Source organism: Neomonachus schauinslandi, chromosome 6, assembly GCF_002201575.2.
Source record: "Neomonachus schauinslandi chromosome 6, ASM220157v2, whole genome shotgun sequence".
NCBI classification, from domain to species: domain Eukaryota; kingdom Metazoa; phylum Chordata; class Mammalia; order Carnivora; family Phocidae; genus Neomonachus; species Neomonachus schauinslandi.
Window position 1 is genome coordinate 63032220 of NC_058408.1, and position 72089 is coordinate 63104308.

The following is a 72089-nucleotide window of genomic DNA, read 5'->3' on the forward strand; positions in this document are numbered from 1 at the left end:
AGGAACCCACATACTGTTTTCCACAGTGGCTACATCAGTTTGCATTCCCAACGGTGCACAAGGGTTCCTTTTTCTTGCCAACACTTCTTATCTCTTGCCATTTTGATAATAGCAATTCTAACAGGTGTGAGCTGATAGCTCATTGTGGTTTCACTTTGCATTTCCCTGACAATTAGTGACTTGGAGCACTCTTCATGAACCTGTTTGCCCTCCGTATGTCTTCTTTGGAAAAAAAGGTCTATTCAGATTCTCTGCCCATTTTTTAATCAGATTGTTTTTTTGCTATTGAGTTGAAGGAGTTATTTATGTATTTTGGATATTAACTCCTTATCAGATAATATGATTGGCAAATATTTTCTCCCTGTCTGCAGGTTGTCTTATTTTGTTGGCTTCCTTTACTGTGCAATAAAAGCTTTTTAGTTTGAATGTAATACCATTTATTTTTGTTTTTGTTGCCTTTCCTTTTGGTGTCAAATCCAAAAATAATCCTTGCCAAGACTGATGTTAAGGAATTTACTCCCTGTGTTTTCTTCTAGGAGTTTTATGGTTTTAGGTTTTAGGTCTTACCTTCATGTCTTTAACCTATTTTAAGTTGATCTTTGTGTATGTTATAAGATAGTTTTATCTGTTGCATGTGGCTTTCCAGTTTCCCAATACTACTTATTGAAGAAAATATCCTTTCCCCATTGTATATTTTTGGTTCCTTTGTCATAAATTAATTGACCACATAGACGCGGGTTTATTTCTGTGTTCACTATACGGTTCTGTTGATCTATGTGTCTATTTTTATGCCAATAGTATACTGTTTTTGATTACTATAGTTTATAATATGAAATCAGGAAGCATGATTTCTCCCCTTTGTTCTTCTTTCTCAAGATTGCTTTAGCTGTTTGAGGGCTTTTGTGGGTCCATATAAATTTTAGGATTCTTTGTTCTAGTTCTATGAAAAATGTCTGAAATTTTGATAGGGATTGCATTGAAAATGTAGGTTGCTTTGATAGTATGACCATTTTAGCAATATTAATTCTTCCAATTCGTGAGCACAGAATATCTTCCCATTTATTTGTGTTTTCTCCCATTTCTTTTATCAATGTCTTAGAGTTTTCAAAGTATACGTCTTTCATCTCCTTGGTTAAATTTACTCCTAAGTATTTTATTGTTTTGATGTAATTGTAAATGAGTTTGTTGTCTTAATTTCTCTGATAGTTCCTTTTTAGTGCATAGAAATGCAATAAATTTTTGTATATTGATTTTGCAACTTTACTGAATTCCTTTATTAGTTCTAAGAGGTTTTTTGTGGAGTCTGTAGGGTTTTCCACATACAGATCATGTTATTTGCAAATAGAGACAGTTTTACTTCTTATTTTCCTATTTGGATACCTTTTATTTCTTTTCCTTGCCTAATTGCTGGACGGGACTTCCAATACTATGTTGAAGAAAAGTGGTGAGAGTGAGCATTCTTGTCTTATTCCTGATCTTAGAGGAAAAGCTTACAGCTTTCCACCTTTGAGTATGATGTTAGCTGTGAGCTTGTCATATATGGCCTTTTATTATGCTGAAATATGTTCCCTACCCACATTGTTAACAGTTTTTTATCATGAATAGATGTTGAATTTTGTCAAATGCTTTTTTGCATCTATTGAGATGATTGTATGATTTTTATACTTCAATTTGTTAATGTGGCTTATTTTGTTGATTGATTTGCTGATGTTGAACCTTCTTTGCAGCCCTGGAATAAATCCCACTTGATCATGGTGTATGATCCTTTTAATGTATTATTGAATTCAGTTTGATAATATTTTGTTGATTGAAACCTTGTTTTGTATAAGAGTTTTCTGAAGATAATTCACATCCCATACAACTCATTGGTTTAAAGTGTTCAATTCAACTCAAACCTTTTTTTAAACCTAATTCTGTATTGCAGACTTTTTCCCATCTCAAAATTCATAATTCTACAGCATCACTTTTAGTGGTGGTGGGGCATTCTTGTATATGACCATATCATTTTCTAAATAATCCCCCCCTTTTTTACGTGAAGATTGTATCCACTCTTTTATTATCATAAAATATTTTGGTGAGCATTCTAGGAGCTAGGTCTTTGTTGATATCCCTAATTTCTGGAGTTGCTGCAACAAGGTATATGCATTTTTTAAAGATATCAGTCCTCATCACCAAAGTATTCTCCAACAAGTTGTCCAGTGAATATGTACTCCCACAAGTGCATGAAGATATTCCCCCATTACATTTTGATTCTTCTTTATTTTTACCTTCAGAGGGTAGTTATCTCAGTGGAGGTACAGGAAAGTTATAACCGATTTCAGGTTCATCCAACACCAGTTGGCACCATAGGGGTGAGTCTGGTCAAAAGAAAGTATCAGTTCCTTGAGGGAACCAAATGTCCATAGAAAAATTACAATGGGAAAGGGCATTGGGAGATCTGGAGTACAGGAAGTCGCCACGCATGAGCAGACCCAGCAGAAGGTTTGATGCAGGTCACCTTCTGCAACCTGTGATTGGGGAGGAGGAGGGATGCTAAAGTGGGGGAGCAGGGGACTGGAATCCCTGAGCCACCTACTGAAAACTGTTGGGCTGACCCTTGAGCTATGGAGTCTTGCCAATAGTATCTTGGTTGCCTCCTGATCACTTCCAGAGAATAGATCTCAGCTGATGAGAACATGGAATGCTTTTCTTCTACTGGGTGTCAGCAAGCTCTTTCTATTTTCATTTAGACCTCTCATAGACTTGACAATCCCACCCAAGAGAAAAAGTCAGTATCAGCCTCAACTAGACCAAGAAACTCTCATTCGATATATTTGTTTCCGAAGACATTCAAAGCCCACTGAACCATGGTATAAAGAAACCACCTACCAAAGAGACTATTCTCTGCCATTTTACAAGATTGGTAAGTTGGGTCAACTGCTCTTACTCTCTCAGATCAACCTTGCCTAGGATGAGCCTCTCTCATGCCTGCCATCAGGGACCAGTCAAGTTGAGGGAGGGTGTTCATGTGTGTCTAGTGCAGGAAGAAGAATTTAGAGGCTGGCCCAAGGGCTGCTTCCTCCTCTCCTCTTTTTCCTAGTTCCCTATAGAATTCAAGGATAAAAATGCACAAATGTCCTTGGTAGGAAGCCGGCTCAAGTGTGACTACTTCTCATTGAGCCCCTTGTTACTCAACAGATTCCTTATTGTGCCTAAATGTATTGTTAAAGGAACTTTTTTCTTTCTTATTCTCCCATTTTAAATAGCTTTATGACAATTATTTGACATTTGGAGGCATGTTTCAAAAATTCTAATTTCCCTCTACGTTGCAACATGTGTGAGTATGAAGGGCCAAGCCCCCCCATGTGACCTTGGGGGTACACACGTGGACACTGATGTAGACAATACTTGTATTCCTGTTGTCATTGATGCTTTGAATTTTAGCAAGTGGGAGGAGTTGCTGCATTGACAGACTTTCTAAATGAGTAAACCCCACTATTTCTGGGGCTCTTACACTGAGGCAGATACATATTTTGTCCTCCTAAGAGCTCTTAGGTAAGTGTATTACTTTCCCATTTTACAATAAAGAAGATCAAGTTGCAGAGACAATTAATTAAGCAGCCCCAGATCACAGTGCAGTAGGTAGGAGAAGCAGAATTCAGACCAAAGCTATTTGAGACATAGGATTCTGTGCTTGACCCTTAAGCCTTACTGTCTTTGTCACAGCTGAGAGTCACTTGCATTACTATTTATTTAATATTTTTCTTTCTTTTTGCTTGAATAAGAATAAGAAAATGAGTAGAAGGATGGTGGGGGGAGTGGCTGGGGGTGAGAAGGATCGGCCCTTCCTTCTGTTCTCCCCTGAAAAGGGCAGAAGCCCAGATGGAGTACTAGGCCAGGTCCCAAGGGAACCAGGAACAACAGCAAGGAAGATGGGAAGCAGATGGAACCGGGCAATCTCCAGACAGTGGAGCCATGGGGAGGGGGCAGTAGATGAAGCCAGATGGGCCAGATATGGGGGGAGGCATCTGGCATAAGAGGTTACCTACCAGCAGTGCAAAGCTGGGGTCTGGGAGGGGAGAGAAGGTTGGAGCTGAGAAGGCAGCTGAGGGGAAAGGAGTTGGTAGCTAAGACGAGCTCATTTAGGGAAGGAGGTGCCAGGAGGGAGTGAGGCATGGTGGAGGTTGGGGTCTCCCAGGGGGCCCTGGGAGGTCTGTATTAAAAGGAGCTGGGGTGGGTGGGGGTGCAGGTTAGGGGCTGAAGGATGAGGCCTGGGGGAGACAGAAGCCAGCAGGGGCTGAGCAGCTGAAAAGAAGAGGTGGTCAGGAGGTGTCAGCAGGGCTCCTGTCCCCACAGAACTGGCTAAGCAGCTTGCCTTTTCAAAACTGACCAAGTATGAAGTCAGCTTCCCTCCCATGTGGGAATCTGGGTGGGCCTTGAGTTACCGAAGTGATAGTAAACAGGACCTTCTTTACAATTCCTCTGCTATGAGGGAATCCAGTTAGACACAAAAGGTTTTCTCCCTGGCTTGTTTTAGACAACAGTTCCTAAGTGTTTCCAAACCAAGAGAACCAGGTGAGTGTTTAGCAAAGCAGTTTGATATTTATCATCTCCTGTGCCCCTAGCACTGTGCTGGGTGCCATGGGAGGAGGTGAACGCAAGTCCAGGCTCTGACCTCAGCCACGGGGAGTTTCCAGTCTGATCAGGAAGATGAAGCACCATCAGCCTATCAGTGAATGATTAAGAAGCAACTAACAGAGCAGGAAGATGGGTTCGAGAACATGCAGCCATGGGACCCAAGCTGGGTCCGGCTGGATGAGGTCCGAGGCAGAGAAGTGGTGCACACAGCAGACAGGGACATTGCAGCCAGGAGCATGGTGGCAGGGGGTGGGGTTGAGCCTTGTGGAGTGTGGGGGAGCAGGGAGCACTCCAGACGTGGAGGACGCTGGCCTGCCTGGGCCAGGCAGGAGGAGGAGGAAGTGGGGGTCACATGTGGTTGGCAGAGTAGAACAGAATGGCTAGAACTGAAGAGGTGCTCAAGGAGGGAGTTTGGAAAGTTGGATTTGGACAATCAGAGCCATCTTAGGACCCAGTCAAGGGAGAACCCAGGCGGCTTCAGAGACTGTCGGTCAGTCGGCCTGCTCAGGACAGGTTCAAGAAGACACGACTAGACTACATTGGCAGTCAGGCAGGATGGATCTATGGAAGGGTGGGCAGGACTCAGGCCTTGGGGGGCCGCAGGCTTGCACATTCTAGCTCTGCAGTGTCAGGCAAGACACTCAGCTCCTCTGAACTTGTCTGTGCCTCAGCAAAGTGGAGACTCAAAGTCTATATTTTAGGATAGCTGTTAGGATTTAAAATATCTGTCCTGTGCCCAGAACTGTGCTAAGTGGTATGCACATGTGTGTACACACTCGTGGTTGCAATGAGTCTTAACAGCTCCCGTGAAGGAGGTATTATTATTTACTGCATGAACAGAAGAGAAAACTGAGCCTTAGGGACTTTAGGAAACTTCCTCAAGCTGTTAAGTCATCAATCCAGGTCATCCAGATTTGTCACGTTCCCAACCCTTGCTCTTAAATTGAACTGAGACTTCATGGGAAGTGGAAAGGAGACTCATGTGGCATATCATTTGGAGCGGGAAAGGACAGTATTAAGAGAGAATTCATGAGAATGAAATTAAAGCTCAGCCTTCCACTTCTACGGCAGGATTGTTGGTGCCTGTGATAGAGATAACAGTTTTCAGCAGAAGAGGTGTCAAGTTGGCATCTGTAGACAACTGAGAATAAGGTGCTGGAAAGTGCAGGCAGGAAACCTGAGACAGGAACAGGGCCAGATAGTCCCTTCCTCAGTGAGATTTGAAGTCTGACCAATTCAAGAGGTAATTTATGTTGAAATATTCACTGCTCCATTCATTGAACCACTGATTGAGTGCGTATTAGTTATCTCTTGTGGAGTAATGTATCATTCCAAAACCTAGTGACTTACAAGATAAATGATGATGATTTTTATCTTTTAGCTGGGCACTTCTGGCTCAAGGTACCAGCAGATGTCAGCAAGTGCTGCATCATCTGAAGCCTTGACCGAGGCTGGAGGACCCACCTCCAAGGTGGCTCATTCACATGGGTGTCACTCACATGCTGGCTGGTGACAGGGGCCTCCATGCCTCTCCAAGTGGGCTCCCCACAGGGGTGTCAAGTGTCCTGCAAGCATGGCAGTTAGCTTCCCTAGAATGGGCAATCTGAGGTGAAGGGGGGAATTTCCAATGCCTTTTATGACCTAGGCACAGAAGTCACACACTGTCACTTCTAAGGTGTCCTACTAGTCACACATAGCCAGCTCTGAGGCAGTGTGCAAGGGCATTACATAAGGCATGGATACCAGGGGGTGAGAATGACTGGGGTCCATCTTGGAAGCTGGCAACCATAAGATGATTCGCTCATTGACACCATTATGAACTAGCCACTGTGCTGTCTGGTGGGGGTAGACAAGATACCTGCTCTCACGGAGCTGACATCCTTTGGGGAGGGGGTGAGGTACAGAGCATAACCAAGTACATTTTTTAAAAATTATAGGCTGTAGTAGTGCTGTAAGGGAAATAAGCAGGGTGATAAGTGTAGCTAAAGGAGGTTACTTTTAATAGTGCAGTCAAGGAAAACCTCTATACAATTTTAGCTGAGCCCTGGAAAATAGTAATGAGTCACATAAAGAGCACTTAAAGGAGCAGTAAGTGCAAAAAGCTTGAAAGTGGAAAAGGCCTCAGCATGTTTGAGGAACAGAAAGGAGGCAGCATAGCTGGTGTGTAGTCAGTGAGGGCACGCGTGGTAAGATGCCTGGATTCCAGTCCAAGCACAAAGGGAAGATCTGGAAGGGTTCCAAAGAGAGGAGAAAGCTCTCATTTGTATTTTTAAAAGATCACTCTGGCTGCTGCTGAGACCCTGTTTGGAGGTGAACAGGAGGTAGGGCACGAAGACCAGTGAGGAAACTGTTTACTAGTTTAGAACAGAGACGATGGTGGCTTGGAGCAGCAGGGAAGATTAAAAAGAATGAATGGATTCCAGAGATATTTTGGAGATGACATCAGCTGGGCTTGGTGATAGATCTGCTGTCGAGAGCATTTTCATTCATTCATCTGTATTCTCTCAGTAAATAATTTGAGAGCCTACTTGTATGCCAGGCATTGTGCAAGGTTTTGGCAATACCACATCAAGCAAAATAGACACATTTCTACATTCAAGAAGCTCCAGTGGGGAACCAGGACAGAAATAAGCATAAAATTTCACCTGCCATAAATGCTATGAAGTACAGTTTATGTGATGCTATAGGAGCACTTAACAAGTCAGAAAGGGACAATAGGTCTCTGAGGAAATGAGCTAGATGTTCACTAGGCAAGGAGTGGGGAAGAGCTTCGCAGAGAGTACAGCATGTGCAAAAGCCCTGTGGTAGGGGCATGACATGTTTGAGGAACTAAAAAAAATAAGAAGAAGAATGTGCTAAAGCACAGAAATCAGGAAGGGTGGAGCAGGATGTGGCTCGAGAGATGTAACAAGGGGAGGGTTTACAGGTCATTTTCAGCTCTGGCACCTCTAGCCTGAGATTAATGGGAAACCATTGAAAAGTTTGAAGGAGGGTGGATGTGCCATGATTAAAAAGTGCATTTTGGAAAGATTGCTCTAACTGTGGAGAAGGAAAAAGAGGCAGGATGGGGAGTCGGGTGGGGCAGAGATTGAATATGGTGAGTCAGGAGCCATGGCAGCGGTTAGGCTAAATGTTCTTAACCTCGGTGACATCACTTTTAGCAATCCAGATGCCCAGGACAGACCCAGACCAATCAAACCAGGATCTCCTGGTGGGAGGGGGTAGTCCCAAGCATCAGTAACTTTAAAAACTCCCCAGGTTATTCCACCATGCAGCCAAGTTTAGGAAGCAGTGGTTTTGGCAAGTGATGATCGCTGGTAGCAGTAGAGAATTGGATGGTTTTGCGAGATACTTGGTTGGCAATTATTTTGTAAACAACAATCAGGCAGGCAAAGCCCGGTCTGCAAGAGACCCAGCAGAGAGAGGTCATAAATCTGAGCACTGAGAGAGAACACAGCAGGGGCTGACTCAAGTGTTTGTTTGAATCAAGAAACTGACTCCTTGAAGGAGTCTTTGGGGGAAGGGCTTCTCACAAAATAAGATGGATAGGAAGTTGTGTATCAAGGTGTGGGGTTTTTTCTCTTGACCATTTGACCAGCCTTTGTGATCAGATTTTAAGGGCAGGGCTTATGTCTCGATTAGCACTGATTTGCATTTCATGTTCAGTTCTTATTTCTTTTTGGGAATTGGTGAGAAACATTAAATATAGATCATGATAGATCACAGTTACCACTCAAGAAATTCTTCTTCAGTAAAAATTCCTTCTCAGCACATAGGGGTTCATTCATTTATTTAGGAAACATCTATTAAGCACAGACTATGTGCAAGACACAGTGTAAGATATGAAGACTCCCTCCTCAGAGAACTTACAGCTTAGGAGGATAGAATGGCCCCTCAGACAAAAGTTGCCCTTGTATTACTCACCCTGGAGCCAAATACTTAAAAGAACTCATTCTTCAAAAATAAAACATATGCTCTCAATAGCAGTGTGACCCTTAGACTCTCTGACCTTCAGTTCTCTCATCTGCAAAAAGGACTAAAAATAGTATCTACCTAACAAAACTGAGATATCCATATAAAGACTTCAGCATTCTGCTTGTATGTAACATTTATAAGCCTTCAAAGCTAAGTGATCAAATAATCAGCATGTGCCATAATAAATACTTGTAAAAAACAAACAAACAAAACAAACAAAAAACCTAATGCAATGGAATTGTATCTTATACAGGGATTCAGTTCTAAAATCAGTGCATAAGGTAGTAATTACATATAATCAAAGTTGTCCTTGCAAATCTCTTAAATTGTTCAAAGTGATAATATTAAATGATATTAAATTATTAAAGTAGCTGGAATAAATGGGATTCAGCAAGTTGGTTACATTTTGTCTGTAGTTCTCAATTAATTATTCATTTTATTTTTACTAAATGATGACTTTCAAAGAAGTCACCCCACAATTCCACATGAACAATAATTTCACTTTATCAAATGGTAAGGAAATCCCAAAAATCATTTCACATGTCCTTTCCATAGTATTCCCCACCCCCAAATATGCATAGCATATTTCAGGCTTGATAGCATCCACTGTCTGTGGGCATGGAGACTCAGAAGGAATCCCCCAAAAGTTTGTTGAATTTACCTCATTAAATGAGTGGGTCATTCCACTCCACGGCAACTCTGACAGCAAGGATCACTAAGGCTGGTGAGTGGGATTCCTCACATTCCTTAACTGCTTAGATTTATTTCCCTGGAACACAATGTAACCCTCCAGAAGGTCAGAGTTGCTATTTTAACCCCACCATAGCCTTGGAAAGTCAAATCGTTGCTTGTTTCAGACAGGTACACACTTTACTAAATTAGATTTAAAAAATCCTTCCAGGGATGGCATTTCTGGTCCTACTCCTGGGTTTGATGAAATGTTATCCATTCTTAATATCAAGAAATGTTTGTATCTTTCAATGCTATTGAAGTGCTATGGCAGGTGGAGGAGAGCAGGGAAAAGATCAGGGACTTTGGGGCCAGATACTCCTGGGTCAGGTCCCCTCATAATCCTATGAACTTGGGCTAGTTCATTAATCTCTCTGAGATGGTGACACCATCAGTGAGTGAGCCTGTGAGGATTACTGTGGATATTAATATAAGCAAAGCACCTAACACTGTGCATAACGCTACACATAATATAATTGTGTTACGATGCTATCACTGAAACGCTGCTCTTTGGTTCATCAAGATGATTGACATACTTAACCTCCAGCTGTCCTCGAAAGCTCACCTTTGGACAAGCAGAACTGTCCATTATTGTAGATAAGAGGTTATAAAGTACAAGGGAACTCCAGTGGGTATGAATTTAGGGATGGTAACAACTGAAGTTTGACACAAACATCATACAAAGTGGCCCGTAAATAATGTAGGGTTTAAATGGTTTGGGGGTCTAAAATTAGGATGTCAAAATGCAAATTTATATGATTGATTTAATTTCATTTACTTTTGGGCATAATAGAGCGATAGGCCCCTTGATCAGAGACTGAAACACAGAAATAACCTTTTGACAAGTCCTTTTCTCCCACATCTTTTACATATATTCTTTTGTCTTAAATCCGCCAAATTGTTTTGTTATTGCACACAATTGTTGTTGACAGTATGTTAAAATTTAGGAGTAAATGGTCTTAAAATAAATCATTAATTTGTTTTAAATTCCAGATTGGGACCAGAAATTAGCCACAGTTTCATCAAATCCTAGACCACTAAATTCACTACCAGAGTTCTACTGTTGTGAAGAGAGGCAGCTTCGGAAGAAAACCTTTTAAATTTAAAATAACCATGGCATTCGAACAAAACAACATTTGGAGTTCTTAGGTGACTCCTTTAGATTAAAATAATAACAGAACTACTTCTGATTTAAGTGTGTATCCAGATGGCTATAATCCTGAAATATTTACATGTTGCAAATTCTTTTCAGAATGAGGGTGATCAGCCTAGGGCAGGGAATCAAAGTCAAGTTTAAGAGAACTTGTCATCTGTTCTCACATCAGCCCCAACACCAGTATCATTGCTGGTGCTGACAAACCATCTTACATTTAATCCAATTGTTGTACAGGAGACCGGGTAAGAATATAATCTACTCAATAACTGCATCACTCACTGTTGGAAAAAAAAAAGAAAAAGAAAAAGAAGAACCTGGGGATGTAGCCAAGAAGGAAGACTGCCAGCACAACAGACCCTACAGATGCTCTGGATGTGGAAAACCAGATATGTCTTAGGGCTGTAGTGAGCTATGAGACTGGTAAAAATCAAAAAGGATTAATTGAAAGTCTGTACACAGAGAGTTAATACCCTTATCTGAACAACTGGACATCAATTCCCCAGGCAAAAAGCTAGAGGGTCTTTTCTAAAGAAACGAATGATCCCAAAGAAAATATTCCTACATTCTGACCCCTAGTAACCCCCCAACATACAAGTTGGTTCCCTACTCAACACCCCAAAGTGAAACCTACCAGTTGAAAAACTTTATATGGAAAACTTTATATGGATAGAAAGGCAAAGAAGATTATTGTTTTAAAAGAGACACAGGGGCACCTGGGTGGCTCATTCGGTTAAGTGTCTGACTCTTGGTTTCTGCTCGGGTCATGAGATCAAGCCCCGCATCAGGCTCCACACCCAGAGCGAAGTCTGCTTGAGATTCTTTCCCCCTTCTTTTCCCTTCCCCTCTGCTCCCCCTCTGCTCCTCCCCCTGCTTAAGTGCTCTCTCTCTCTCAAAGTCTTTTTAAAAATAAAAATAAAAAAATAAGAGACATAGAATAATAAATCAGGGGGTCCATCATCTGACTAATAAGCATCCTAGAGACAGAACAGAGGAAATCATCAAAGGACCAGAAACCTCTCAAATGCAACGGTCTATGCTGTGGCTCACACATGAAAACACAGAAAATAAAAATAACCAACTTTCAGTTTCACTGATTTTTTCTGTTGCTTTCTAGTCTCTATTTTGTTCCTCTTCACTCTCATCTTTATTATTTCCTTCCTTTTACTGGTTTTGGGTTTAGGTTGCTTTCTTTTTTTAGCTCCTTAAGGTGTAAAGGTAGGTTGTTGATGTGAGACCTTTTACTGCTTTCAATTTCCTGTGGAGTGCTGCCCATGTTTGCAGCATCCCATGGTTTTACTATGTTGTGCTTTTGTTGTCATTCATCTTTAAGTGTTTGCTGATTTCCCTTATGATTTCTTCCTTGACCCACTGATTAAAAGTGTGTTTTTAAATTTCCACTGTTTGTGAATTTTCCAGTTTTCCTTCTGTTATGGATTTCTAGCATCATGCCATTGTCATCAAAGAAGATACTTTGTAGGATTTCAATATTTTTAACTCTCAGGCTTGTTTTGTGACCTATCATATGGTCTTTCTTGGAGAATATCCCATGTGCACTTGAAAAGAATATGTATTCCATTATTTTGGGGTAAAGGGTTCCATGAATGTTAAGTCTGGCTGGTTTATAATGTTGTTCAAGTTCTCGATTTCCTTATTGATCTTGTATCTAAATGTTCTATAAATTACTGAAAGTGGGGTACTGAAGACTCCAACTATTATCATAGAAATATTTCTCCCCTCAAATCCAATCAATGTTTTCTTCATTTATTTGAGGGCTCTGTTGTTTGGTGATTATATATTTATAATTATTACATCTCTTTTTTTTTTTTAAGATTTTATTTATTTATTTAATTGACACAGAGAGAGAGAGACAGAGACAGCATGAGAGGGAACACAAGCAGGGGGAGTGGGAGAAGGAGAAGCAGGCTTCTGGCCAAGCAGGGAGCCCGATGCAGGGCTTGATCCCAGGACCCTGGGATCATGACCTGAGCCGAAGGCAGACGCTTAACGACTGAGCCACCCAGGTGCCCCTATAATTATTACATCTCTTGATGACTTGACTCTTTTATCAATACATAAAGTCCTTTGTTGTGATAGTTTTTGATTTAGTCTATTTTGTATGATATTAGCATATCTTTTCCCATTCTTCCACTTTCAACCTACTTGTATTTTTGGATCTAAAGTGAGTGACCTCTAGACAGCATACATGACCTTGGGTTAGGCAGAAGACTTTTTTTTTTAAATTTTTTTATTCTTATGTTAATCCCCACACATTACATCATTAGTTTTAGATGTAGTGTTCCATGATTCATTGTTTGTGCATAACACCCAGTGCTCCATGCAGAATGTGCCCTCCTCAATATCCATTACTAGGCTAACCCATCCTCCCACCCCCCTCCCCTCTAGAACCCTCAGTTTGTTTTTCAGAGTCCATCGTCTCTCATGGTTCATCTACCCCTCCGATTTCCCCCCCTTCATTCTTCCCCTCCTGCTACCTTCTTTTTTTTTTTTCTTAACATATATTGCATTATTTGTTTCAGAGGTACAGATCTGAGATTCAACAGTCTTGCACAATTCACAGTGCTTACCAGAGCACATACCCTCCCCAGTGTCTATCACCAGTCACCTCATCCCTCCCACCCCACCCCCACTCCAGCAACCCTCAGTTTGTTTCCTGCGATTAAGAATTCCTCATATCAGTGAGGTCATATGATACATGTCTTTCTGTTTGACTTATTTCGCTCAACATAATACCCTCCAGTTCCATCCACATCGTTGCAAATGGCAAGATCTCATTCCCTTTGATGGCTGCATAATATTCCATTGTATATATATACCACTCTTCTTTATCCATTCATCTGTCAATGGACATCTTGGCTCTTTCCACAGTTTGGCTATTGTGGACATTGCTGCTATAAACATTAGGGTGCACGTACCCTTTCAGATCCCTACTTTTGTATCCTTGGGGTAAATACCCAGTAGTGCAATTGCTGGATCATATGGTAGCTCTATTTTCAACTTTTTGAGGAACCTCCATACTGTGTTCCAGAGTGGCTGCACCAGCTTGCATTCCCACCAACAGTTTGGAGGGTTCCCCTTTCTCCCCATCCCCGCCAACATCTGTCGTTTCCTGACTTGTTAATTTTAGCCATTCTGACTGGTGTGAGGTGGTATGTCATTGAGATTTTGATTTGGATTTCCCTGATGCCGAGCGATATTGAGCACTTTTTCATGTGTCTGTTGGCCATTTGGATGTCTTCTTTGGAAAAATGTCTGTTCATGTCTTCCAGGCAGAAGACTTCTTAAACATGATAGTGAAAACGCAATCTATAAGTGAAAAAGTTGATAAATTGGATTTGATCAATATTTAGAACTTTCATATTTCAAAAGATTCCACTAAGAAAATGAAATGGCAAGCCAAAGATAGGGAGAAAATATTTGCAAAGTATGTATCCGATAAAGAACTTGTATCCAGAATATATAATGATATACAGTGATCTGCTATAATTAAAAAGAAAATTACCTACTTCAAACATGGGCAAAATATTTGAATAGACACTTCACCAAAGGCATACAAATGACCAAGAAAAGATGTTGCAACATTATTAGTCACATTAGGAAAATGCAAATTAAAACAACACAACCCTTCACACCAATAAGAATGGCTACAATCAAAAAGACACATTATTACAGGTATTGATGAGGATATGGAGAAACATTTATACATTGCTGGTAGGAGTGTAAACTGGTGCATTTTGGAAGTTTCTTTTAAAAATTAATTATAAATGTACAATATGGTCTAGAAACTCCACTCCTAGATGTCTAGCCAAGAGAAATGAAGATATGTCCACACAGACTTACAAATGCTGAACAGATGAATGAAGAAAAGGTATATCCATATAATGGGCTACTGTTCAGCAATAAAAAAGGATGAAGTTGTTGGTATATCCTCATAACATTACATTAAATGAAAACAGCCAGATGCAGAAGACTGCATGCATATTCCATGATTTCACTTACATGAAATGTCCAGAAAAGGCAATTTTATTGAGACAGAGAGTGGGTTTGTGAGATTGGGGGTGGGTATGGGGAGTGACTGCAAATGGGCACAAATAATTTTTTAAGATTTTATTTATTTGAGACAGAGAGGGGAGCAAGAGCATGAGCAGGGGGAGGGGCAGAGGAACAAGCAGACTCCCCACTGAGCGGGGAGCCCGATGTGGGGCTCGATCCCAGGACCCTGAGATCATGACCTGAGCTGAAGTCAGACACTTAACTGACTAAGCCACCCAGGCACCCCTGGCACAAAGAACTTTTATGGGGTGATGGAAATGTTCTAAAACTGGATTATGGTGATGGTTGTACAGTTCCATAAATTTACTAAATCACCAAGTTGTATTCTTAAAACAGGTGAATTTTATGGTATATAAATTATACCTCAATAAAGTTGTTTCCATAAAAACCATTACATATGTATGATTTTGACAAAAATAAAACAAAATCAGACCAAGAAGTCTCTAAGGAAGACAGATCGATGCTGTGCATAAAGATGATCCAAATCTTATTTTCCTTCTCAGTAGAGTCTATAGAGGTGGATGCAGTTCTAAATGAGAAGCTAGGCTAATGGTATATACATTGGTATTTCCAAACAAAACTTTTCTTTAGTTTTGGAGAAACAAACAAAAGCAGTGGGAAAAGAGTTACAGAGCTAATAGTCTTCTCTTCCCCCACCCACCCCGCCACATTCTAGAAGCTAATATACTATGTGACTGCTGAATCCAGTGAAAGCAGTTTTCCCTGCATTCACTACCTGTTTTTTTTTTTTTAAAGATTTTATTTATTTATCCATGAGAGACAGAGAGAGAGAGGCAGAGGGAGAAGCAGACTCTCCGCTGAGTGGGGAGCCCGACACGGGACTTGATCCCAGGACCCCGGGATCATGACTTGAGCTGAAGGCAGACGCTCAACCGACTGAGCCACCCAGGCGCCCCACTACCTCTGTATTTGTGTCACTGTGGACCTTCATTCATGAGGTTTCTAAAGATTGAGCCAACAAAGTGATGCCAAATACCAGTATCCCAACCATACTTCCCAAAGTGGTACTGACTGTGACAGACAATGGATTTCTGAAAGTATTAATCACTAAATATACTTGGTTCTCAGGTACACCTGAAATAGCAAATTATTCTCAGTAAACTGTTGCTCACTTCTTAAAAATATTTAAAATTATATGCTTTTAAAATACGAACATGAGGGGCGCCTGGGTGGCTCAGTCGTTAAGTGTCTGCCTTTGTCCCCCTGCTTATGTTCCCTCTCTCGCTGTGTCTCTGTCAAATAAATAAAATCTTCAAAGATAAATAAAAATAAAATACAAAGATGAATCAGGGAATCCTTCAAGTCCTCTCCAAGTGACCAAGGTTAGCTATTTGATATATCCCCCCTACATACTTTGTCCAAGCTTTAGATCAATAGTTTTCAATTTTCTCCTTCCCTTCCCCACTCTTTCCAAATGGAGTTGCACAGTAGAAAACATGCTGCACTCATGTCAATGTGTCATGGTCATCTTAAAATCAATACATATTGATCTAACTGGATGCTTTTAAAGGTTTCATAGAAGATCGTGGTATGCTATTAATGGACATTCATGTGTTTCTAATGATACAATTACATGCAAAATAGGGCTGCTTTTGGGGGGGGGGATGGAATTGCTGGTGAGTCAAAGCATTTGCAAATAAATTGTATCAGAAATTGCCAAATTGCTTCCCCCATATTGCAGTTAATCCCCCTCTGCTAGCAGTATGTGAAAGGGCCATAGCACTGACTTTGCATATTTACCACTCTGTGAGATTGGAAGTGGGATCTCATCGTGTTAACTCACATTTTCCTCTCTGCAGGGACAATGTCTGCCTTTTCATGTTTTGGGCCATTTACATTTATTTTTCTGTGGATTAACTGGTATGTATTACCCTGTCCATCTTTTCTGTTAGTTGTCATGTTCTTACTTGTGGCAGCTGTGTAGGGGATAGGTGTTGAATTATTTTTTCCTAGTTTGCCGTTTGTTTTCTCAGGGTTGTTTTTGTTTTTTAATGAGCTTTAAGTATTTAAAAAATTATTTGATTTGGTCAAATCTGTATGTATTTCTTTAGGGTTTCTAAGTTTCCGAATTTTTCTTTACAAGGCTCTCCTGAAGATATTTTCCTGTATTACTTTCATTAATTAAAGCTTTTATAATTTGAGTTTTATTCAATCTGAAGTTCATATTTTGAGATTGTTTTCCTATCATTTTTTAATGCACTTTCCCAATGACATGAAATGCCATTGTTGGACTCTATCAAGCTCCCATGTAAAGTTGCACCTACCTCAAACGCCCAGTCCATTCCCTTGTGTATTTGTTCATTCCCATGACAATATCACATAGTTTGACTACAGGAGCTTAACAGTGTTTTAACACTCTCCACAAATTCTTTTTTCAAAAATATCTTCGGAATTCTTGCACATTCATTTTTCCACCAAAGCTTAAATTACAATTTTGTCCAGTTAGACAACCCCCTGGCAACTCTGACTGGAATGGCATTCAACTCACATACTCAATTGTGAAGGACATTCAACTCTATCACTCCATTAATATATAAAAAGTAAATATACTAAATAGGCCGTCTCCCCATTGAAATACCTTGTTCCACCATCTAGTTCCCTTCTACTGTGCTTTAAAATTTGGAGAGCTTGTTTCTTTTCAGTTTTTCTGTGTCCCTGTTATGCCCTCGTAAGCATATCTATTCATTTTGGCCTTGGCCTTTTCTTTCAGGGGAAACATATTTTGGTTATTTGGCAGAGTGCTCCTCCAACTTCTTGCCAACTTCATCCGCCTCACCAGCCCCTCACTCATTTTTTTTCAGTTGCTCCAACTTTCCAAAGTGTTTCCAGCCTCTGGGTCTTTGTCCTGTCCCTCTGACTACTCATCTTCTTAATCTGTTTGAATGCTATTCCTGCAAAAGGCCATCTCTGACTCTTTCCAAACAGATTAAGCTCTCCTTCATAACACCCTGCACTTTACCATTGTAGCACAGATCGCTTACAAATAAGTTTGTCTGGCACGCTGCCCGCAATACACCACCACACCCCCAACACCTAGCAGATTCTAGCAAATACTCTTGTTCAATAAAGATTACTGTAATACAGTTACCTAGGATTTCAAACACTGAACTGTATCTGAAGAGCAGAACCTCTCTCTTAACCAACTTATTCAGCAAACAGCTCACTTCTAAAAACAGAATCACTGAACCTGGTCAAAAATGAGTAAATGTCCATCAACATCAATAGATTTGCACTTTTTTGGTTTAAAAAAAGGAAAAGCACTGACTTGGAGAATGCTTTTTTTTTTTTTTTGGGTAATCTCTATACCCAACGTGGGGCTCAAACTCACGACCTGAGATCAAGAGTCACATGCTCTTCCAACTGAGACAGCCAGGCCCCCTAAGACAGTTTTTATTTTTTTAAAGTTTATTTACTTTTTTAGTAATCTCTTTGGAGAATGAGTTCTTCACATCTGCCTCTGGACCATTACTAAAACTGTTTCAGTAACCCAACACTTTCAGCCAAGATGAGAATGTGGACTTAAAAAACCTCATTTCAACTTGATTTGAGTTCAAGTAGGAAGATAAAGGGTAAGGAGAAATAAAAGCCCATTTAATTTCCATTAGAATAAATAAAAATTATTTATTGTGATATTAAATATAAATTTTACATGAAGGTCATTATCGGTTGGCAATGGGCTTGTGAGATCATCTGTACTGTCCTTTTTGTTTATTGAATCCAACAAGGCTGGCTCTACTTTAGAATTTTCTGAACTAAGTATTAATAAAAATATGTCTAGTGAAGACAAAAGATATTTACATTCTTAACTAAAACTGTTTTGATGTCTCCCCACCCTACTCCCTACATACTACAGGGATAAAGCTCTTCTATATACTAGTATTACCAGTACTTCTTTTACTAGAACAAAAACACAATACACAAACCATACTAGAAATATTTGGTTCTTTTTAATCAGCTATTGATGGTATAATAAAATAAATTTAAGTGGCACCTAATTTAAACATTTAAAATAGTTCACTGAAGGATAATCTACAACACAGTATGTCAAGCCTATTTGTCAAAATGACACCTCTTTTTTTCCAAGAAAGAAAAAATAAAAGCATGATCAAAATTATGACTGACCATTTGGGTTCATTTGGACACTTATATAGATGATTCTGTAGGCATACTGGCAGGCACAATGTTGAAAATCAATCCACTAGATTTAGAAATAACGGTAAGATAAAAAAGGACAGCTACACATTTCAGAGTTAATGCCTGAAATTAAAGAAAAATATCCACCAATTATCACAGCGATCTTTTAATGACTAATTTTTTTTAACATTAAGATTGTTGTTTTAGGGAACACCTTTCTCTGGACATTTAATTAAATGTCCAATGTATTAAATAATTTACAGAGAGAAATAAGTTTTGTGTTCTGTACAAATTAAAGGATACATGAATATAATCCCCTCCCCCCTGCCAAAGCTCAAATTTGCAATGGTCTCAGCAGAAAATAAACAGTTCACGAGTTAAACAGAATTTAAAGCATTACAAAAGTTTACAGAACCCTTCTTTTCATCATTTTTTTTCTAACAGAAAAGATCACAATGACAAACTGAATGATCAGAATGTAAAAAATATTTGTGCAAAACTGCATTAATTGTTCTTCCCATTTAATAGAGGTGAAACCAAAGAACACACAATGACAATAATGAAGAAAAACTACACTGAAAGGAACTCTATTTCAGATTTCCAACAACATGGATCAAACTACGACTAAACACAGAGAGAGGACGTGGCACCGTGAGCAGCAGGAGCGTCACATGACTCGGCAATTCTGCCAGCGAAGGGGGCTGACACTGGCACACGCCGAAGCTTCTCTCCACACAGCCGGCCATCTGAAGTGACTGCAAACAACTGTAGGGCTTAAAACTCACTTCAGTGTCTTTCTTCTTGAAATTTGCAGATCATAAATGAAATATTTAAGAAAGTCCTCTCCCCCCTCCTCAGGGAGTGTTTCTTGTATCACTGGAAATCCTTAGAAGAGCTGAATCATAGACTCTCTGGATTTACCTACACCGATCCATTTAACTGGTAGGGGGGAAAGTACAAGAATAGTATTAATTCATTTATAATGTTCAATCCAGGGTCACTATTTAACTTTGCCAGATGCCTTCTGTTATCCTGTGCTGTCCTGCTAGAAGACTGGGCTGATTTCTAAACAGAACGTGCAGTCAACATCCAGCACAGCCTTACCAGTTCCAGTTTGAATCACGTGATATTTCCAAGTCCTCAATGCCTAATAATTAGGTTAGCAAAATACTGGCCTAAACCAGCAGAGACCTAAAGAACCCTTAATTAAGTCCCTAATAACTAGATAAGATAGGCATCTTTGATAAATGCAGTATGCTAAGAGGTGACAGTGTAACTTCTCTATCTCAAAAAAGTAGAAACATCTGGAAAAGAATACTATTTTAACTTGCACAGCCTGAACCAGTCTATAGGAATCTCTAAATATTGTAACACATGGGTTAACCTTTATGGAATTTTACACAGGCCATTGTTAATTCACTATTGCTTGTATTTCAAAAAATGCTGACTAAGAGCCATACCAAACATGCTGACTAAATTGGACATCACGCTGGCTGGGGTAGCTAGCAATTTGGAAAACAAGACTCGTATTTGAGACGAACCACAATACAAATCAGAGTATATAATGAATTCTACATAGAGGACACCTTCTACCCACTTTGTTTTTGTCTCTCCAATCTCTACTAGTACAAGTAGAAGGAAGACTTCCATTAACTAGTCACAGCCATAACCTGGTTATGCCTAACTCCCTGGCCAGCTTGTTTTTTAATAAAGTTTTATTCTCTCCTCTCCTCATATATTTTCAGACTGGATTTCCTATTTTCTGCACCTGTTATTTCCTAACTATTCAAGAAACTCCCGCAACTCCCAACGGTGGTTTAATCTCGAGTGGAAAAACCACAAACCATTTTTGGTTGAAGTGAAAATACAAAAGGATTTGTGACTAGGAGGGAGAAAGGAACAAGCATGAATGTCACACGAGAATTAAGACAGGGTCAAAACAGTGTGAGGTAACCTACTGCCTTCAGGCATACAAAGGATTTTAAAAAGATGACTATATTTACTCTAAGAAATAAGGCTATTTTGTATTTTCCTGGGCATTGATGCAAATCATGAACACTACAAAGTAATAATGATCTTTTATTTTATCTCAAAGGTAGAAATAGAGAAAAGAGAGTTGTTCATAAAGTATACTTACTTGGAATCTGAAGCTCATCTTCAATAAATCGAACGTAATTTTGTGCATTAACAGGTAGTTCTTTAAATGTCCTTGCATTTGATATATCTGTGTTCCAACCTGGGAGCATCTTATATTGAACTTCAACTTTATTTAAGACTTCTTGGTTTGCTGAAAGTTAAAGAGTAAGTCTGTTTTTTCATGGTAGAACGCTGCCTATTGCCAAACAGCTTTTTGCTGTGTCAAAGGTTCATGATCTCTTATGAAAATCCTCGGAGCCAGAGGTGTTTTGGAATGCAGTTTCCCAGAGTGCAGGAAGGTCAGACAGTACATTTACCACCTGAGGCAATATTTTCATAATCAAACACATTCCTGCAGCAACAGGACTCTTCACTCTAAGCAGAGAGATTATTAGCTCTAATATCAACTCAAGTCACGTTTTGCTATCAAAGGACTTCGATGCCAAACTTTAAACTTTCCATTTTGAGAGCTTTTTAGATTTCCACACTGTAGATTAGAGATTATGGACCTGCATAAAGGCAGCAACCTCACAGAAAGGAGACTTGCATACTTGCTCTCATCTGGGAAATCTACTGATTTTGTGATTGTACAAAGCTGAGCTGGAAATTTCCTTCATTATCTCACCTAATCATTTTCTCTGTATCCATATCCCCTAATAAAAATGGACGGTGTACGAAAGTAAGAACAGTTTCTTTGACTAGAGACAGTAGGGATTCTGTCCAGACCTCCCAAGTCAGCACTCAGATGCTCATTCTACTGCCCACTGAGGACTCCCGCTCAGAAATTACCATCCACTGAAGGGAGCTGCCTCCCCAGAACAGCCCACATCCCACGACTGGTCAATGTACACAACAGGCAGCACAAAACTGCAGGTTCTGAGAAAAAGAAAACTCACAAGCAAGTCCTGAAAGTACTCAACTCTCTGCCCAGGGACAATTTCCCAGCCTCTGGAAGTCAGGACGCTAGAGTCGGGGGACAAACAGTGGTCCCACTGAGCTGAGAAGGCAGATAATCAGGTTTCAGCGAAGCTGAAATGGCTCAGGCCAACACGGGCAAGTGTCAGAGAAGAGGGAGCTATGTGGGGAGCTCCCAGCCCTCAGAAGTCTGTGTGAAAGTCCCATTGCTAACGTTCAACTTCACATGGAAGGGACCCATGGGACCGCTGGAGGCTTATCAGATACTAGCTGTCACCCAGCTGAGTGGGACAGATTCTAGAGGTCAAGCAATGCTGGCAGAAGGAAAGGGGCAGGGTACACTGGAGCTCCAGCACTGCCGCATTGGGGCGATCTCTTTACACTCTCCTGGCATCCAGCTGAGATAGCAGAGAGCCTGCTCCTTAAAATTAAAAACCATGCTCAAGAGTATAACTGACTGCAGACCCTCCATAAGGAAGCCTAAAACCAAGCTACCAAGTTCCACAGAGGAGACCGAAATTCGGAGACTGACCCACACCAGGTTAGAGGTTTGGGAAACACCCTGGGCTCTTCACATAACTATACTAACACAGCAGAAAACCAAGCTTATACAAGTTCAAGATGATCAGCCAGTAATTCAACTGTCCCCTAACATAAGAACCAATACTCTTCAGAGGAAGATAACAGAATCTGAGTCACTACAATATAAGCACATTCAACCAGAAGTCATTAGTCCGCAATCAAGGAAAAGAACAGTCAAGAGAAACCAAACTGGAGATGGCCCCTCGGACTAACAGATAATGATTTTAAACGTGTTTCTAAGAACTTAAGGTGATCCTCGGTTCCCAAGGACTGGTCGTCATCAGCAAGTCACAAAACCTACAAGCCTACCAAGTTTCATTAAGCTAGTGAATATTCCTTTCTTTGGCATATTCCCAGGCTTACAGGATGACTAAACAAATGAATGGTTCCTATTTCTGGAAGCTGGAAACATTTATGGAACTTCCTGAGTAACTGAAGAAATCCTATAACTAAAGATATGCCTGAAGAAACACAGTACCTCATGTAGGAAGTCTCCCTACAACCACCCACTTTTGACATAGGAGATCAGAAAAAATCATTCATGTGGCTTGAAGAACAGGGTGGGTAAATGTATTAAGAGCCTGCTTACTTTTACGAGCAGCACTCTTCTCCTACCCCACGTTTCTCAAGGAAGAGAAGAACGCTACACAGAAGTTACTTTCAAAATAGGGAAGATAAGATTCAGGAGCAGCATAGCTGGCTGGGCTCAGAGGGACCGTGTTTCTTCTTTCCTATTTTGAGTCTGAACACACGCTTATTACTGCAAGCCAGGATCCAAATGCATAGCAGCTATGAAACAAATGCCAATAACATGTGAATATACTTTTGCTATTCACAAAGAACGTATCAACCCTGTGGCTATACATCATAGACTATACATAGGTACTTTATGAAACTGCTCTAACACGTTCACCTAATAATATTCTTTTTTTCACAGACTGAAAAAAGTACCTGGGAAATGAGGTATGATTTCACCATCTAACTTGTAAGCAACTCCAACTTTGATTTCCGTAAACATGTCCAAAATATCCAATTTGGTAAGTGCCAACCTAAGTGGAAGGAAAGGCAACGTTCAAACAGCAAACTATTAAAGGCCCTAACATCTAACTTGACGAAGAAGTAAAGGAAAATTCATACAAAGCTAAACATTCCAAAGCAATTCTGAAAACTGGTTAGGATTATATTCTAAAGTGTGCCACACATAAAGCGTGCATTTTCCTCATAATAAAAAAATGACTTAACTGATCTACTTGTGAGTTACTTTTCTAATAATTATATTTTCCCTGATTGATCCATACCACCTTTATTATTTATTTATTTTGAGAGAGAGAGTGTGCACACGAGTGGGAGGGGGAGGAGCCATGGAAGGGAGAGAGAATCTCAAGCGGGCTTCACGCTCAGTGCAGAGCCCAGAGCATGGCTTGATCTCACGACCCTGAGATCATGACCTGAGCCAAAATCAAGAGTTGGACGTTTAACCAACTGAGCCACCCAGGAGCCCCGCTTAGCTTTCTTATGATGGATCAACACAAACCTCAGGGACAGCAGCCTGGAGTAAAGGATGCACTCTGTGGGACACAGCAGAAGTCGCTGTTCCACATGGAAGACTACAAGATACATGTACATTTACATGTAGGCCACTGATCCTCATTTCTTTACTCTGGTTATTATCACCTCCATCCTTCTGCTCAGAAATTGTCAAAGCAAAGTGAGGACACCACATCAAGGACCTCTTCAAGATACATCAAATCTCCCAATAAACTGACTGGGAAACAATTTTAAGGGAAAATCTATATAATTAGCTAAAACAGTTAAGTTTGGGATTCTTACCCACAAATTTTTTGTCCTTTATCCTGTTATTTGCTGGAAGTTAAGCCTAATTAATACAAACAGGAGTACATTTATTTACATATTTATGTACATGTGTGAATAGCAACTTTTTACCAAGTGATTTCAGTGAGCCAGGCAGCACACTATATGCTCTCTCACTATATTTCTCACCTAATTTTCAAAACACTCACATGTAGTAGGTAATAGTATTGTCTAGATTTTAAAGATGATGAAAAAGGCACAGAAAGAGTAACTTGACCAAAGTCCTGGCACAACGCATGAATCTGAGATTTGAAAACAGAAGTTAGGAGGGCGCCTGGGTGGCTCAGTTGGTTAAGCGACTGCCTTCGGCTCAGGTCATGATCCTGGAGTCCCTGGATCGAGTCCCGCATCGGGCTCCCTGCTCGGCAGGGAGTCTGCTTCGTCCTCTGACCCTATCCCCTCTCATGTGCTCTCTGTCTCTCTCATTCTCTCTGTCTCAAATAAATAAATAAAATCTTTAAAAAAAAAAAGAAGTTAGGAGCACCTGGGTGGCTCAGTCGTTAAGCATCTGCCTTCAGCTCAGGTCATGATCCCAGGGTCCTGGGATAGAGCCCCGCATCAAGCTCCCTGCTCGGCTGGGAGCCTGCTTCTCCCTCTCCTACTCCCCCTGCTTGTGTTCCCTCTCTCTCTGTGTCTCTCTCTGTCAAATAAATAAATAAAATCTTTAAAAAAAAAAAAAGTTAGACATTAATCAAGCCCATGCACTAAATCGGTTATATTGCCTCCCCTCCATATAAAGCAAAATGCACCATCTACCTACCTACCTACATACCTCACTTTCCTCTATACTTACATGCATATGGGAGTAACATGATTCCTTTTTCCCAACCGTGGATATGTACGAAGACAACCTGGGGTCCTTTCCCTTGGGTACCCTTCCCCTAGATCTTGGTCCACTTGAACCTTGAACTACAATTTCATCTGGAGGCTAAACAGTGAACTTTTTCTACCAGGGCACTACTTTTCAAGTTTGCACTCCAAAAAATTTAACCTGTGGTCATAAACTGTACCTTAGTTTCCTGAAATAAATGTTTCTAAGAATACTCACGCAGTAAATCCATTAATCATATGAGCATATTTGAGCAAAACCAGGTCCAGCCAGCCACACCTTCTTTTCCTGCCAGTGGTTACCCCAAACTCTCGACCTCTTGTTTGTAATAATTCTCCAATTTCCTAGAAAACAGAAAACAGGACTTTAGGATTATAATACCAATGCTGTCAATCTAGTAGAATTACATGTAAGATCATATACCAAGTCAAAGTCTTATATAGAGATGAACATCTTCCAAAAAATAACTAAGTGGAAGACAGAATTCCATACCGATGATGGATCGTATGTGAGGTAGGCATTATTTGGAAGAGATCCACTTTGGGCTTCATTTTTTACCATTTCTTTAAAACCGGTATTTTTTACAATGTTAGATAACTTCTTAAAATTTAGAGTAACATAGAAAATGCTTCATATTAAAAACAAGGTTAATTATTTTTTAAAATAGACAAGTTAAGCCAATTGTTCCAAGAACTGTAGTTCGATGAGCCTCCCGAAAACCAGAAGACAAACTCTCAGCTAGTCAGTCGGTGTGGACAGCACAATGCCCTTTCGACATTGCTCAAAGATCTAAGCCACAGCCATTCCCTACAACCCAATTTTTCACTTATCATCTATCTACTCCCTAATTTACACCTTTCTGATTAAAGTCATCATTTCACTACCTCTTGTATTGACATCAATACAACTATGTGTTTTTTAAAATGTTGCTCTGTCAGGTTTGAATCCCAGCCCCGTCCCTCTGAGTGACTTTGCACAAGTGATTTCAGCTCTCCATGCCTGTTTCCTCATGTGTAGAAGGGGGACAGTGACACCACCCAGCTCCCCGAGGGTCATGAGGTCCAAAGAGCTTCCGAGTATACAACACTCACAGACAGTGCCCCACCCAACATCACCGCCGCGGAGCTGTTGGCTGGGAACAGATCAAGTCTGGAAGTCACTCTGCTGAGCCTCGGCTCCAGAAAAGCTCTCGGGGAAAGGCAATTCTTATTTTTACCCACTTCTTTCTCCTCCACTATCTCAACCTCCCTCATAAACCCACCTTCCTGTAGCCTGGCACTTAAAATTACCTTTAAGTTCTCTCTAACCCTTTGTCTTTTGTTGCCAATCTGCTGTCACTTAAGTGAAAAGCACAGGAAGAATTCAAGGGGAAAAAAGCAGAAGTTTTTATTTTATTTTTTATTTTAAAGATTTATTTATTTGACAGAGAGAGAGCACGCACAAGCAGGGGGAGCAGCAGGCAGCAGGAGAGGGAGAAGCAGACTCCCTGATGAGCAGAGCCCAACCTGGGGCTCGATCCCAAGACCCTGGGACCAGGGCCCGAGCTGAAGGCAAACGCTTAACGACTGAGCCACCCAGGCACCTCCCCCTTCTTTTTAAAGATTTTATTTATTTGACAGAGAGAGAGAAAGATTTTATTTTAAGATTTTATTTATTTGAGAGAGAGAGAAGGCATGAGAAGGAGAAGGAATCTGAAGCAGACTCCCCGCTGAGCGTGGAGCCTGACACAGAGCTTGATCCCACAACCGTAAGGTCACGACCTGAGCTGAAACCAAGAGTTGGACTTAACCAACTGAGCCACCAAGGCACCCCAGAAGTTTTTATTTTAAAACTTTCAGAATTGGATCTACTGAAAAACAGGCTTACATTGTCTTGCTCTGTTGGGAAGGCACCAATGCCAACTCGAGTTGTGTAAGCTTTCACGACCCCATACACTTCTCCAACATTTTGAGGGGGCATTCCCAACCCTGTACAGACACCTCCAACTGTACAGTTCGAAGAGGTCACAAAAGGATAAGTTCCTAAAAAAGAAACAAATATTATACACACATAGATATATACATTACTCTGAAACAATTACTGTGAAAAATCTGCATTTGAGTACATTCTAGGTACTGGACAGACTTGACTATAACTGCCCTCTCAAACCTCAACCTTTAGTCCTTGATCCTTTCTGTCTGTAATGAGATCAAAACACAGGTAGTTAGAGCTATCCCTGCCGTGCTCATTCTGGGGAGGTTTCTTGAGTGTGCACAGTTACTCAGCTCTGTATGGTAGGTACTCACCTAATGGATTGCTGAATAATTTCATGCCAAAACCCTGGCGTTAGGCTAACTATTCCACTATGTAGACTTATAATCTTTGTGTTTTTAACATGTTCCTATTAGTTTAAAAATGAATTTATTTTATTCCCTTGATATAGATTTTTAATCTACAGTAATAGAAATACACTTTTTCTTTAATTGGTATACTTGGAGTCAAAAGCCAATGAAATGTCAGTAAGACCTGAGAACAGACTTATCTTTGGAGATCATGTTCAGAGGGAAAGGCCAACAACCTAATGGGGCAGTAGATGGAAGACGTTAAAGCTTTAACTTTTTTAAGATGGAGGATGCCCTAATCCATTCAGAATGTCACGCCCAAGGAGTTAAATGGATTTCCACAGATCTTAGAATAGGCATGTTTAATGACAGTGTTGATTAGTTTTTGATATTTAAAGTTCCAAGCAAATAGAGCATGAACCAAACAACAGAAATCAGTTTACAGAATCCCAAACCCACTGACCCAAATAGTGATTTCATTTTTCTCCTGAACTACAAATCGTAACACATGCATTGTGTATTCCACAATATTGCTTTAAAAAAAAAGATTAGTAGATGACAAACGTCCATCATTCCTGAATATACAAGCTAAAAGCCTTGTTTTAAAACTCCGTAAGGCAAACATTAATTATTTATACCCTAAGTACTTTAGGGCTCAGTTAAGCTCCCACAAATCATATCTCACTTACCAAAATCAATATCTAGTAGTGCTGCATTTGCACCTTCTACCAAGATTTTCTTTGGTGGTCCATGCAGGGCCTCGTAGAGGAAGTAAACTCCATCTCTCACCATTGGTTTAATCCTTTCCATATAACCCTGTAGACAAAGACAAAAAACAATTTCAATGTGTGCTAATAAATTTACAACATGACCAGTACAAGTAAAATTCACCTGACTGTGTGACAAGGCAAACTTAACTCTTGCAAAGCAGAAGGGGGTTGGTGACCATGCTCACCCTACTGCATATTTGGATTAGCTTTGGTCTCTTGTCCTGATTTTCCAGAACCAGAAATGAGACCCTAGCTCAAGAACAGTAGAGAAACAGTGAAATTCAGAGGTTCTACATTAACCTCACTGCAAGTAATGATGACCACCTTCCATTCTTCATAAACCAGCTCTCAGGAAAATAAAAAGAGCTAAGTATATTACACTGTGCTTTTATATTTTGTGAGGTATTTAAAAAGCCACATTTATAATCCATGTAACCACAAGTTTTGAAACTTGCATCTGGGTGACTGTCAAAATGTTGGTGCAGGTCACAAGTGACGTTGCCAAGCATGCAAATAGTGACAATTGTTAATATTCTTTTGCCACTGTATTTCATTACAGCAATATCTCAGCAGTATTACTAGTAGATAATATCAAATACTATTTTACACTGAGCATTGTAAAACTCTCACAAAACATTAAAAGTATTAATAACACTGCTTAATTTTAGAATTCAATTAAAAATGTAATATAAACAAGAATTCCCCCAAGGCCTAAAGTATAACTACAATAAAACCTAGTTTTAACTATGTTTCCATATTTGGCCAGTCTAGTATGGAAATTCCACCATCCACTCATGAACTAACCGAGTATGTTACACCTACTGATGAAAGTCTGGTGTCCCCCCACCCCATTGGCTCTAGTCTCCTGCTTATTTCTGGTTTAGACCTTTTGTCAGGCTGGAAATGACCATGCCATTCATCATGTCCCTTATTCCTTAAAGTGCTGGTTCGACATATACCACCTATTAATTCAATCTTCTTCCCCAATTCTGTTCGTGATTATTCATCTGCTTTACATTCAAATGAAACATGGATAAAACAGAACCAAAGAGCCATATCCACATTTTAGTGCATAAATATTTCCAAGTTGCCAGGAATAAATTGAAAATATTTGTTTCATGACAGAATGAAAAGAAGATGGCAGTCTATTCTAAGCAACAACCAATACACTGAAATCTAAATTCCCAACATTTAGAATCTTCCTGGGAGGTCTTTTTTTTAAAAGAAATTTAGTGAGTAGATAGGCCTAAGGTATACAACCATTCTAGAATGGCATATGAGGTTCATAAATTCCTGGGCGCCTGGGTGGCTCAGTTGGTTAAGCGACTGCCTTCGGCTCAGGTCATGATCCTGGAGTCCCTGGATCGAGTCCCGCATCGGGCTCCCTGCTCGGCAGGGAGCCTGCTTCTGCCTCTGACCCTCCCCCTTCTCATGTGCTCTCTCTCATTCTCTCCGTCTCAAATAAATAAATAAAATCTTTAAAAAAATAAAATAAATAAAATAAATTCCTATTCAGCTCTGGAATTCACGTTCATACCTATTTATAGAAGAGAAGTAATAATCATATACATAGGACCCATCTTGAAACGCACCAAACATCAGGGACGAATATAAGGGTAAAAGGGTAGGAGATTTGCCTACTGACGAACTCAGGCACCACTGACAACTGAAAGCAGCCACACGTGGACCCAACCCTTGGCCAATCACCTTCTTGGTCTTTTAAAACAAAGTGCTACAGACACTGGCCCTGTGGGGCGTCCTTCCAGAACAGGCCGGCTAGCTTTACAAGTTATCTCCTACTGTCCCTTCTGTTGATCTATGCTCCACATTGCTAAAAGGGATTTTTATATAATACAAATCTAGTCTTTTTTTCTGCTCAAAATTACTCCATAGCTTTTTCTTAACCCCAGGATAAAAGTCAAACTCTCTATCATTGTGTATAAGACCACTACAAGACCCGTGAACTCCTCCTCTCTGCTCCCCACTCAATCTTTTGTTTCAGCCACATCATGTGAAGTGACTCAAACACGTTATGTCCTTTTAGGTAGGCCTATATGTTTTTAGACATAAAAAGGACAAGTAATTCACTTTACCAGTTCTCATTTCCAATGCTTTATGCATATCTGTATGGCATTTATTATACTATAAATTATTTAACATATAACTTCTCAGTCACAGTGTAATTTCCATAAGGGAAATTAAACACTCCACATTCTTCATTCTTAGGTTTGCAGTTCCTAATGCAAAACGGGAATGGATGAAAGATCTTAGATGCCAATCTGGCAAACAAGTTTTAAAAAGAACATTAAAAAGGCCAGAAAGCACTACCTTGAGTTTTTGTAATTCGCCTTCAATGTCGATTTCCAGAGTGGGGTATATAGATTTGTACTGGTTAGCCAGAACTCTGAACCTGAGAAGTAGAGATAAATCAAGACAGTAGCTCAATTAAAAACAGTCTGAATAACATCATTCGATTCAAATGGTTTCTGTAGATAAGTGTTGAAACCACTTATAACAAATGAATCCCAAACTGAAGCTCCATTCTAAGAAATAAAATCTAAACAGATCAGTCATATGAATAAGTGACACACTCAAAAACAGTATTTTTTATTCAAATTTAGGAATACCAACAACATAATCGGGGTGATGTGCGTGGAGGGAAGAACTAAAATCTGTAACAACACTTCAGTAGGAATTTTACTACACTGTGTGAAAAATAAAAGGGGGCGGTCTGCATGATGCTTTTAAGAGAGACAGAGGTAGGGCCTTTGATGCCACCTGTTACTAAATACAACCAACTAACTCTCCATCACAGAGTCACCATATAGCTTTGATGATGATGATTAGGTTTCTCATGGAGATTTTTCTAGAGAGTAAGTGTCAGTGAGGCAATTTCTATTGTTTAAGGGGAGTCTGGGACACAAGAGTTCACCAGTACCTAAGAGCCTAATTATGTCTAGGTGGTGGGGCAGGGGGTCTCCAGAACTGAAAATCTGAGGATCAAGACTCTGGGATGTGGTAACCCCACCAAAGCACCCCCCGGAATCTCTGTTTCTCAGCAAACCATCCCAAACTCCAATCCTTAAATATAATTTTGGCTTTGCCTTCTTAGGGTACTGCTAGGATATCATCATGAGGTTACTTTTCATGAAGTTTAATTTGAAATTAAGTAATAAAAATAACTTTAAAGTCCAAATAAAACCAAAAAAGCCAAACACCACTCTTCAACTAGAATACTGATTTTACCAATTTGCATCTTGGATTTGAAAAATTCCAAAAATCCCATTTGCTCTTGCCACTCTGAAACACGAGTTAGTTACCTCTCAGAGAAGCCATCAAAGTCAGAAACCAGATCACACATCCGCAGTCCACTCCGAGCAGCTTTGGAAGAATAAACTGGGCCAATGCCCTTTTTTGTGGTACCCAAACTTAAAAATAAATCAGAACAAGCTTTGAGTTAGACAAGAAAAATGGAGTTCTTGTGGTCACATCATCACAAAGAATGAAGGTACTTTGACTACTTTCTGTTTTGCTATTTTCTGTAAGTTTATTTTCACAATCCTATGATTTCTCTGGAGTCTTAACAGGATATTCTAATAATTTTTCTTAAACCTCCGGCCTAGACTTTAAACATTAGGGTCCGGATATGCTTAAACTGCACCAAAAACAAAAACAAAAAAACCCTACTTTTTTCCTGCTTGTTCTTGTCTCTGTTGCTCCTGGATACCATCAGCTGCTTGATGAAAATCGAATACTGAGGGGAAAAAAAACCAAATCACGGTTGTTGTTGAAACAAAGGTAATACAGAAGGAGCAAAACATACTGAATTTTAAATTACTTAAGCTATAAATCCCTTCAGCTTAATTTCATCATGACTAATCAAACAGATATATTTTATTTTTTTAAAAGATATATTTATTTATGAGAGAGGGAGGGGGAAAGAGGGAGAGAGGGAAAGAGAGAAAGAGAGGGAGGGCACGAGCAGGAGGGGCAAAGGGAGAGGGAGAGAGGATCCTAAGCAGAGTCCGCGCTAGGCATGGAGCCCGATGCGGGGCTTGATCTCATGACCTGAGCCGAAACCAAGAATTGGAGGCTCAGCTGACTGCGCCACCCCGGCACCCCAAATGTATACGTTTTAAAAAGCAACAGCAATGGTGGGAGTGAAGGTTTATTATGCCAACAGGTATACTAATATGAAAATATGCCTGATTGTTAATTCCTACTAACTGCAACCTGTATTATTTTAAAAATGGTAAGAGGGTACCCCACAATTCTAGGAAACTCAGTTTACTAGGATACCCTCTTTTCTTCAGGTTCTACCCTCCAAACATCTCTAGATTATTCTGACATCTCTCTCTCTCTCTCATGAGCTTCCATCATCTCTAGCCAAAATTGTAGCCAACTAATGAGTGTGCACATTTCCACTCTTGGACATCTTGAATTCATAATTTTGAATGCAGCAAAGCCATCTTTCCAACACACAAATATGATGTCACTACCCCTTTTGCCTTTAAAAGTCAATGGCTTTCTATTGCTCAAAAGAAAAAGAACTCTTTTATGTGGCCTCCCTGCATAGCCTGCTCTTTCATCTGGGGCTCCCTCCTTTCTGCCCTTGGGTCACACAGACACTCTTCTATGGCCTGGGCTACAAGGCATACACTTCTGTCTGAATGTGCCTCATCCCGTTCCTGCTCACACACGTGTACTCACGCTCACACACTCACTCTCTCCTACCAGTATTTTAGGAGTCTTGGGACCATGTCAGTTAGCTTACCAGATTTCCTGCACCTACAAGTTCTCAGATATTTACTGACTGAATAAATAGCGATTTTATGGAACAGGCAAGCCTAGAATTTGGTCTTCAAACTTTTAATCAAGGCTTCTGTTTCAAAAAAGCCTTAGGGGAATATAATTTATGTACCATAAAATTCACCCACTTAAAGCGTACAATTTAATCATTTTCTGTACATTAAACCATGGCTTCTTTTCACTGATGAATGTTACTGTGTCTAAATAAATAAGCTGAAATGTATGAATTTTAAACAGAATGACTGATCTAAGGTTCCTAGAACTAGTGGTGGCATGTGGAAAAGAACTATTTGGCAGGATGAGAAGACTAATGTTGTAGTTATAGATGCTGAAACTAAAAAAAAAAAAAAAAACCCGAGGAAATCTGACCTTAAACCACCCTCTGACTGGCCCAGCCTCTAAAGCCTTCTGTGCCCTAGGTCCCCTTTCTGAGACACTGAGAACTGTCAAGGCAGTCATCTCCCCTGCTTGGCAGGGTTAATAAGCACAGCTGTGTACAGCTAACAGGTTTCCCTAGTGGTCTCGTAGGGGCGTTCCAACACTTCCTACACGAGGTGATCACGAGACAGAAACTACGTTCTTATTGTGGGATTTAAAATTATCCTGTAAATCACTATCTGCCTCAGTGCCACAGAATTGGATAGCAATGACATCCTTAAACTACACTGGGATATTGTACACCAACAGATATTTACAAGAATGTGCACAGCAATATTTTTATAATAACTCAATACTGGAAATGATTCAAAGTTTCATCAACGGTAAAAATGGACAAATTGGGCCATAGTCATACAATGGGATATACGATTCAGCAATGAAAATAAGATACTGCTTCATTTAATAATAAGGATGAATCAGATAGGCATACTGCTGAGTGGAAGTCAGACACAACAGATTATATAAATGTATAATTTGTATAAAATTCAAACACAGACGAAACCAATCTATTGTGAGAGAATAGTGGTTACCCTTCGTGAGGGGGAGTAGATAATAACTAGGAAAGGTCATCAGAGTAGTTTTTTTTTCATTTAGATATATGGACATATAACATTAGTTTCAGGTGTAGAACATAATGATTCGGTATTTGTATACACAGCAAAATGACAACCACAGTGAGTTTAATTAACATACATCACCATAAACAGCCACAAATTTTTTTTTGTGATGAGAACTTTTTTGTTTTCTTAACTAGGCTCCATGCCCAACATGGGGCTTGAACTCACAACCTTGAGATCAAGATCTGAGATAGAGAGCCGGATGCTCTCCCTAATGAGCCACCCAGGTGCCCCGTGATGAGAACTCCTAAAATCTATTATCTTAGCAACTTTCAAATACACCATACAGTACTGTTAACTATAGTCGCCATGCTGTCCACGACATCTCTGTGACTTTTTTATTCTGTAACTGGAAGTTTGTAACTTTTGACCACCCTCGCCCATTTTGCACTACCAACTGCCTGCCTCTGGCAACTACCAGTATGTTCTCCCTATCTTTGAGTCTGTGGGGTTTTGGGGTTTTCTTTCTCAAGACTGCCTTGACTATTCCGTTTCTTTGTAGTTCCAAACAAGTTATATTTGTTCTATTGTTCTATTTCTGTGAAAAATACCACTGTAATTTTGATAGGGATTGCCCTAAATCTGTAGATTGCTTCGGGTAGTATGGACATTTTAACAGTACTAATTCTTCCAATCCATGAGCACAAAACATCTTTCCATTTATTGTGTCTGATTTAATTTCTTTCATCAGTGTCTTATAGTTGTCAGTGTATAGGTCCTTCACATGCTTGGCTGGCAAAGCGTAACAAGGTAGTCAGTGGTTAAAGGGGTAAAATATTGTATACTTATTGTGCACTTTGTGTATTGTGTGCAATGTTAAAATGTTTACTTATTTCTAATAATAGCTATCCTATACTATAGGGATTAGTTTATTGTCATGCTCTGAATTTAGTATATAGCTTATAGCCTTTCTTATCTACTTTTGAGAGGCCAGAATAGTTCTTAAGAAGCTGTTTCATTAAACTCCAACTTTGCAAATCAGTTATGACAAAAACTGAGATGTTGGAAGAAGCCACTTCTTTTGAATGAAAAGATATTTTACATTTAAGTATTTTTGTTATTTTCTATGTTCAAATAAGTTACAAAGGCACCTGGCAAATCACAAGTAAATGGTTGATGGAAAGCAGGTAAACCATATTTTTCATAAGTTAATTTAGTACCTTGCCATAGAGCTAATGTTTTTTAGGTTTTTCTAGGCCCCAGGGAGCTATTAGTGAAATCAGAATAATTACTTTCATAAAGCTCCATTGTAGCATGGAGCCTTAATACCTCCACTAATACTGTTTTTGAGAGAACAGTCTTTGTGTGAAGTTGTTTTGAGTATCTCTTCCATTTTCTATAGCCTAGATACTAAAAACAAAAAATGCTGCCTTGGGAACTCAGTCTAATTTTTAAAATAAAAGATGATTATACACGTTCAGTAGGTAAGTTTTATTAACACCATCTTTTTTTTTTTTTTTTAAAGATTTTATTTATTTATTTGACAGTGAGAGACACAGTGAGAGAGGGAACACAAGCAGGGGGAGTGGGAGAGGGAGAAGCAGGCTTCCTGCCAAGCAGGGAACCCGATGCGGGGCTCGATCCCAGGACCCTGTGATCATGACCTGAGCCAAAGGCAGACGCTTAACGACTGAGCCACCCAGGCACCCCCACCATCTTTTTTTTTTTATTATTATCGTTGAGTTTTATTAACACTATTAATGTTAAACCATATGAATGTGTCCAGTGTGAGCCTCAGTACCTGTAATATCCACTTTGCTGGCTTCTCCTATCTCCTCAGGTCTTCTTTCCCCTAAGTGTTTTTTTTTGTTTTTTGTTCTTTAAATCATGGTCCCTTCACATGAGACATACCCTCTGAGCAGATTTTTAAGTCACAATACGGCATTGTTATCTACAGCTTCAGTGCTGTACTGCGTGTCTCTAGAACTTATTCATTGGTCATCTCCTTTAGCAGATGATGTGAATGTCATCTTCACACTGAAGCATCCCCAGCCACTTTATCTAAAATTATAGATCCCTACCCACCTCCTACAAACTGCCAGACACTACCCATGGCTCCTTTCTCTCCTTAGAACTTATCACTGCATGCCATGGTACATTTATCACATATTTATCTTGTTTATTATCTGTCTCTCCCTACTGTACTATAAGCTCCATTAGGAATTTTTATTGGTCTTTTCTGAATCCTCAGTGCCCACCACCACACCAGGCACCGAGTGGTCTTTCAACAGGGAGCTTCTGAGTCACAGGACAGATACCCAACAACATGCATTTCAAATGCTCAAAAAAATTTAAAGTCTCAGCCACTTCTCAGGTCTCTTTCCCTCAATAAGGATCTCTTATATTACAAATTTTGTTATGAGTTTCAATAAGACAGGGCACAATTATAATAGTTTCTTGCATAATTGCTAAAGAAAGAACTGGACTCATTTTTAAATTTCTCTATAAGAAAACTGGCTGCTCAAAGCAAAAATATTAAGAACACATTATAGAGTTCAGAACAATGTAGACATGAAATGTATGACAATAATGACACAAGGGACTGGACGAGGGAAATGGGAACATTTCCTTGTAAAAAGCTTGGGCTAAATGTTATATTATTTTAAGGTAGATAATGATGATTTAAAGTTGTATATTACAAATCCCGGAACAACTACCAAAATTCACAAAACAGGAGGTATAAACTAATAAACTAATAGTGCAGATAATCTTTAAAACGTTAAATCTAAAAGAAATCAGGAAAAGGAAGAAAAAAGACAACAAAAGGAACAAAGGGAAAACAAAAAGCAGATATAAATGCAATCATACTGATAATTAACTATATTAAAAATAAATGATCTAAACACTTCAATTAAAAGCAACACTGTCACAATGAATAAAAAGCATTTATTTAGTTTATAATAAATGCCCTGTAAATATAAAGATATAGGTAGGTTAAAGATTATTAGATTGAAAAAGATATACCATGCAAATACTGTTCTTAAGAAAGCTCTGCTGGCTATATTAATATCAAAGCAGGCTTCAGAATAAGGAATATTTACATAGAAAGAGAGAATATTTCATCATGATGAAAGACTCATCAAAAACATAAATTTAAATATACATGCAATCTACCTGAGCTTCAAAGCAAAGCAAAAACTGACAAGAGTCAAAAAGAAAAATAGACAAATCCACAACTCTTGTTGGAGGTTTCAACATGCTAGGTGACTGATAGCAAGTAGAAAAATATCAACTAGGACACAGAAGATTTGAACACAGTTTAAAGGACACTTCAAGAACACTCAGTAACTCTCAACAGAACACATATTCTAAGTGCATGTGGAACATGGACCAAAACAGACCCTGTGCTGGGCCATAAAAAAAGTCTCAACAAATTTAAAAAGATGGAGATTATACATAAAGTATATTCTCTGTCTACAACAAAATTAGAAATAAGAGAAATCAGAAAAATCATCCAATCTTTAGAAATTTAAACATATTTCTCAATAACTCACAAACAGAAATCACAAAAAAATTACAAAGTATTTTCAACTGACTGGAAATAAACATACAACATGTCAGTATTTGTGGAATGTAGCTGAAGTAGTATTAAAGGCACCTGTGCAGCTTTAAATGCTTATATAAAGAAAAGAAAGGTCTAAAGTCAATGATCTAATAAGCTTCTAAAGAGGCTAGAAAAAGTGAGTAATACAGGTCAATTCAGCACAGTTGACTTCAAAGAAGTTATTTTATTGGGTTACTGACGCTACGCATAGGCTTCAAGGTTCTGATTGTTATTTGGAGGCATGGATACTTAAGATTTTTGATTGGCTGCTCTTTTTCTGTTTTTTAAATGTAGGCTCCATGCCCAGAATAGAGTCCAACACGGGGCTCGAACTCACCACCCTGAGATCAAGACCTGAACTGAGGTCAAGAGTCAGACCCTTTACAGACTGAGCCACCCAGGTGCCCCTAATGGGGCTGCTCTTAAATGGGGGTCATGCTAAAACTAGAGTAGCCACTGCCTCAGAGGACACCTGTATTTAAATACAACTGAAGAGTCTGTACCAGTCCATTCTCTCTTTCCCGGTTATTGTCTCGATAATTAACAATTCTATCACATCAGATAGATAGTAACAGGGAAACAAACTTCAAATTTATTAGTGGTGGTTGAAATTAATTTTAAAATCCAGTTTGCTCTAACTAATCACGGAGGAGAAGGCTACTCTGGATAAAGTCTGAACCATTGAAAAAGCTGCAATATTACATTTCAGACACAAAGAGTCACTCTACAGATATGCCAGATAGCAGACCTGCTTTTACATAACTAATGTGCAAGTATATGCTCTTTGTATTTTGATGTGGTATATTTTATAATAGAATTAGAGATGTCTTGTGAAATACTGCTTTTATGATTCATTTGGTTAGCTAATTCTCTCTTCAGAAACAGGTAAAATTTAGCCTAGTCCTTTACCAAAAGAGAAAAAAGAAAAAAATTACTAAGATTTCATGTATTTGGAGCCCCAACTATTATAATCCATCTTACTTAGTTTTCACTAAAATTAAAAATTGGCTGGGCGCCTGGGTGGCTCAGTTGGTTAAGCAACTGCCTTCGGCTCAGGTCATGATCCTGGAGTCCCGGGATCGAGTCCTGCATCGGGCTCCCTGCTCGGCGAGGAGCCTGCTTCTCCCTCTGACCCTCCCCCCTCTCATGTACTCTCTCTCATTCTCGCTCTCTCAAATGAATAAATAAATCTTTAAAAAAAAAAAAATTAAAAATTGGCTACTAAATGCTTCCACGTGACAAGTGTCTGATAATAAGACAGTTAAATGCATTATGTGCCCCTTACCAATATGAGCTCTGTCGGATATGATAAGCCTTTTTTCCCAGCCTTCCAGACCTAGAGAAAGAGAAAAAAGATACAGCTTATTAAACACTTTGTATAACATCTCAATTTCTTTAGAAATACAATGTTTAAAAGTGTTTTTCACAGAAGTGATCACTTACACATCTTGTCTTCTGTATGGGAAATACGTTTAAACAAGAATTTTCTCACCTGTCATTCATTATATTTACACTCATTCACAAATTCTCTTTCTAAATGTTTTATTCTAAACAGCTCCAAACTCAAGCCAGCCAAGTCCACATAAAATACTTCTAAGAATTCAAAAGCAAATGGGAGGTAAAGGTCATTTTTGTTAGAAGCAGGGGAGGGGAAATTAGCTGCAGAGCTGGAGGAGAATTTCAAGAAAAGGGTTATCTGGGGAATAGAACCCTTTCCCAAAAGACAATTATAAAAAGGTGAGATTAAATGAAATAATAAAATGTTCTCACTAATTCCTCCAAAGGTCTATCAACTATACTGCCCTTACTACACTGACTAGTAAGGTGACATACGTATCTCCCCATTTAGCTGTGAATGCCTGAGAGCACGGGCCATGAATTTTCATAGCATGGGGCCTATCAGCCCATAAATGTTCAAAGAACTATTGCTGAATGAATAAATGAATCTAAATGGATAGGTTTCTTCAAAGACAGTACCTTAGTAAGCTACATGCATTCTAAGAATAAGCTGCCAAGCTCTAAACATTTTCAAAACTAGTATCTAGATATTCAAAATTAGCTGTTAATTTTGATAATATCCAAAGATGTGTTTCGAAAATGATTCCTTATAAAGAGGAAGTGCTAACAGTGAAATGGGAATATTAAGCCTCCCCCTCTCTAGCTGTTTTTGACATTAAGTATGTATTCTAAAGTTAGCTTCGGGCATATTATACAGAAAATATTACAAAGAAAATCAGTAAAATGGATTCAGCTGGATCAGACAGGCTGAAAGGAAAAAGAAAGGAGGGCAAAATTTTTAAAGGGGATGAAGGAGAACAGAGGGCAGCATGGGAACCTCAAGCTGACAAAATTCAAAAGCAGCCAGCAACACCTAGGTAAAAAACGCAGAGGACAACAGAGATGGTAGGAGGGCAGGCAGGATTCTGTGAAGTCAGACTTAATCGTCAGGAACACCTGAGGTCGGATTGCTACTTTTCCTGAACAATAAACGTAACATTGTTACGTAATGGAATTGAGTATTTTAAATATGAGCCAAGCTAAGGGGAAACAATACTTTTCCTCAACTGAATATTATTTGCATGACCAAATTCCCCTGAAACCCTAGCAAGGCAGCCAAACTGAATGTAAACAGCCTTCCAAAAATCCAAGAGAGATTAGGAAGGGCAGGAAATTCAGCCTTTAAAAAAATTTTTGGGGGGAGACGGAAGTGACTCTTTGTCATAGAAGGAGCATTTCCCTCATTTGGAGGGAGGGATAAAACAAGTCTCTTTTATCCCTGGGTTGTATGACCAACAGAAACAAGACTGACTGACAGTGTGCAAAGGGGACCTCACTAGTTTCCTGACTCAGGAAGCTAATGTTTGGTTTGGGAGATGGGGACGGACGCCGACTTGAGCACAAATGACAAAAGGAACTCAGGAATCCCTGAGTCTCACCTCCAGTGGATAGTAATTCCAGCAACCTAAAGAGACAGTCTGCAGATGACCCAGGTAAAAAAAAAATCAGGGTTTACACAATGACATTATGTGTGTCTTTTGTTTAAAATACTGATTAAAATGAAAACAATTTAAATGACATTGAAAAATTTGTCCTACAATAACCAGCAATTTTAAAGTATAAGACAAGGGGCGCCTGGGTGGCTCAGTCGTTAAGCGTCTGCCTTCGGCTAGGTCATGATCCCAGGGTCCTGGGATCGAGCCCCATGTCTGGCTCCCTGCTCAGCAGGAAGCCTGCTTCTCCCTCTCCCACTCCCCCTGCTTGTGTTCCTTCTCTCGCTTTGTCTCTCTCTGTCAAAATAAATAAAATCTTTAAAAAAAATAAAGTATAAGACAAAATGTTAACTTTGTCTGACATGAGATCCCAATGAACTTTCCAAAAAATAAACTAGTCTCCAGGCAAAGTGGTCATTCTTTCCATACCTTTTCCTTTTTGGACATTTTTCTCTGCTTCCTCAAATAATCCGGGAAGATGAATTACCACACCATTTCCTAAAGGAAAGCAAACAAATTCTAACCTTAAATATCTATACTTATAATACAGACATCTACGATAACCCTTATCTAGAATAGTGAAAGAGTAAAGGACTTTGACAAATGGGACATCTGATTTATCAAAGGAGTTACCACAGAAATGATTCCAAGTTTTAAACAGTAGTGTAACGTAAATACATAACATATAGAATATAAAACACTAATATGACATTTGATATAATTTGAAATTTCTTTGAAACAAAGTAAAACTGTTCTTTTGAAAGAACTAAGTTACGTTGTTCTAGTTACAGTACAGTAGACACTAAATCAAGGTCTTTCAAATTAGGGAATCATACCCTATTAGTGGTCCTAAAATCAATTTAGTGGGTTGTGATTAGCACTTTTAAAGATAAAAACCTAGAAGATTGTAGACTGCATCATGTTATAAGGGTTCAGAATCAATCCATGAAACACCTCCTGTACTGCTTACTGTGTGTGCATCAGTGTTTGGAAAGCTGACTTGATGATCTGCTTTATAAAATTAAGATTGCCAATGACCACAATTAAATGCAAATCATCCCAAAAGTATCCATGCTAAAAGACAGAGGTGTAAAATAGCCAGTCAGGTATATTCCAGAAGGTACCAAGGTCAAGATTAATAAGGGATCAATGAATCATTTCAGTAATGAGAGATGAAATCAGCTCAGATAATGAAAAATGAACACAATTATCAATTGAGGGGAGAAAAAACCCCAAGTGGTTCAGTTTATACACTTACCAATGAATGCAGTAACATTTGGATTAATTATTCCACTGGGTAAAAGATGAAAATCATATTCCACAGAATCTACAACAACTGTATGGCCAGCATTATTTCCTCCCTGAAAGTACAAGATAGGGAAAAATTGAACCTGACAATAAATATGACAAGTAACACATCTCCCTTCCAAAGTGAATTAATAATTTCTTCCAAAAATGTCAATATAACTTAAGAAAACCCAAGTATGTATTTGCCACAAATACATATTCTTTACAGGCTTCACAATATTTTGGCTACCCTCTCTTCTTTCCCCATCATAGTACATAGAGTGGTTTCTTTCCTGACAGGATCTAGAAAACTGGGGAATTCAGGTTTCTGGAAGGTAGACAAACATACACCCTCTTAAAAGAGAAAAAAAACGTGAAAAAAGTACAGGGAACAAATTATTTTGTTCTTGGAACTCTATAGGACATGTAGCAATCTAATAAAAAATCCACGATATTTTATCCAAACACAGAAAAATCCCTAAATTAGAAAAGAGTAATCTATCCAGTTACCCTAACTTGATGTAAACATTCATGCAATTCCCATTGTATTCAGAGGGTATCAAGCAGCTTTGTGACCTGAAATTTGTATTCTTACATGGACTTATCAACTAGGAAATTTCCCAAGGAACTCCTCAAATATTGGCTACCCTGAGACTCTAATTTTTAAATTTATAAATCAATCCTGTGAGTCTGTTTGGTACCAATCCCTGAATCCACTCATCTCTGGATAAAATAATAATACACTGGGTCAAGGAATTGCTAAGCTGAGAAACATACTATAAACCCATAGTGAAACTTCCTGAAGCTCAGGCCTAAAATGGTCAAGAAAAAGCAAGATATGAAGTCAGATTAGAAAAATCAGGTACACAGCAGACTGATCAAGTGACCAGATAATTTTTCTAATTTCTAGGTTTAAAAAACCTAGAAGAAAACACAAATCAACTGATTATATGCTTAAACTTCTACACGATAGTAACAAAAAGTCTAAAGCAAACAAACCAGGAATATATTTGCAACAAACAAACCGTAACAACATCCTGGCTGGGCTTTAAAACAATACCAATCAAAACTATGTCCCCTGATAATGACTGGTTTAACTTGATCCCGTGGCTATTTTTGACAAAATGAATGTTATTTTTTACCAAATCATCACCAATCACAAATTCACAAAAAATGCAGAAAACAGGTCCTGCAAAAAAAAAAAAAAAAATCCTCCAAAAAGGAAATGCCTACTTACACTGTGTTTTGCACAGCTACAAAGCAAAGAAGTAAGGATACTTGAAGACTAGTGTACGTCAGGTGTGTTTAAAACAAAACAAGCCTCGACAGTGGGGCCTGAAGTCTGGAAGACAACAGCACAGAGGCCGTGTGGTAAACAATACCTCCCTCCCTCCCTCCATATACCAACAGAACTAATTACTTTTTTTAAACAGGAAACATCTGCATAAGATACAAAAGGCACCGAGGATACGCAGTGCAAGTGAAGGCTTCCGGAACGCTCCTCTCCCCGCCCACCGTCCCCTCTCCTGCGGGCCAGCTACCACCAGTTTTTGGTGTCCTTCCTGAGGGAGTTTTGCATAAGCAAACAGGTATTTGTATGTTGTTTTATTCCACACAAATGGTAGCAAACTATATACACCTGGGCAGTTTGTTTTTACTTAGCAAATCTGAGTGCACGTTCCTCATCCTGTAAGCCAAACCATCTCGTAACAGCGGCACTGTCATGCTGCTTGTGCGGACACGGAATTTACCTGGTCCCACAAGACAGGCAGACCGGTTGTTTCCAACCTTTTGTCATTATAAACAATGTCACAATACACTTCCTGGTACACACGTTATTATTCACACTTGTGCAAGCTTATCACCAATTCTGACAGACTCCTAAAATAAAAACCCACAGGACAATTCTTACTTTGGTTTTTACAGCATTTCTTTTACTTTATCCCTCCTACCAATATTAGCCTTTTTATCATGACTTTTTATGATTTAGGAAACCTCCCCCAAACTTTCAGGAAAAATCTTTTCAGAATATGAAGCTCATTAAAATTTCTTGGGACCCTACGAAGATACTAAATTCTAAATTGTTATAAATCACTGAATCTAATAAATTTTTACTAAACTGTTATTAAAGTACAAGTAACTTTGCCACACACACACAAAAAAACCAGTCAAGATTATTTCAGCAAAATCAGTTTATTTTTTTAATCCATCATTTGCTTAAGATAAAAAAACTACACCATAACTTTTGGAGTAGATCTTTAAGTAAGTCTCCCTAATATACACAAAATTATTTTTTTTAAAGATTTTATTTATTTATTTGACAGAGTCAGAGAGAGGGAACACAAGCAGGGGGAGTGGGAGAGGGAGAAGCAGGCCTCCCGCAGAGCAGGGAGCCCAATGCAGGGCTCGATCCCAGGACCCCGGGATCATGACCTGAGCCGAAGGCAGACGCTTAACGACTGAGCCAGCCAGGCACTCCCACAAAATTATTTTTATAGAGATACTAACATAAATCTTTTGCTGAAACAATTATTAACTCGGTGGTGCTCAATTATGTTCTTATTGTGTAACAAAACCATACTCTCTTATTAGATAATATTTTACCGAGATAGGCAGTACTGGTGGCAGTAACAGAGATGTTTCTTTCTGTGAGGCAGGTGGTTGTGACCCATCCATCGTGTTAGATGATGTTAGGGGGATAAATTGGTTTAATCTGTAAGTTCTTCCAAGTTTATAGGTGATGGTTTGAGCTGGAAAAGTTCAGCTGCAAAAGGCTTGAATCACTTTACTGACCACCTGAGCTTACTCCAACATTAACCAACCCCTTCAATAACCAATGTCCTATTAAAGCTTATTATGTGATTTAAATCTATTTTAAATTCTACTTGGTTGAACAAAAAAATATGGTTAAATATACCCAGAATAACCCTAGATTATCCTATTAAGGAGCAAGGGGAGAAAAATGTAAGTGTGCGTATTAGTATATCTGGTCATTAGGGCCCTAAGGCGGGTTGGGGTATGACGGCTTCTAATGTTAAAACACACAACTATGCAGAAAAAAGATTCCTAAGGTGAACGGAGAAGGAGCTACTAAGGAGTTTCTTGACAAGGCGATCTAGACATGAAATAAGTTTTAGTATACCGTCATATTTTACAAAATGCAACAGATGAAGCTTCAAATTTGAAGTGTCTATTTGGATGCTAACATAAAATATTTATAAATTGTGTGGAATATACAAAAATCACCTTGGGAGCTCAGGCAGTTGTCTCCAAACATAGATTATACTGGTCCAAGGAGAGGTTACATGAATTAGCAAACAGCAAAACAAGGTTTTGATATGAGCACCATTGCCAACCATCACCTCACCTGCCTACCCTCACCCTCCAGCAAATTACAAGGGCAGAGAGCTTGAACTGCGGGTTCCACATCTGTGTTCCCACGGCCTCTCACATGGGCAACTCTATGGTGGGTGCCAGAGTAAGTAGCAAGAACACATATTTTTAATCACATTTAATAATTCTATAAGTAGCACTGGGGAGGCCAGAGAGAACTATATACATGTTAAGAGGTAAATATTTTCTTGTCTACTTTTAACAGGAATGTACCATTAGCTTCTCAATGCAAAATTTCTGCAAACTTGATAAATTATCCCTAATTTATACAGTACTAATCATTATTCAGATGATTAGTTACATGTAACTACCTCTTGCTGTTTGCTAAATTCCCATAACACATGATCCCAGTCACTCATGTAGCATTTAACACTTCTAATTATCAAAGCTGTATGTTTTATATTACGTAACTAAAAACACAGAATATTGTGGACTACCAATTAATGTTTTCCAGATCAATCATATCAATAGAGAAAATATTTTTTAACATTTAAAAATTTTAAATACTAAACATTTTAAATTTTGAAATATGCCCCCGAAACCCCCAGGAAACAAAAAACCAGCATGAACCCAAAGTGACTGCATATTCTGTGGCAAGTTTCTTTGAGGAAAAACATAAGTTTAGAATGCCTTACTGATGGCTTTTCCTGTACTGAATACCAAGAATAATGCAAATTCATTGTATTAAAGAATAAATATATGAAAAAATCCAATCAGGTCTCAGCAGTCACAAAACATCCCCTAATTTGGCATTTATTTTACTCATTTTGACTATTATTCTTACATTAAGATTAAATGTAAAAAATATATTAAATAAGCTTCTTAATGAGCAAGAAAAAAATGTCTCACTGACAAACTAGAACAGGATGATGAGGAAAAAAACAGAACTAGGGGCACCTGGGTGGCTCAGTTGGTTAAGCGACTGCCTTCGGCTCAGGTCATGATCCTGGAGTCCCGGGATCGAGTCCCACATCGGGCTCCCTGCTCGGCAGGGAGTCTGCTGCTCCCTCTGACCCTCCTCTCTCTCACGCTGTCTCTCATTCTCTCTCTCTCAAATAAATAAAAATCTTAAAAAAGAAAAAAAAAATCTTAAAAAAAAAAAGCCCTAAAATTCTATGTTCTCAAAGCTAAAAAATCAAAGTTTCTGATGTATACATTTTCGTTTTTTTTAAACCAGTATTTAGATAGCTTATTTTCATAGTTTTAGAGTTAAAACAATAAAAACCTATTTAATTCCAAACATTCTTCCCTCTAGAAAAACCCTAGGTCAACAGTGTATTAAGACCGTTAGCAAACAATTCACAAATAAGAATAACCCAGAACTAATATCTCCTTCTTCCGTATTTTCCTATCTGAAATTAACTCTAGGTCAGCTATACCTTTTGTGTGTTCAGTCCCTCTTCTTCCCCCCTTCTCTCCCAAACCCCTTATTTTGCAAATCATAGTAATCATTCCCTCAGGCCACAGTAATTGATCCAGACTGGGAAACCTGATCCAACCAAGCCTGAGACAATCAAGCTCCTCCCCCCTTGGGAATCTGATTTTGAGAACAAGGAAGGCAGTTAGTTTAGTGACGCCTGGCATTTAAGGGAGCATACTTTAAAAAATAATAATAATAAAGTTGCCAGTTCTGGCTGCTGAGATCCCCGGAGCTGCCTTTACCTGAGGCCACTCAGGATTGGCCCCCCCACCTAGCTCTTGCTTCAAACAAATCCCCATTTTGCTTAAGGTAGTCTCTCCATTGCTTGCAAACAAAAGAATCCAAATGATTCACAACACAAACTAACTGCGACAAGGTATGTATACAGCTCGCTCTCTAAAGTTCACATCTTGCCCTGGTGATAAACTGAATATAAAAAATGAATAACTTACAAATTTTAATAGTTATGCTGTCAAGAACAGAACTAAAACACTACAGGGATGATATAATAGTATTTAGTTATTTTGTAACTGTTCTCAGCTGTATACTTAGCAATTTGGTTTTAAGCTTAAGAAAGAAGGTAATTTTCTTTCCGTGCCTTGAGGAACCTCTGGTTCTGAGGGAACCAGAAGCTGTCAAGGCCAACTCTAGAATAAAAGTTTGGATCAGGAAATGCTGATATGTGGAAGTTTCTAATTAAGCAGTTCCAAAGGTCCAAGGGAAATTAAAAAAAAAAAAAAAAGTGACTCCTGATTCTTAACTCAGTTTGCTATTAGGTCTTCCCCTTCCCCAAACTACACTGCCCGCCCCGCCCAACCCCAAGTTCCTGCTGTGTTGGAGGAGGTAAAGACATGTCCACAGCCTCCTGCAGTGCTATAAACCTCAAACAATGGCGTCTCTACCAGCCAAGAGTAGAGACCCAAGAGTCCCGGGCTAACAATCACACAGCCCGGAGGCATTTCTCAGGCCACTTAGGCCTCTAAAATGGTCTATGTGTCTTCTCTTTGTCCTTTCTGCTCTGAATACATGAACACTGTATTATAATCATAGAGCTCTAAGTGAACATCCATCAAGAACAGTGACTGCCCTGGATTACAGCACAGAGCAGCAAGACCTCACACCCCATGCCTCAGAACTATTTCAGCAACCACAAAAAAGGGTCCCTATTTCTTGCCTAGAGTCTTCAAGCATCTTAGAAACCTAACAATGTTTTGAGACAATGCTTACTACCTGTGGTTTCTTAGTAAAGACCTGTGTCTGTCTTTCCAGGTGAAACATTTCACTATTTGCCAAAACTAAAACACTTGTTAATCCACAGCAACAAGGATGACTGTTCTTTTTTTAAGATTTTGTTTATTTATTTGAGAGAGCAAGAGAGAGAGAACGAGGGGGGGCGTGGTGGGCAGAGGGAGAGGGAAAAGCAGACTCCCTGCTGAGCAGGGAGCCCGAGGACCCTGATATCATGACCCCAGCTGAAGGCAGATGCTTAACTGACTGAGCCACCCAGGTGCCCCAAGGATGAAATATTCTTTTATGAAAAGTCATATAATTGCAATTAGCTTGTGATTTCAAAGTAGAACAGGTTAAGTTACTATCAGTAAGTTGATCAATTAAACTATTCAACAGTAACCAGACACACTAGATAGAAAGAGAAAACATACAGGGTATCCCAATTTCTTTTTAGCAAAGGCATCCAAGCACACTGCACAGTTATCTTCTAAAGGCTTAAGATACCCACTTTACCTTACGTTATTATAGTTACCTTCCAGCTTCACACACAGATAAATACACATGATGAAAAGCTTTGGAGGTTCTTAGGTCCTAATCACGAAGCTTTTAGACTCTAGGTACCTAAATCTAATATACACACTTACTAAACCAGGGTCATAGATGGGAAAATCAGACATGCAACCAAAAAATGCATAAACCCACGATGTGTGATGCAGCTCTTTACAAATGCTTGATTAAAAATTCACCTAATCATTACATTTATAAAGACATTTTCTTAAAAACACATTGAAATGGCAGATTTCAAGTCAAAAAAAAATTTCTCATAAATAAAACCCTTCCTTTAAAAAGTCTGTTCTAAAGGTAACTTAAAATTACCCAACTAACCCACCCATTCCCACCAAAACTAAGGAGACAAAATATTGATCACACACCACTGAGATGATCTCATTTTTTAAAAATTTATGCCTCAAAAGTAGAGATTATATATTTTTAATAAATTATATATTACATACACTGTTATATACTACTCTATTATATACAAATGACAGGATTTATATATTATGTCTATCAACAGAACAGGCTTAACTAGTGAACAACTGGGACATCCTCATTAACTAAACTTTCAGATCTACTGCCCTCAGCAGACAAAAACTACTAGAATTACATGGCATTCAACTAAAATATGCTGAGAAAATACACACAAAAAAAGATACAAATATCAGTTATCTATTTTCAAACAGATACAAGAAGTAAGACTTTAGTATAAACTATTAAAGCCTATGAACATAATGGTACAATATAGTAAGTACTAGTTAAAATACTAAGTAACAAATATTAATCCAACAAATGCTGGGGATTCCACCTTAAATTCATGCCATCAGTCAATTAACTTGTCCAGGAAGATGTTAAAATAATTTACAGGAAAGGGTTAAACTACTGGTTTCAAAGAAATTTCTAGAGGTGATCCAGTCACCTAATAAATATTTGTTGAGTATTTACTTCCTCTCTGCCTCACAGAGTATTTGGTGCTATGGAAAACAACAACAACAAAAAAGAATTAAGTCCTCTTTTTGAGAAAACTTCTAGCAGGGAAAACACAGTAATCCAAGAAAGCAAGATCTAACAAAGTACACCACACACTGGTATACACTTATGTACTTGGGAAATACTATGAACTATATAAAAAAAAAAAAAAAACAACTGATAGGGGGCACAGAAACAGCAATTACTATAAATCTGGAAGAATGGTTTACCTTAAACACTAATTCTCTACCACCTTCCAATTATGGGAAGTGGTCTGGGAGGTAATTTTAGCTGTATAAAGTCAAGGCATTACATAACACTTTAGCTATCCCTTTTAAATTAGCTCTCAATTTTTCTGATTATTCCAAGGAGAAAGTCTCCGCTTGCTGCTGTTAGAGCTTTTATTTTTTTTGACTTAGTAATAGCTGGTTTCAGAGCCTTCTGTGGATGTCAACATCTAGCCACAAATTAACTTTTTTTTTATTATACTTACTTCACAGCAAGCTTTTATATATAACAAGTGACAAGAAGACTTTCCCTTTATAATTAATTTTAGTTAATATTTTCTCTTTATATTAACTTTAAAACCCGGGGGGGTGGGGGAGGGTAGGGAGAGAGGGAAACACCAAGAAAGGAAATACTGTTCTAGCTATTCCCAATCACAGGCAACTTCCAAGACTACCTTGCTTGCTTTCCAGGAGAAAAGCCCTTGCTTAAGAAGTAGCAGAAAGTGGCAAAAAAAAAAAAAAAAGTAGTAGAAAGTGCAACAGTTAAAATCTCTGTAGTTTCTACTCAACAAAATAAATAAAGTATAACAGTTTACTTTGGAGGATTTGGCCTAGTGGGGGAGACAGCTACTTTTATGCTGCCAGAATGGGGCCTTTCTCTGCCCATACCTTAACCCTTTGAAAAACTAGTACCCTCTCCACCCCCACCCTGTCAATACTTGCTTATGTAGCTGTTGTCCAGTAGACTGTAAACTCCTTGTGGGCACAATCCCGGCCTTTTTCAGCTTAACTCTGGGGCCAAGCAGTTCCCCTAAGAGTATCACTTGTAGATCCTCATTATATGATTGTTGGATAAATGAACTAGGCCTGGAGTTGGTCCTATACTTCTTTTACTTAAAAGACATCAATTTGGGGCGCCTGGGTGGCTCAGTCAGTTAAGCGGCTGCCTTCCGCTCAGGTCATGATCCCAGGGTCCTGGGATCGAGTCCCGCATCGGGCTCCCTGCTCTGCAGGGAGCCTGCTTCTCTGCCTACTTGGGCTCTCTATCTCTCTGTCAAATAAATAAAATCTTTAGACAAAAAAAAAAAGACATCAATTTGAAATTAAGATGTTTCTAATGGTAGTCCTTTGATGTAAGTTCTACACACATATTTTTGGATCTAGAGAATTTACCAAATTATAAATAACTGCATATAAATCCTGAATCTGAAATATAGGCCTTAAGTGCACCGATGATGAAAATGCCATGAGCTTTGCATCTATTCTTTCCAAAAGGCATTTGATATATTAAAATATACAGTTAAATGGTGATTAACATAATAAAAAATTTAAAAAAATATACAGTTAAATACAATATCAGTTTTTCTTTTAAAAACTTTATTTTGGAAAAAATTTCTTATGATTCGATTGTTAAACTATGGATACATTATGTGTATACCACTTCTAGAAAAATCTGCATAAAATTTGAGTTTGGGGCATGAATATGACCAAAAACACATATTAAGCTCTAACAAAGTACCTATTTTCAGTAATACACAGAACTTAAATCATCAAACAAGGCAATTCAAGCTTAAAATGTCTTTTTTAATGCTGACTTTCCCAGCGCTCTACACACACTAAAAATTTCAACATTCCATAGTCTTCAGTTTTTTTTTCTTTTTTTTTTTTTTTATTCATGAGAGACAGAGAGAGAGAGGCAGAGGGAGAAGCAGGCTCCCAAGGAGCAGAGAGCCCGATGTGGGACTCAATCCCAGGACCCCGGGATCATGACCTGAGCCGAAGGCAGTCGCCCAACCAACTGAGCCACCCAGGTGCCCCTAGTCTTCAGTTTTATAAGTCAGGAGAAGTTCATTAAGGAGAAGTCAGCTTGCTAGACCTGGCCAATTAATATAAAGTTACCAAGGTGAATCACAAGAGAGATCCTTCAATCTATTCATTCTGTGTCTACTTTCACTAACTAGTAGCAATCCTTCTAATGATGAGTTCTTAAAAGGCACTAGAATATAAAGATTTTAGAATTATATAAAGTGTGCAGAAAGTCAAAGTTTACAGAAGAGGAAAGTCTGCCTAACAGGTTCGCTCAAATGTTCCTCCTCTATCTTCAGGTAACAGTTTAAAGCCAAACTTGGCTCCTTCTCAATCACTTCTCTCTAGGCTTTCCATCAGATGAGACTGGTCCATGACCTTCTTCAAGAGGATGTTTACGATAACATAGTAACACCTTCTCCAATCTACAAACTAATTCTATTACTTTTCAAAGAAATACTAAAATCGAGGATCTTTTAGAATAAATGCTATTGATCGTTATATTTCCCACACCTTCTTACAACCCATAATGTAACTCAGCCTAAGTATTACTATTTCCAGGAAAGGAAGAGGTCAGGAACGACATGGAAGGGGACAAACAGGACCAGCCTCTCTCCCTTTCTACCCGCAAGAGTTAGGTATTCTCGTACTTCTTTCCCTATAGCACGTCCAGTTCTGATTTTAAGGCAAAAGTAAGGTGAAAACTGGCTTGCGGAGCAGCTCCTTAGGCAGTGTAGGGCAGGACTTCAATGGAAACACGCTTAGGAGTAAGGTATTAAGGTAAGTGTGTCCCCAGAGGGGTGGAGGAATAGAGATCCGAAGGTGGGGAAAGGTGGTGGGGTGCTAGGGGTAATACTAAGAGGCAACACCTATCTTAGCTAAGAAATGGGCAGGGTGTTTCTGCATGCAAAAAACAAGACAAATCAGAATCTCTGCATTTAGCATTTCTGTACTTGTGATTACCTTGTTTCTGCGTGCTCAGAATGATAAGCAGTTTCAGGTGGAAAGCTTTCAGTGAAGCAGGCCTACTAAACTTGTTAGAACATATACAGCATGGCATCATCATATTGTGCCATGTTCATAAATAAGAAATCCTCTTGCGAGGTAAACAGTTTCAGATATATTACAATTTGTTTTGAAAGTGGTTATTGCTCAACTATTTCGAATTTTGAAATTGGCAATAGTTATCTAAGAGCCTTTACAAAGGCGTAGCCTAGAGGCTGCTTCAAAGCAAGCGACAAATAGGAAGAAAGCTTACACTGAAAACCACGTGTCTCCCCGTAGGAAGTACATTACCAATCCATTTCCCGAAAGTTCACTTTCCATGTGAGCGTACAATGTAAATATTTCTAAATACCAGATTTGACATCCACGTATTTACTTGCCTCACTCGCAAAAGAGCGGGGATTCTTTCCTCTGGGACCAACAAGTAAAAATAATCTACCCTTAACATTAATACGCGGGGTACGGAGTCAAAAACCGGGGCCATTAACCGTCCAAAGCCCGGAGGTGGGTTCTCGTGTCAACAAAGTGGACCGGAGGAGGCAAAGGTCTGAACGCTGGGGGCCTGCAGGTGGGGGGGAGTGGCGAGTGGGTTTTCGGGCGCTTCGGAACAATCCATTCCCATTCGGTCTCGCTCGGTGGGTGGGTGGGCGCGCGATGGGGGGGTTCTGTGGCCGCGCGGGGTCTCCGCCGGGAGTCGGGAGCAGGCCTCGGGCAGCCGCTCCTCAAACTCAAACCGCATCCCGCCCCCACCCCGGCCCCAAGCTCGGGGCTGGGTACTGGCCCCCAGACGGAAAACTGCAACTCCCCAGTCATCGCGTGTCCCTCAAAGACTCCGGGTCAACCCTGGTTTTCCTCCAGCGCCACCGCAACCCCTCAGCCCAAGACCTCAGGTCAGGGGTCTCTGACCTCCCGCCATTTCTCCACGTCGCCGCAGCTCCGAGCAGGAGAGAACCTCAAGGTGACACCTTCTTTGGGACGACGGATCCGGGTTCCGCGTCCGGGCTCTCGGGCCCGGCTTCCCGTCAGATCCCGGTTACCTCACCTGGCAGCGGCACACGATGTCGGCGTCCTGCGCCAGCAGATCCACCACCTTCCCTTTGCCTTCGTCGCCCCACTGCGCGCCCAACACCACCGTCACCCGGTTCCCTCCGGGCCGCGCCCCGGGGCGGCCACAGTCACCGTTGGGCAGGGAGGATGCCGCCGGGTTGGTCTCGGCGAACGCCATGGCTCCAGTGACGCGAGGAGAGCCCGAAAGAGACGCGGGCGGCGAAGAGTACGCGAACTGAACCGCTCTGCGGCCGCCAGCCACATGCGGAGGAAAAAGGAGCCAGAGTCCGGCCCCGCCCCCGCCGGGCCACCACCCTCCAGCCAGGCCCCGCCCCGCTCTCCTCCACAGCCCACTCAAGGGGCGACCATGACTGCCCCGCGCAGGCAGGCCGCCGCAGAACTGCCCGCAGGAAGAGGCCCCGGTGGCGGCAACCGCCGCCACCCGGGACCGAGGCCACGCCCCTTCCGCAGCCTGGCGCACCACCCCAGGGCGAGCCCCGCGAGCGGAAGGGGCAGGGGCGGGGCCTCTAGCGCACTTCGCCTCAACGCCCCGCCTACCTGCCCTTCTCCCGCTTTTCAAACCGGAGAGGCGCGGAGGTGCGTGCTCGAGCGTCGGACTACAACTCCCGGCATGCAACGCTCTGGGCCGAGGCGACGTTTTCTGGTGCCGTGCTGTTTGCCGACTACAGTCTCAGCCTCTGAAGGCGTTTTATTTTTTAACAACACGACGAGATAGCGTGTGCGAAATACAGAGGGTGGATTTCCAAAATACAAATGGGATGGAATGGAAACGTAATTGGGAACTAAAGGTCTACAAGTAAGAACAGAGACGGAACCGGGATCGAAAAGGGCATACGCCAAAGTAGAGCAATAGAGGACATTAGAACTGAAAATCTACAGCTCAAGTTCTAACCCTTCTCATTTTACACATTAGTAACAGGGGCTCAGAGAGGAGGAGGGCAATAGTGATGTATAGTTTGTGCCAAATACTGTGATACACCTAATTCTTTTAAATCCCACAACCATATAAGGTAAGTAACACTATCTTACCCTTATTTTACAGGATTTAAAACTTAACTTGCTCTAGTGCAGGCTGAATTGGTACCGAGACAGTCCAGAGCCCAGACCCTTTTTGTATATTCCATTACTCTTCGTGTTTCAGTTGCAGCTAGATTCTGTACCTGAATAAACTGTACCTACTGCGGCAACACAAATTAACTATGACATCTAATTCCGATATAAAGTTGCTTCGGAAAAAAACTGGGATTAGAATCACATTCAATGCAAGGTCTACTACATATACATCATGTACACACCATCACGTTCTCTAATGATCCTAGAGTGTATTTTAGTATGATACTAGTTTTACTCAATGATTCGTTGTCAGTAAACATTGAGGACCTACAACAAACTATGATGGTACTGGGCCCTGATAACATAAAGAGGAGTAGATAATAGTTGCAGCACTCAAAGATTCAGATTACTTGGTCTACCATCAAATAAACATATAAATTATAATACTATGTGACAATTTTGGTATTTGTTTATCTTGGCTTTACCACAAGATTACAAACCCCTTTGTAAATCAGAAAGCTGTCATATTTCTTTGTACTCAAGTGCGCAAGGTGGTGTTGGGCATAAAGTAGGTGCTCAAAAAGTACACGTTACTGTTCATTTCGTTGAATTTAAAAACCATTTATGGAATGCCTCATTCTGGAAAGCACTACCAGATACGTATTTGTTATCGCAGTATTTATATACAGTCAGGACGAAAATTTGGGCTAAAAGATACCGTAACTTAAAAGCTTCACCTTCGTTCAGTCACCTGGGATTTTCCGAAGTGGTTTTGCTATTTCACTCCAAAACAGCATGATTTCTGCCTTTCGTGAAGTCCGGTTTACGTTTTCGACTCCGACCAACTGCGAGGTTCCTAGGGAGCCACGTAGCGGCGCGCTCTGGCACGCATGCGCACACGCACTAGCCCGCGCGGGCGGGGAAGCCAACCCCACCCCTCCCCGGGGCGCGCGGCCCCCAGCACTTTCTCCGCTGGTCCGCTGGAGACCCCCGTGAGCGCGCGAGGTCAGGACGGGCGCGGCCTGGGCCGTTGGGCGGAGGCTGTCCGGGCGCCATGTCAGCCCAGGGAGTGGCGGTCCTGCTGTTGTGGCTGAGCTGCTGCGGCTCGGCCGTGTGGAGGTAGAGAGACGCCACTGGCGCCCCGGGGCACCGGGCGGGGGTCGCCCCTGGGGCCGTGCCCCCGCGCCCTGACCCACCCGCCCCCGCAGACCACCGCCTGGAGCCCGGGCTCCCCCCGCCCAGCACCCGCGCCCCGCAGCCCCCTTCCGAGAGTTTTCGATGGATGAGGGCGGAGAATGAAGGAGCAGGTTTAGGGCTTTGCTCCTCCAGGGTCTGGATAACTTCGCGTCGCTGTCCTGTGGACAGCTGAGCCCCTGCGAACCCACCCATAAACTCCTTTCCTCCTGCTGCACTCTTGTTTTGCCAGAGAGGAGAGGACCAAATGAGAGCCCAAAAGTCGCCACTGAGGAGGGAGGCGGGGCGAGGGCACTTCTCTAGGATAACTAGGTAGGTGATGGTGTATGTGAGGCAGATGTATGAAAGATTTATGACAAAGTGCTTTATAAAATGTAAGCACTGTACAAATGTAAGGGGATGTAATTCCTGCATGAGGAATGGGAGTTGATTCTGTGATTTGATTTAGGGAGTGAAGGATTTAACAGTTCTGGGAAATCCTCAGTGCAAGTGTGATTTTTGTTCAGTATATAGTAACTGCTGGATTGGAAAGTGTATCGAAATATTTTAGAAAGATTTTCAACATAGGTTAAAATACAGATAATTAACCAGAAAAATAATATTCTGTGAATATTCCATTCAGTGGAGGTTTTGCTATAACTATTACCCTCTAACATTAAGATGTAAGAATACCGACAATCAATCAAGCTATTACAGAGATTTCAGAGGAAAGGGATTTAGGGCACCTCATTGGACGGTTGGGGGTATCGAACAGAGTTAAGAGTAGCCTTGGAAAGGGTCAGTGAAGTAGTGAGAAAAAGCAAAAAGGTAGCATTCTGACAGAACTTTGTAAGCTTCTATTTTCTCCTCTATAAAGTGAAGAAAAGAAAACCTGTCTCATGGGGTTGTTGTGAGGCTCGAATGCAAAGATATATTTAGCTCCCAGAACATGCCTGGCAAACAATGGATCAATAAGTAAGGATAAGGGATATTATTAAGAATGGCCTGTGAATTCAGGGACTTCATAAACTTTATGTTGTACACCAGAGGTCATCAAACTTTCTGTAAGGGCCAGGCTTTTCAGGTGATACCATCTATGTTTTAACTACCCAACTCTGCCATGGTAAGGGAATGCATACCCCCAACAGTAGTAAACGAATGGGTGTGGCTGTGTGTCAAAGAAAATCTATTTACAGGTGGAATTTGACCATAGCTTGCCAACCCCTGGTCATAATGGTAAATTTCGTTCTCTTCCCTAAATTTCCAATGAGAATTTAGTGAAGACAAAGATGTTATTGTTTCCCATGGTAAAGTCACAGGCTCCTTGAATTTTATTTCTTAGTAAAGTGTTCTTTTAAAGGACAAAATTTCTTAAATTTGATGTAATGATTTTTTATTGTTAGCTTTTTTGGGGGGGGTGGAGAATTCAGGGTAGATGTCTTATTTAAATAATTCTTCCTTTCGCCAACATCTAAGAGACATTTATCTAAATTTTCTACTAAGAGTATTAATGTTTTTGACATTTCCTATCCCAGTGGAGTTGCTTTTCTTAAATGATCTAAGGTAGGACTGCGATTATTTCTTTCTCCTTATGAATCCGGATCCATTTTCCAGCTCCATTTATTGAGTATCACCTCTGTCCTATACAAAACTTCCCTCCAGACTTATGTCTGCTTCTGGGTTTACTATAGAATCCCTCTTATTTGGAGGAGAAATTAGTTTTAATATTTATATTTGACCTTTCCCTCCACAGGTATTCCACTAACAGCCCGAACTACCACATTTTTAGTACCAGAAGTACTGTAAGTGTGTAATTTTTTCAAACTATAGTATTATTATCTACCTTAAAGCAGAGAGCAGTATTTTATACTCAATTATAGCACAGTTATTTATTTTTATTTCATTTCCTTTGTCTCATTTATCATCCTAATATAAATCCCCTCGCCAATAAATGTCCTTAAATATATATGTAGCAAGCATAAGTAGTGTGGTTTTGAGAGTTTTGGTGATTTAATATTCACAGATAGGGTGGCTGTACAATATATTGTGTAAACTATTGAAAATGAAAGATAGTGCTATTAATATTTATGCTGGGACAACAGATATGAATTGCAACTGCCTCCACAAACTGGGATGAATGGTCACTGAAGCTGTAGACTTCATTCTCTATATTACTTTTTTTATTCAATACTTTGTCTACTTCATTTCTTAATGCTGCCTGCTTACTAGTATGTGTGTGTTTTATTTGTACAGTGATGGACACATGGCTTTCTATCACTGCAAACAACACTGTGATGAATGCCCTTTTACATGTCCTTTTATGGGTCTCTGCAATAATTTTTCAGCTGGGATATAGTGAGAGCAGATGACTGATTTAACTAAATTCTGCATGATTGCTCTTGAGTGGCAATCACAGTTTCTACTGTCACCTAGTGTACATCTTCACCAAAGTTTGGTATTATTGAATTTTCTTTTATTTATTTATTTATTTTATTTTTAATTTTTTTTAAAGATTTTATTTATTAGAGAGAGAGAGAGACAGCAAGAGAGGGAACACAAGCAGGGGGAATGAGAAAGGGAGAAGCAGGCTTCCTGTGGAGCAGGGAGCCTGATACGGGACTCGATCCCAGGACCCTGGGATCATGACCTAAGCCAAAGGCAGATGCTTAATGACTGAGCCACCCAAGCACCCCTAATTTTCTATTTTTTTATTACCAATTTTATTACTATGTGCAATAGCTTATCGCTGTCATTATTTTCAGCTCTCTGATGACTAGTGATTTTGAGCATCTCTTCCCATATTTATGCAGGCTTCTCTTCTGAATTGCCTGATCATACCTTTTGCCCATTTTCCATTTAATTTTGTGCCCTTTTCTTGTTGATTACAGAGTGCTGTATACATTCCAGCCTCTATATTAGTTGAATGTTGGTTTTAAATATTTCATTTTCTTGTCTCTCATCTACTCATTTAACCATTACTGTTGTCTGTGAATATTTTATTTTTTAAGAAAAAGCTGACTTTTGTTGAGCCAAACCACACACACACACATGCTTTTTGACCTCATACTTTCTACTTTTTTGGAGTCTTATGAAAAATCTTTTCCTACCCGGAGTTGGGTATTTCTCCTATTTTTTCTTTTATATGTGTTATATCCTGACCTTTCAAATACAGGTCATGAATCCATCTGGGGTCCATTTGTATATAATATAAAGTATGCATTCACATTACTTTCTCCACATAATGAACCACCACCTATTAAACAACTTATTGTTTTTCTATTATTTTTCTGGTATTATATTTTTTTCCATATATAGATGTGTCAATTTCTGAACTCTCTTCTTTCCTATGGGTAGAGTTGACTAATCCTCTCTTGTTTCATGTAGCTGCAGTTTAGTTTCAGTGCTATATACTCTTCCTTTGAATTAACATACCATAATATATGCATCATTTTACTGTAGATAAGCAATTAGGTGGTTTCCATTTTTAGTCTTTTTAAGTCTACTATTATTAGTGGGCTACTGGACTTGGTAGTCTACTATGAACATTTTAATACCTATCTTCTGCTTAACATATATATGCATTTCTGTTGGGAGTGGAATAGGTAAGTCATAGGATATATGCACATGTTCAGCTTTAGTTGATGGTGCCAAAGATTTTACAAAGTAATTGTATCAGTTTACACTTATATTCTATATTTATATATATCATTGTATTTACATTATTCAGAATCAGGCAAAAGGAATCTATATAAACTATATTTTCTTTTACAATGTCATTTGTTTTTAAATTCATTGCTATCCATTTCTTATTAAATCTGTACTTACCGGTTAAACTGTCATTTATAGTTAATTTCTTTGATATCATTTATTTATATATTTCATCTTTGTTTTTTATACAGCTTTGCTGTATAATTGACCATTTTATTAGTCATTTTAAAAATCTCCTTTTTTCTAAGTAGTCTCTACACCCAACATGGGGCTCAAATTCACAACCCTGAGATCAAGAGTCGCATGCTCCACCAACTGAGCCAGCCAGGCACCCCCTAAGAATCTTTTTTGATCTCTGCTGTTCCTTTATCATTTTTATAGAGGTGACACAAATGTGTCATGTAACCAAAATAATGGAATTATGTCATTACAGAAATGAAAATTGGGAGTCAGAGTTTGATTCTCAACAAAGGAGGTAGACAAATGCAAGTGAGTAGATGGTAAAACCAGTGGCTTTGCAGGTTGCTTGCAAGTGATATTCAGAGAAAGAAAATATTGAGTGTACAGAAGATACTTTAGGTATTAAATAGTTCATAAATCTTAATGGAAAGCATTTTAAAACAATATTTCTCTACCTATTTGCTTTTCCTGGAGCTTTGGCATAAGGGACAGGATTCAGGTTGACACACATCCAGGAACCTGTGAAGTTGCTCTCAGGGAACATAAACTGGTGGAGGCCATCTCTGTGCTTTCCCTCTGCCTCACTACAGCTTTCCAGTATCTCCTAGAAAGAACCTTATGCATTTGTCTAGAGCCTGGTCTTTGTAACTGCTGCCTGGTATACCTCCAGATTGCCTGGCTCTGGTGGCCATGGCTTACACTTGTAGTCCCATAGGACTATATATATTTGTATACTTTAAAAGCTGCTGCTTGAGTGTCTAGCTTCCAATCAACATGAATCTAGGTGCTGACTGAGATCTTCCCTTTGTGACAATGACAGGACTTGGCACATCCTCATCTACTAGGAGTTATTAAAAATAAAATAGGCTGCTTGGACAATCACAGAGTTTCGAAGGACAACCAAGAGCTAGGGCAAGGTTAAATGATAAGGCTCATCTTTTACACAGGGCCACTCCTTCAAGACTAAGAGAGGTGGTTATTTTATTTAATGCATAAAAACAAACACAAGAGAGTCAAGGAAATAGTAGAAACAGAGGAATATTTTCCAAACAAGAATAAGATAAAAGCTCAGAAAAAAACCTCAATGAAATGGAGATAAGTAATTTACCTAATAAAGAGTTCAAAGTAATGGTCATAAAGATGCTCACTGAACTTAGGAGAAGAATGGACGAACACAGTAAGAACTTCACCAAGAGATAAGAAGTATAAGAAGATACCAAGTAGAAGTCACAGAGCTGAAGGATATAATAACTGAACTGAAAAGTACACTACAGGGTTCAACAACAGACTAGATAAGGCAGAAGAAAGGATCTGTGAACCTGAAGAGGGAGCAGTGGAATTCACCCAAACAGAGCAGTAAAAAGAAAAAAGCAGAAAAAAGTAAACAAATTTTTTTTTTTAATTTTATTATGTTAGTCACCATACAGTACATCATTAGTTTTTGATGTAGTGATCCACGATCCATTGTTTTCGTATAACACGCAGTGCTCCATGCAGTACATGCCCTCCTTAATACCCATCACCAGGCTAACCAATCCCCCCTCCCCGCTCCCCTCTAAAACCCTGTTTGTTTCTCAGGTCCATAGTCTCTCATGGTTCATCTCTCCCTCCAATTCCCCCCCCCCATTTTTCCCTTCCTTCTCCTAGTGTCCTCCATGTTATTCCTTATATTCCATAAATAAGTGAAACCATATGATAATTGACTTTCTCTGCTTGACTTATTTCACTTAGCATAATCTCCTCCAGTCCCATCCATGTTGATGTAAAAGTTGGGTATTCATCTTTTCTGATGGCTGAGTAATATTCCATTGTATATATGGACCACATCTTTATCCATTCACCTGTTGAAGGGCATCTTGGCTCTTTCCACAGTTTGGCTATTGTGGACACTGCTGCTGTGAACATTGGGGTGCATATGGTCCTTCTTTTCACTACATCTGTGTCTTTGGGGTAAAAACCCAGTAGTGCAATTGCTAGGTCATAGGGTAGTTCTATTTTTAAATTTTTGAGGAACCTCCACACTGTTTTCCAAAGTGGCTGTACCGACTTGCATTCCCACCAACAGTGTAAGAGGGTTCCCCTTTCTCCACAACCTCTCCAACATTTCTTGTTTTTTTCCCTGTCCATTTTGGCCATTCTAACTGGTGTAAGGTGCTATGTCCGTGTGGTTTTGATTTGTATTTCCCTGATGGCTAATGATGATGAACATTTTTTCATGTGTCTGTGAGCCATTTGTATGTCTTCTTCAGAGAAGTGTCTTTTCATATCTTCTGCCCACTTTTTGACTTGATTATTTGTTTTTTGGGTGTTGAGTTTGAGAAGTTCTTTATAGATTTTGGATACCAGCCCTTTATCTGTAGTGTCATTTGCAAATATCTTCTCCCATTCTGTGGGTTGCCTCTTTGTTTTGTTGACTGTTTCCTTTGCTGTGCAGAAGCTTTTTATCTTGATGAAGTCCCAAAAGTTCATTTTTGCTTTTGTTTCACTAGCTTTTGGAGATGTATCTTGAAAGAAGTTGCTGTGGGCGATGTCAAAGAGATTACTGCCTATGTTCTCCTCTAGGATTTTGATGGATTCTTGTCTCACATTGAGGTCTTTCATCCACTTTGAGTTTATCTTTGTGAATGGTGTTAGAGAATGGTCGAGTTTCATTCTTCTGCATGTGTCTGTCCAATTTTCCCAGCACCATTTATTGAAGAGACTGTCTTTTTTCCATTGCATGTTTTTTCCTGCTTTGTCAAAGATTATTTGGCCATAAAGTTGAGGGTCCATATTTGGGCTCTCTATTCTGTTCCATTGGTCTATATGTCTGTTTTTGTGCCAGTACCATGCTGTCTTGGTGATCACAGCTTTGTAATATAGCTTGAAATCGGGCAACTTGATGCCCCCAGCTTTGTTTTTCTTTTTCAACATTTCCCAGCCTGTCTTCGGGAGGGGCCTGCCCCGCTGTTCCTCAGGCAACCCTGTTTGGGCGGAGTTGCCCTGCACCCCTGTGGTGGGGGATGGGCTCAGTGGGAATCAGTTTTGGGGGCTTTTGTTCTCTGGCGCCTTTCCCTGGTGGCTTTCTGTGTCTCTTCACAAGTCAGAGCAGAAGAGACCGTTTCCAACCCTCTGCCTCAGAGCAGAGAGACCGCAGTCTGTTCTTCAGTGAGCTCTCCAGGCCACACTGTCTCGGTTTCTGTCCGTGCTGCTATAAATTGCAGCATCCTGGGTTGTGCGCCCCTTTGCAGCGTTCCCAGTCCTGCCTCCAGATCTGGGCACGTCTCTGCCCTTTGTGCTTCTAAAACCACCAGCCACTCCCAGTTCGCTCGTGCGTGACTCTGCCACTCCAGGTTTCCATCCCGGGGGCCACAGTTTGCCTGCGTGGCCCTGCACTCCGGGTTTCCGTCCCGGGGGTTGCAGTTCGCAGGCGCGACCCTGCCACTCTGGGTTTCCACCCCGGCGCTGCCCTAAAGTCCTTTCCCCGCTGCTACCGGTCTGCAAGTATGTGCCCATCCACAGCGTGCAAGGCTGTCACTCACTGGCAGTGTAGGATCCTCATGGCCAGGCACCCTCCCACTGCCATTTATCCTCCGATATCTGCCCACAGAATCACGGCTCTCTGCTTCCTACCTCAAAATCAACCGCCTGCTATATTCTGTTTGTAGAGATCCAGATCTTCTTACATCTCGGGCTGGTTTCCTGGGTGCTCAGAGTGGTCTGGTAGATATCCAGCTCAATTCCGGGGACCAGTTGAAATAGGGTCCCCTACTCCTCCACCATCTTTCCCCCCAGCCAAAAGTAAACATATCTTAAGGCATTTATAGAATAACATCAAGTGGACTAACATTCACATTATAGGGGCTCGAAAGGAGAAGAGTGAAGAGAGTAGAAAAATTTCTTAAGAAATAATGATTGAAAACTTTCCTAACTTGGAGAAGGGAACAGACATCTAGATCCAGGAATCCCAGAGAGTTACAAATAAGATGAACCCAAATTATTTAAATTATAATTTGTCAAAAGTTAAGCACAAGGAGATTTCTTAAAAGCAGCAAGAGGGGCATCTAGGTGGCTCAGTTGGTTAAGCATCTGCCTTCTGCTCAGGTCATGATCTCAGGGTCCTGGGATTGAGCCCCATGTCAAGCTCCCTGCCTCCTCCCTCCCTCTCTGTCCCTCCCCATGCTCATGCTCACTCTCACGCACACGTGCGCTCTTGCTCTGTCTGTCAAGTAAATACAATCTTTAAAAAAAAGCAAGGAAAAAAAACTTCTGTTACATACAAGGGAAACCCCAAAAGACTATCAGTAGATTTTTCAGAAATATGCAGGCCAGAAAGGAGTATCACAAGATATTCAAAGTGCTGAAAGAAAAAAACTTCCATACAAGAATACTCTATGCAGCAAAGTTTTCATACAGAATTGAAGGAGAAATAGTTTTCCAGATAAGCAAAAGCTAAAGGAGTTAATCATCACTAAAGTAGCCTCACAAGAAATGCAAAAGTAACTTTTCATGCAGAAAAAAAGCCAGATGGGGGCTAATTAGTAACAAGACAACATGAAAGAATAAATCTCTCCAAAAACATATATATTAAAGGTAGTGGATTAATTACTTATAAAACTAGTGTGAAGGTTAAAAGACTAAAGCAGTAAAATGTAACTGCAATAATTCGTTTAGGGATGCACAAGATAAAAAAGGGGTAAAATGTGACATTAAAAACAATCTGAAAAGGGTGAGTAAAAATGTAGAGCTTTAGACTGTGATCAAACATGTTATTGTCTACTTAAAATAGACGTGTTATAACTTTTTTTATGTAAGCCTCATGGTAACCACAAAGCAAAAACCTATAGTAGATGCACAAAAGATAAAGAAGAAAGAATCTAAGCATACCACAAAAGAAAGTCATCAAACCACAAAGGAGAGCAGAGAAGAAGAAAGAAACACATAGAAAATTACAAACCAGCCAGAATATAGTTAACAAAATAACAATAAGTACAACCATCCTCATATTATTGTGCTTCAGTTTATTGTACTTTGCAGATGGTGCTTTTTTTTTTTTTTCAAATTGATGGGTTAGGGCAACCCTGCATCAAGCAAGTCTGTCAACAAAATTTTCCCAATCTTTTGCTCATTTCATATCTCTCTGTCATATTTTGGTAATTCTCATATTTCAAATATGTTCATCATTATTATATTTGTTACAGTACTCTGTGATAAGCAAATATAACTTGCTGAAAGCTCACATGATGGTTAACATTATTCACAATATTTTTAAGATTACGGTATGTACACTTTTTAGACAATGCTATTGCACACTTAATAAACTATAGTATAATCTAAACAATTTTTTTATGTACTGGGAAACAAAAAATTCATGTGGTACACTTTACTGTGATATTCAATTTATTGCAGTAGTCTGGAAATGAAACTGCAGTATCTCAGAGGTATGCTTGTACCTACCTGTCAGTAATTACTTTAAATATAAATGGGCTAGGGGGGAGGAGCAAGATGGTGGAGGAGTAGGAGACCTGGATTTTGTCTGGTCCCATGAATTCAGCTAGATAGGGATCAAACCATTCTGAACACCTACAAACTCAACAGGAGATAGAAGAAAAGAATAGCAACAACTCTCTGAACAGAAAAGCGATGACTTTCTGGAAGGAAGGACATGTGGAGAAGGGAATCCAAGGCAATATTCAGGAAGATGGTGGGGGAGGGGGCCTCTGTTGGCCACTTCTGGCAAGTGATAGAGCAGCAGAGCACAAAATCAGAACTTTTAGAAGTCGGCTCTGCTGAGGGACCTTGCTCCAGTGGCTAAGCAGGGGGTGGAACCCTCGCTGGGACAGTGTGGCTTAGGACCCTCGGGGTCACAGAAAGACTGGGGATGCCTGAGTGTGGCAGAGCTCCCAGGTATCAGAGCAGGGAAGCTGGCTGCAGAGATGGAGCAGAGGAGTGGGCTCTCAGCTCAGGGTTGCCATAAACCGTGATCCGCGGCACAGTCAGGCCACTGCTCCTCCAGCAGGGACCCAACAAGCAGCAGATCCAGGAAGACTCCCCTTCCTCCCCCGGGAGGAGCAGCACGGGAGCGCACTGCAGGGATCTGCTGGCTTTGGAGACTCCACATGGGGTCATGCGCCAGATATAGAAACACTCGGTCACAGGCCAGGTGAACACGGAGTGCGGCCAGAGACCAGGGAGACGGGAGTGATTGACTGCTTTTCTCTGGGGGCTCATTGAAGAGTGGGGCCCCAAGTTCTCGGCTCTTCCGGGGTGGAGATTGGGAGGCCGCCATTTTCACTCCCGTCCTCCAAAGTGATACTGAAAGCTTGCAGGGAACAAAAGCTCCCGAGAGCAAACCTGAGCAGATTACTTAGCCTGGCACCGGCAAGGGTGGGGCAATTCTGCCTCTGACAAAGACATTTGGGAACCAAGGAAACAGGCCCCTCCCCCAGAAGATCAGCAAGAACAGTTAATTTTTTTTAACTTTTTTTCAATTTTTCTTTTTCCCTTTTTCAACGAACATCTTATCAATACCTTTTTTAAAAAATATTTTAATTTTTCATTGTTACAGTCATATTCTATCCCTTCATAGTAGTTACCCTTATTTTTGGTATATGTATATGTAAGTTGTTCTCTCTTTAAATTTTGGGATACAATTTCTTCTAACAGATCAAAATATACCCTAAATCTCTAGTGTATGGCTTTGTTCTAGTCTCCTGCCTGATCACATTCTCTCCACCCCTTTTTTTTTTAAATCCTCTTCTTTCTTTTTTTCAACCAATTCTTATCAATTCCTTTTATAAAATCTTTTATCCTTTTCATCTTTACAATCATATTCCATCCCTTCATCATATTAACCCTTATTTTAGTACATATATAAGTTTTTCTTTCTTTAAAATTTTGGGAGGCACTTTCTTCTAACAGACCAAAATACACCCAAAATCTAGTGAGTGGCACTGATCTATGCACCAGCCTGATCATATTTGATCATATTCTGTTTTTGTTTTGTTTTGTTTTTATCTATTTTTTTTTCTTTTTTCTTTCTTTCCCCATGGCCTCAGGTCTTTTCTGATTTGTTTAGTGTGTATTTTCTGGGGACATTGTTACCCTGTTAACATTTTGTTCTCTCATTCATCTGTTCTCCTCTGGACAAAATGACAAGATGGGAAAAATCACCTAAAAAAAAAAAAAAAAACAAGAGGCAGTACCGACTGCCAGGGACCTACTCAATACAGACATTAGTAAGATGTTGGAACTAAAGTTCAGAATGACGACTTTAAAGATACTAGCTGGGCTTGAAAAAAGCATGGAAGTTATTAGAGAAACCCTTTCTGGAGAAATAAAAGAACTAAAATCTAACCAAATCAAAATCAAAAAGGCTATTAATGAGTTGCAATCAAATATGGGGGCGCTAACTGCTAGGATAAATGAGGCAGAAGAGAGAATTAGTGATATAGAAGACTAAATGATGAAAAATAAAGAAGCTAAGAAAAAGGGAAACTACTGGATGACGAGGGCAGAATTCGAGAGATAAGTGATACCATAAGACAAAACAACACTAGAATAACTGGGATCCCAGAAGAAGAAGAAAGAGAGAGGGGGGCAGAAGGTATATTGGAGCAAATTTGGCGAAGGAAACAGGCATCAAAATCCAGGAGGCACAGAGAACCCCTCTCAAAATCAATAAAAATAGGTCAACACCCCGACATCTACTAGTAAAACTTACGAGTCTCAGAGACAAAGAGAAATTCATAAAAGGAGCTCAGGACAAGAGACCTGTAACCTACAGTGGTAGAAACATTAGATTGGCACCAGACCTATCCACAGAGACCTGGCAGGCCAGAAAGGACTGGCAGGATATATTCAGAATACTAAACGAGAAAAGTATGCAGCCAAGAATACTTTATCCAGCTAGTCTGTCATTGAAAATAGAAGGAGAGATAAAAAGCTTCCAGGACAAACAAAAACTAAAGGAATTTGCAAACATGAAACCCGCCCTACAAGAAATATTGAAAGAGGTCCTCTAAGCAAAGAGAGAGCCTAAAAGCAACATAGACCAGAAAGGAACACAGACAATATACAGTAATGGTCACCTTACAGGCAATACAATGGCACTAAATTCATATCTTTCAGTAGTTACCCTGAATGTAAATGGGCTAAAAGCCCCAATCAAAAGACACAGGCTATCAGATTGGATTAAAAAACAAGACCCATCGATATGCTGTCTGCAAGAGACTCATTTTAGACCCAAAGACACCCGAGATTGAAAGTGAGGGGATGGAAAACCATTTACCATGCTAATGGACATCAAAAGAAAGCTGGGGTGGCAATCCTTATATCAGACGAATTAGATTTTAAACCAAAGACTGTAATAAGAGATGAGGAAGGACACTATCTCCTACATAAAGGATCTATCCAACAAGAAGATCTAACAATTGTAAATATCAATGCCCCTAACATGGGAGCAGCCAATTATATAAGGCAATTAATAACAAAAGCAAAGAAACACATCGACAACAATACAATAATAGTGGGGGATTTTAACACCCCCCTCACTGAAATGGACAGATCATCTAAGCAAAAGATCAACAAGGAAATAAAGACTTTAAATGACACACTGGACCAAATGGACTTCACAGATATATTCAGAACATTCCATCCCAAAGCAACGGAATACACATTCTTCTCTAGTGCCCATGCAACATTCTCCAGAATAGATCACATCCTACATCACAAATCAGGTCTCAACCAGTACCAAAAGATTAGGATCATTCCCTGCATATTTTCAGACCACAATGCTTTGAAACTAGAACTCAATCACAAGAAGAAAGTTGGAAAGAACCTCAAATACATGGAGGCTAAAGAGCATTCTACTAAAGAATGAATGGGTCAACCAGGAAATTGAAGAATTTAAAAAAAATTCATGGAAACCAATGAAAATGAAAACACAACTGTTCAAAATTTTTGGGATGCAGCAAAGGGAGTCCTAAGAGGAAAGTATATAGCAATACATGGCTTTCTCAAGAAACAAGAAAGGTCTCAAATACACAACCTAACCTACTACACCTAAAGGAGCTGGAGAAAAAACACAAATAAAGCCTAAACCCAGCAGGAGAAGCGAAATAATAAAGATCAGAGCAGAAATCAATGAAATAGAAACCAAAAGAACAGTAGAACAGATCAACGAAACTAGGAGCTAGTTCTTTGAAAGAATTAACAAGATTGATAAACCCCGGCCAGATTCATCAAAAAGAAAAGAGAAATGACCCAAATCAACAAAATCATGAATGAAAGAGGAGAGATCACAATCAACACCAAAGAAATACAAACAATTATAAGAACATATTATGAGCAACTCTATGCCAGCAAATTAGATAACCTGGAAGAAATGGATGCATTCCTAGAGATGTATCAACTACCAAAACTGAACCAGGAAGAAATAGAAAACCTGAACAGACCTATAACCACTAAGGAAATTGAAGCAGTCATCAAAATTCTCCCAACAAACAAAAGCGTAGGGCCAGATGGCTTCCCAGGGGAATTCTACCAAACTTCTGAAACTGTTCCAAAAAATAGAAATAGAGGAAGGAAGACTTCCAAACTCGTTTTATGAGGCCACGACTACCTTGATCCCCAAACCAGACAAAGACCCCATCAAAAAGGAGAATTACAGACCAATATCCCTGATGAACATGGACGCAAAAATTCTCACCAAAATACTAGCCAGTAGGACCCAACAGTACATTAAAAGGATTATTCACCACAACCAAGTGGGATTTATCCCTGGGCTGGAAGGTTGGTTCAATATCCGCAAATCAATCAACGTGATACAATACATTAATAAAATAAAGAACAAGAACCATATGATCCTCTCAATAGATGCAGAAAAAGCATTTGACAAAGTACAGCATCCTTTCTTGATCAAAACTCTTCAGAGTATAGGGATAGAGGTTACATACCTCAATATCATAAAAGCCATCTATGAAAAACCTACAGCGAATATCATTCTCAATGGGGAAAAACTGAGAGCTTTCCCCCTAAGGTCAGGAACGTGGCAGGGATGTCCACTATCACCACTGGTATTCAACATAGTATTAGAAGTCCTAGCCACAGCAATCAGACAACAAAAAGAAATCAAAGGCATCCAAATCGGCAAAGAAGAAGTCAAAGTCTCACTCTTTGCAGGTGATATGATACTTTAGGTGGAAAACCCAAAAGACTCCACCCCAAAACTGCTAGAACTCATACAGGAATTCAGTAAAGTGGCAGGATATAAAATCAATGCACAGAAACCAGTGTCATTCCTATACACCAACAACAAGACAGAAGAAAGAGAAATTAAGGAGTCGATCCCATTTACAATTGCACCCAAAACCATAAGATACCTAGGAATAAATCTAACCAAAGAGACAAAGGATCTGTATTCAGAAAACTATAAAATACTCATGAAAGAAACTGAGGAAGACACAAAGAAATGGAAAAACGTTCCATGCTCATGGATTGGAAGAACAAATATTGTGAAGATGTCAATGCTACCTAGAGCAATCTACACATTCAATGCAATCCCCATCAAAATACCATCCACTTTTTTCAAACAAATGGAACAAATAATCCTAAAATTTGTGTGGAACCAGAAAAGACCCCGAATAGCCAGAGGAATGTTGAGAAAGAAAAGAAAAGCTGGCGGCATCACAATTCCGGACTTCCAGCTCTATTACAAAGCTGTCATCATCAAGACAGTATGGTACTGGCACAAAAACAGGCACATAGATCAATGGAACAGAATAGAGAGCCCAGAAATGGACCCTCAACTCTATGGTCAACTAATCTTCCACAAAGCAGGAAAGAATGTCCAATGGCAAAAAGACAGTCTCTTCAACAAATGGTGTTGGGAAAATTGGACAGCCACATGCAGAAGGATTAAACTGGGCCATTTCCTTACACCACACACAAAAATAGACTCAAAATGGTTGAAAGACCTCAATGTGAGACAGGAGTCCATCAAAATCCTAAAGGAGATCACAGGCAGCAACCTCTTCGACCTCAGCTGCAGCAACTTCTTTCTAGAAACATCACCAAAGGCAAGGGAAGCAAGGGCATAAATGAACTATTGGGACTTCATCAAGGTAAAAGGCTTTTGCACAGCAAAAGAAACAGTCAACAAAACCAAAAGACAACCGACAGAATGGGAGAAGATATTTGCAAATGACATATCAGATAAAGGGCTAGTATCCAAAATTGATAAAGAACTTCTTAAACTCAACACCCAAAGAACAAATGATCCAAGCAGGAAGTGGGCAGAAGACATGAACAGACATTTTTCCAAAGAAGACCTCCAAATGGCCAACAGACACATGAAAAAGTGCTCAACATCACTTGGCATCATGGAAATCCAAATCCAAACTCAATGAGATACCACCTCACACCAGTCAGAATGGCTAAAATTAACAAGTCAGGAAACGACAGATGTTGGCGGGGATGCGGAGAAAGCGTAACCCTCCTACTCCGTTGGTGGGAATGCAAACTGGTGCAGCCACTCCGGAAAATAGTATGGAGGTTCCTCAAAAAGTTGAAAATAGAGCTACCATATGATCCAGCAATTGCACTACGGGGTATTTTCCCCAAAGATACAAATGTAGGGATCTGAAGGGTACATGCACCCCGATGTTTATAGCAGCAATGTCCACAATAGCCAAACTGTGGAAAGAGCCAAGATGTCCATCAACAGATGAATGGATAAAGAAGAAGTGGTATATATATACAATGGAATATTATGCAGCCATCAAAAGGAATGAAATCTTGCCATTTGCCACAATGTGGATGGAACTGGAGGTTGTTATGCTGAGCAAAATAAGTCAATCTGAGAAAGACATGTATTATATGACCTCACTGATATGAGGAATTCTTAATCTCAGGAAACAAACTGAGGGTTGCTGGAGTGGTGGGGGCTGGGAGGGATGGGGTGGCGGGGTGATAGACATTGGAGATGGTATGTGCTATGGTGAGCGCTATGAATTGTGTCAGACTGTTGAATCACAGATCTGTACCTCTAAAACAAATAATACATTATACGTTTTTAAAAAAAGAAGAAGAAGATAGCAGGAGGGGAAGAATGAAGGGGGGGAAATCGGAGGGGGAAACGAACCATGAGAGACGATGGACACTGAAAAACAAACTGAGGGTTCTAGAGGGGAGGGGGTGGGAGGATGGGTTCGCCTTCTGATGAGCATTAAAGAGGGCTCGTTCTGCATGGAGCACTGGGTGTTATACGCAAACAATGAATCATGGATCACTACATCAAAAAATGATGTAATGTATGGTGATTAACATAACATAATAATTAAAAAAATAAAAAATAAATGTTAGTGGTCTAAATTCTCCAATCAAAAGACAGAGTAACTGGATGGATGAAAAATAAGACCCATCGATATGCTGCTAATAAGAAACTCATTAGAGGGACGCCTGGGTGGCTCAGTCGTTAAGCGTCTGCCTTCGGCCCAGGTCATGATCCCA

At 39.9% G+C, this 72089-nt stretch overlaps 2 protein-coding genes across 6 annotated transcripts in view; one reads left to right on the forward strand and one right to left on the reverse strand.

Annotated features, from left to right (window-relative positions):
* C6H1orf100 (chromosome 6 C1orf100 homolog) overlaps positions 1-10470 on the forward strand; it is a 19960-nt gene extending 9490 nt beyond the window's left edge. Inside the window, 3 exon segments of the mRNA XM_021682884.1 lie at positions 2730-2902; positions 10315-10396; positions 10398-10470. Of these exon segments, the coding sequence (XP_021538559.1) occupies positions 2730-2902; positions 10315-10396; positions 10398-10470 (328 nt within the window).
* A 9101-nt stretch (positions 10471-19571) lies between these two features.
* On the reverse strand, positions 19572-55361 carry ADSS2 (adenylosuccinate synthase 2). Of its 5 annotated transcripts, none has more exons than XM_021682704.1 (13): positions 55291-55361; positions 41785-41887; positions 40956-41024; positions 38822-38872; positions 31816-31882; positions 31449-31556; positions 30457-30538; positions 28048-28174; positions 26904-27058; positions 25257-25381; positions 23288-23385; positions 20841-20990; positions 19572-19642 (listed from the first exon to the last, which is right to left on the reverse strand). In XM_021682704.1, the coding sequence occupies exons 6-13, from the start codon at positions 31487-31489 to the stop codon at positions 19590-19592; spliced, it is 831 nt and encodes a 276-aa protein (XP_021538379.1). In that variant the 5' UTR covers positions 31490-31556; positions 31816-31882; positions 38822-38872; positions 40956-41024; positions 41785-41887; positions 55291-55361; the 3' UTR covers positions 19572-19589. The 5 variants fall into 5 exon arrangements, with proteins under 5 accessions (XP_021538379.1, XP_021538377.1, XP_021538376.1 ...); XM_021682702.1 differs by having other exon boundaries at positions 55277-55353; XM_021682701.1 differs by lacking the exon at positions 55291-55361 and adding an exon at positions 53461-53931.
* Positions 55362-72089: the final 16728 nt, after the last annotated feature.

Coding starts and splice junctions, on each gene's coding strand:
- ADSS2 (XM_021682701.1), bottom strand. CDS start 53,643: ATGGCGTTCGCCGAGACCAACCCGGCGGCATCCTCCCTGCCCAACGGT. Junction 38,873..40,955: donor AAATGTCCAAAAAGGAAAAG/GTATGGAAAGAA, acceptor CTCTTTCTCTAG/GTCTGGAAGGCTGGGAAAAA. Junction 23,386..25,256: donor ATGATTAATGGATTTACTGC/GTGAGTATTCTT, acceptor CCTTCCACTTAG/GTTGGCACTTACCAAATTGG.